The sequence below is a fragment of the Electrona antarctica genome (genome assembly GCF_951216825.1).
Source record: "Electrona antarctica genome assembly, chromosome: 14".
NCBI lineage: Eukaryota > Metazoa > Chordata > Actinopteri > Myctophiformes > Myctophidae > Electrona > Electrona antarctica.
The window spans coordinates 37539967-37612055 of NC_136795.1; the positions used below are offsets into that span (position 1 = coordinate 37539967).

At 41.0% G+C, this 72089-nt stretch overlaps 3 protein-coding genes across 3 annotated transcripts; 2 read left to right on the plus strand and 1 right to left on the minus strand.

Moving 5' to 3' along the window:
• Positions 1 to 15100: 15100 nt before the first annotated feature.
• rmi2 (RecQ mediated genome instability 2) lies at positions 15101 to 17022 on the plus strand. The gene is made up of 2 exons (XM_079521211.1): positions 15101 to 15503; positions 16665 to 17022. The coding sequence occupies exons 1-2, from the start codon at positions 15212 to 15214 to the stop codon at positions 16814 to 16816; spliced, it is 444 nt and encodes a 147-aa protein (XP_079377337.1). The 5' UTR covers positions 15101 to 15211; the 3' UTR covers positions 16817 to 17022.
• A 1489-nt stretch (positions 17023 to 18511) lies between these two features.
• zc3h7a (zinc finger CCCH-type containing 7A) lies at positions 18512 to 45283 on the minus strand. The gene is made up of 22 exons (XM_079521210.1): positions 45067 to 45283; positions 43086 to 43189; positions 40178 to 40217; positions 39364 to 39567; positions 37811 to 37969; positions 32333 to 32413; positions 31693 to 31780; positions 31263 to 31612; positions 30881 to 31133; positions 29707 to 29750; positions 29461 to 29605; positions 29209 to 29367; positions 27121 to 27326; positions 26417 to 26517; positions 26101 to 26282; positions 25925 to 25995; positions 24816 to 24934; positions 22942 to 23047; positions 22184 to 22292; positions 21581 to 21714; positions 19586 to 19749; positions 18512 to 19265 (listed from the first exon to the last, which is right to left on the minus strand). Exons 2-22 carry the CDS (start codon positions 43151 to 43153, stop codon positions 19076 to 19078), a joined length of 2973 nt encoding a protein of 990 aa, XP_079377336.1. The 5' UTR covers positions 43154 to 43189; positions 45067 to 45283; the 3' UTR covers positions 18512 to 19075.
• Positions 45284 to 50747: 5464 nt separating this feature from the next.
• pla2g10 (phospholipase A2 group X) lies at positions 50748 to 53561 on the plus strand (the record flags this gene model as incomplete). The annotated part of the gene is made up of 4 exons (XM_079520841.1): positions 50748 to 50847; positions 51491 to 51662; positions 52713 to 52819; positions 53404 to 53561. The coding sequence occupies exons 1-4, from the start codon at positions 50811 to 50813 to the stop codon at positions 53559 to 53561; spliced, it is 474 nt and encodes a 157-aa protein (XP_079376967.1). The 5' UTR covers positions 50748 to 50810.
• Positions 53562 to 72089: the final 18528 nt, after the last annotated feature.

Consider the following 72089-nt stretch of genomic DNA (forward strand, 5'->3'; position numbering starts at 1 on the left):
AAAGATGAAAATGACTCCGAGACGATGGGCTATAGCCCATTGTCTCGGAGTGATTTTCGTCTTTTTTTCAAATCCTCAAAAATGATGGAAAACGGCATGCTATAGTATGCCGTCCGATATGGGCTATAGCCCATGGTCATAAATGATGAAAAACGAGGATTTGAAAAAAAGACGAAAATGACTCCGAGACGATGGGCTATAGCCCATGGTCTCGGAGTGATTTTCGTCTTTTTTTCAAATCCTCAAAAATGATGGAAAACGGCATGCTATAGTATTTCAACTTTACTAACTGAAGGCCAACAAACACAATTACCAGGAGACTTTGGCTGAGGGTGTCTGACTGATGGTGCAATGGTCTAATGATCAGTCACTCTGCACGGACATTCCATGTTCAAGTCCCATTGCTGCTATATAGCACAATGCTCTAGTACTTTGAACTTTTCAAGGCTCGAATACAAAATAAAACCTCAAAAGCACCAGGAGACATCTGCTGAGTGCCCTAAGGTGCCTTGGCTCAATGGCATGGTGTGCTTGATATTGGTTGATTCAGTTCCCTCTGCTACAGACAGTTGGCACGTTCAAGTCCCATGTCATCAAGGTGCTGGATCGGACCATCGGGAGACGGTGCTCTCTCCCCCTGTTTCCTGATAAGTAACCGTTGGGGCTTATGTCTGAAAGAACAGAGACCATGGGCTATAGCCCATCTTCTCGGAGTGATTTTCGTCTTTTTTTCAAATCCTCAAAAATGATGGAAAACGGCATGCTATAGTATGCCGTCCGATATGGGCTATAGCCCATGGTCATAAATTATGAAAAACGAGGATTTGAAAAAAAGACGAAAATGACTCCGAGACGATGGGCTATAGCCCATGGTCTCGGAGTGATTTTCGTCTTTTTTTTAAATCCTCAAAAATGATGGAAAACGGCATGCTATAGTATGCCGTTCGAGACCATGGGCTATAGCCCATCGTCTCGGAGTCATTTTCGTCTTTTTTTCAAATCCTCAAAAATGATGAAAAACGTCATGCTATAGTATACCGTCCGATATGGGCTATAGCCCATGGTCATAAATGATGAAAAACGAGGATTTGAAAAAAAGACGAAAATGACTCCGAGACGATGGGCTATAGCCCATGGTCTCGGAGTGATTTTCGTCTTTTTTTCAAATCCTCAAAAATGATGGAAAACGGCATGCTATAGTATTTCAACTTTACTAACTGAAGGCCAACAAACACAATTACCAGGAGACTTTGGCTGAGGGTGTCTGACTGATGGTGCAATGGTCTAATGATCAGTCACTCTGCACGGACATTCCATGTTCAAGTCCCATTTCTGCTATATAGCACAATGCTCTAGTACTTTGAACTTTTCAAGGCTCGAATACAAAATAAAAACTCAAAAGCACCAGGAGACATCTGCTGAGTGCCCTAAGGTGCCTTGGCTCAATGGCATGGTGTGCTTGATATTGGTTGATTCGGTTCCCTCTGCTACAGACAGTTGGCAGGTTCAAGTCCCATGTCATCAAGGTGCTGGATCGGACCATCGGGAGACGGTGCTCTCTCCCCCTGTTTCCTGATAAGTAACCGTTGGGGCTTATGTCTGAAAGAACAGAGACCATGGGCTATAGCCCATCGTCTCGGAGTGATTTTCGTCTTTTTTTCAAATCCTCAAAAATTATGGAAAACGGCATGCTATAGTATGCCGTCCGATATGGGCTATAGCCCATGGTCATAAATGATGAAAAACGAGGATTTGAAAAAAAGACGAAAATGACTCCGAGACGATGGGCTATAGCCCATGGTCTCGGAGTGATTTTCGTCTTTTTTTTAAATCCTCAAAAATGATGGAAAACGGCATGCTATAGTATGCCGTTCGAGACCATGGGCTATAGCCCATCGTCTCGGAGTCATTTTCGTCTTTTTTTCAAATCCTCAAAAATGATGAAAAACGTCATGCTATAGTATACCGTCCGATATGGGCTATAGCCCATGGTCATAAATGATGAAAAACGAGGATTTGAAAAAAAGACGAAAATGACTCCGAGACGATGGGCTATAGCCCATGGTCTCGGAGTGATTTTCGTCTTTTTTTCAAATCCTCAAAAATGATGGAAAACGGCATGCTATAGTATTTCAACTTTACTAACTGAAGGCCAACAAACACAATTACCAGGAGACTTTGGCTGAGGGTGTCTGACTGATGGTGCAATGGTCTAATGATCAGTCACTCTGCACGGACATTCCATGTTCAAGTCCCATTGCTGCTATATAGCACAATGCTCTAGTACTTTGAACTTATAAGGCTCGAATACAAAATAAAACCTCAAAAGCACCAGGAGACATCTGCTGAGTGCCCTAAGGTGCCTTGGCTCAATGGCATGGTGTGCTTGATATTGGTTGATTCGGTTCCCTCTGCTACAAACAGTTGGCACGTTCAAGTCCCATGTCATCAAGGTGCTGGATCGGACCATCGGGAGACGGTGCTCTCTCCCCCTGTTTCCTGATAAGTAACCGTTGGGGCTTATGTCTGAAAGAACAGAGACCATGGGCTATAGCCCATCGTCTCGGAGTGATTTTCGTCTTTTTTTCAAATCCTCAAAAATGATGGAAAACGGCATGCTATAGTATGCCGTCCGATATGGGCTATATAGCCCATGGTCATAAATGATGAAAAACGAGGATTTGAAATAAGACGAAAATGACTCCGAGACGATGGGCTATAGCCCATGGTCTCGGAGTGATTTTCGTCTTTTTTTCAAATCCTCAAAAATGATGAAAAACGTCATGCTATAGTATACCGTCCGATATGGGCTATAGCCCATGGTCATAAATGATGAAAAACGAGGATTTGAAAAAAAGATGAAAATGACTCCGAGACGATGGGCTATAGCCCATGGTCTCGGAGTGATTTTCGTCTTTTTTTCAAATCCTCAAAAATGATGGAAAACGGCATGCTATAGTATGCCGTCCGATATGGGCTATAGCCCATGGTCATAAATGATGAAAAACGAGGATTTGAAAAAAAGACGAAATTCACTCCGAGACGATGGGCTATAGCCCATCGTCTCGGAGTGATTTTCGTCTTTTTTTCAAATCCTCAAAAATGATGGAAAACGGCATGCTATAGTATGCCGTCCGATATGGGCTATAGCCCATGGTCATAAATGATGAAAAACGAGGATTTGAAATAAGACGAAAATGACTCCGAGACGATGGGCTATAGCCCATGGTCTCGGAGTGATTTTCGTCTTTTTTTCAAATCCTCAAAAATGATGAAAAACGTCATGCTATAGTATACCGTCCGATATGGGCTATAGCCCATGGTCATAAATGATGAAAAACGAGGATTTGAAAAAAAGATGAAAATGACTCCGAGACGATGGGCTATAGCCCATGGTCTCGGAGTGATTTTCGTCTTTTTTTCAAATCCTCAAAAATGATGGAAAACGGCATGCTATAGTATGCCGTCCGATATGGGCTATAGCCCATGGTCATAAATGATGAAAAACGAGGATTTGAAAAAAAGACGAAATTCACTCCGAGACGATGGGCTATAGCCCATCGTCTCGGAGTGATTTTCGTCTTTTTTTCAAATCCTCAAAAATGATGGAAAACGGCATGCTATAGTATGCCGTCCGATATGGGCTATAGCCCATGGTCATAAATGATGAAAAACGAGGATTTGAAATAAGACGAAAATGACTCCGAGACGATGGGCTATAGCCCATGGTCTCGGAGTGATTTTCGTCTTTTTTTCAAATCCTCAAAAATGATGAAAAACGTCATGCTATAGTATACCGTCCGATATGGGCTATAGCCCATGGTCATAAATGATGAAAAACGAGGATTTGAAAAAAAGATGAAAATGACTCCGAGACGATGGGCTATAGCCCATGGTCTCGGAGTGATTTTCGTCTTTTTTTTAAATCCTCAAAAATTATGGAAAACGGCATGCTATAGTATGCCGTTCGAGACCATGGGCTATAGCCCATGGTCATAAATGATGAAAAACGAGGATTTGAAAAAAAGACGAAAATGACTCCGAGACGATGGGCTATAGCCCATCGTCTCGGAGTGATTTTCGTCTTTTTTTCAAATCCTCAAAAATGATGGAAAACGGCATGCTATAGTATGCCGTCCGATAAGGGCTATAGCCCATGGTCGTAAATGATGAAAAACGAGGATTTGAAAAAAAGACGAAAATGACTCCGAGACGATGGGCTATAGCCCATGGTCTCGGAGTGATTTTCGTCTTTTTTTTAAATCCTCAAAAATGATGGAAAACGGCATGCTATAGTATGCCGTTCGAGACCATGGGCTATAGCCCATGGTCTCGGAGTGATTTTCGTCTTTTTTTCAAATCCTCAAAAATGATGGAAAACGGCATGCTATAGTATTTCAACTTTACTAACTGAAGGCCAACAAACACAATTACCAGGAGACTTTGGCTGAGGGTGTCTGACTGATGGTGCAATGGTCTAATGATCAGTCACTCTGCACGGACATTCCATGTTCAAGTCCCATTGCTGCTATATAGCACAATGCTCTAGTACTTTGAACTTTTCAAGGCTCGAATACAAAATAAAACCTCAAAAGCACCAGGAGACATCTGCTGAGTGCCCTAAGGTGCCTTGGCTCAATGGCATGGTGTGCTTGATATTGGTTGATTCAGTTCCCTCTGCTACAGACAGTTGGCACGTTCAAGTCCCATGTCATCAAGGTGCTGGATCGGACCATCGGGAGACGGTGCTCTCTCCCCCTGTTTCCTGATAAGTAACCGTTGGGGCTTATGTCTGAAAGAACAGAGACCATGGGCTATAGCCCATCTTCTCGGAGTGATTTTCGTCTTTTTTTCAAATCCTCAAAAATGATGGAAAACGGCATGCTATAGTATGCCGTCCGATATGGGCTATAGCCCATGGTCATAAATTATGAAAAACGAGGATTTGAAAAAAAGACGAAAATGACTCCGAGACGATGGGCTATAGCCCATGGTCTCGGAGTGATTTTCGTCTTTTTTTTAAATCCTCAAAAATGATGGAAAACGGCATGCTATAGTATGCCGTTCGAGACCATGGGCTATAGCCCATCGTCTCGGAGTCATTTTCGTCTTTTTTTCAAATCCTCAAAAATGATGAAAAACGTCATGCTATAGTATACCGTCCGATATGGGCTATAGCCCATGGTCATAAATGATGAAAAACGAGGATTTGAAAAAAAGACGAAAATGACTCCGAGACGATGGGCTATAGCCCATGGTCTCGGAGTGATTTTCGTCTTTTTTTCAAATCCTCAAAAATGATGGAAAACGGCATGCTATAGTATTTCAACTTTACTAACTGAAGGCCAACAAACACAATTACCAGGAGACTTTGGCTGAGGGTGTCTGACTGATGGTGCAATGGTCTAATGATCAGTCACTCTGCACGGACATTCCATGTTCAAGTCCCATTTCTGCTATATAGCACAATGCTCTAGTACTTTGAACTTTTCAAGGCTCGAATACAAAATAAAAACTCAAAAGCACCAGGAGACATCTGCTGAGTGCCCTAAGGTGCCTTGGCTCAATGGCATGGTGTGCTTGATATTGGTTGATTCGGTTCCCTCTGCCACAGACAGTTGGCAGGTTCAAGTCCCATGTCATCAAGGTGCTGGATCGGACCATCAGGAGACGGTGCTCTCTCCCCCTGTTTCCTGATAAGTAACCGTTGGGGCTTATGTCTGAAAGAACAGAGACCATGGGCTATAGCCCATCTTCTCGGAGTGATTTTCGTCTTTTTTTCAAATCCTCAAAAATGATGGAAAACGGCATGCTATAGTATGCCGTCCGATATGGGCTATAGCCCATGGTCATAAATGATGAAAAACGAGGATTTGAAAAAAAGACGAAAATGACTCCGAGACGATGGGCTATAGCCCATGGTCTCGGAGTGATTTTCGTCTTTTTTTTAAATCCTCAAAAATGATGGAAAACGGCATGCTATAGTATGCCGTTCGAGACCATGGGCTATAGCCCATCGTCTCGGAGTCATTTTCGTCTTTTTTTCAAATCCTCAAAAATGATGAAAAACGTCATGCTATAGTATACCGTCCGATATGGGCTATAGCCCATGGTCATAAATGATGAAAAACGAGGATTTGAAAAAAAGACGAAAATGACTCCGAGACCATGGGCTATAGCCCATGGTCTCGGAGTGATTTTCGTCTTTTTTTCAAATCCTCAAAAATGATGGAAAACGGCATGCTATAGTATTTCAACTTTACTAACTGAAGGCCAACAAACACAATTACCAGGAGACTTTGGCTGAGGGTGTCTGACTGATGGTGCAATGGTCTAATGATCAGTCACTCTGCACGGACATTCCATGTTCAAGTCCCATTTCTGCTATATAGCACAATGCTCTAGTACTTTGAACTTTTCAAGGCTCGAATACAAAATAAAAACTCAAAAGCACCAGGAGACATCTGCTGAGTGCCCTAAGGTGCCTTGGCTCAATGGCATGGTGTGCTTGATATTGGTTGATTCGGTTCCCTCTGCTACAGACAGTTGGCAGGTTCAAGTCCCATGTCATCAAGGTGCTGGATCGGACCATCGGGAGACGGTGCTCTCTCCCCCTGTTTCCTGATAAGTAACCGTTGGGGCTTATGTCTGAAAGAACAGAGACCATGGGCTATAGCCCATCGTCTCGGAGTGATTTTCGTCTTTTTTTCAAATCCTCAAAAATGATGGAAAACGGCATGCTATAGTATGCCGTCCGATATGGGCTATAGCCCATGGTCATAAATGATGAAAAACGAGGATTTGAAAAAAAGACGAAAATGACTCCGAGACGATGGGCTATAGCCCATGGTCTCGGAGTGATTTTCGTCTTTTTTTTAAATCCTCAAAAATGATGGAAAACGGCATGCTATAGTATGCCGTTCGAGACCATGGGCTATAGCCCATCGTCTCGGAGTCATTTTCGTCTTTTTTTCAAATCCTCAAAAATGATGAAAAACGTCATGCTATAGTATACCGTCCGATATGGGCTATAGCCCATGGTCATAAATGATGAAAAACGAGGATTTGAAAAAAAGACGAAAATGACTCCGAGACGATGGGCTATAGCCCATGGTCTCGGAGTGATTTTCGTCTTTTTTTCAAATCCTCAAAAATGATGGAAAACGGCATGCTATAGTATTTCAACTTTACTAACTGAAGGCCAACAAACACAATTACCAGGAGACTTTGGCTGAGGGTGTCTGACTGATGGTGCAATGGTCTAATGATCAGTCACTCTGCACGGACATTCCATGTTCAAGTCCCATTTCTGCTATATAGCACAATGCTCTAGTACTTTGAACTTTTCAAGGCTCGAATACAAAATAAAAACTCAAAAGCACCAGGAGACATCTGCTGAGTGCCCTAAGGTGCCTTGGCTCAATGGCATGGTGTGCTTGATATTGGTTGATTCGGTTCCCTCTGCTACAGACAGTTGGCAGGTTCAAGTCCCATGTCATCAAGGTGCTGGATCGGACCATCGGGAGACGGTGCTCTCTCCCCCTGTTTCCTGATAAGTAACCGTTGGGGCTTATGTCTGAAAGAACAGAGACCATGGGCTATAGCCCATCGTCTCGGAGTGATTTTCGTCTTTTTTTCAAATCCTCAAAAATGATGGAAAACGGCATGCTATAGTATGCCGTCCGATATGGGCTATAGCCCATGGTCATAAATTATGAAAAACGAGGATTTGAAAAAAAGACGAAAATGACTCCGAGACGATGGGCTATAGCCCATGGTCTCGGAGTGATTTTCGTCTTTTTTTCAAATCCTCAAAAATGATGGAAAACGGCATGCTATAGTATGCCGTCCGATATGGGCTATAGCCCATGGTCATAAATGATGAAAAACGAGGATTTGAAAAAAAGACGAAAATGACTCCGAGACGATGGGCTATAGCCCATGGTCTCGGAGTGATTTTCGTCTTTTTTTCAAATCCTCAAAAATGATGGAAAACGGCATGCTATAGTATTTCAACTTTACTAACTGAAGGCCAACAAACACAATTACCAGGAGACTTTGGCTGAGGGTGTCTGACTGATGGTGCAATGGTCTAATGATCAGTCACTCTGCACGGACATTCCATGTTCAAGTCCCATTGCTGCTATATAGCACAATGCTCTAGTACTTTGAACTTTTCAAGGCTCGAATACAAAATAAAACCTCAAAAGCACCAGGAGACATCTGCTGAGTGCCCTAAGGTGCCTTGGCTCAATGGCATGGTGTGCTTGATATTGGTTGATTCAGTTCCCTCTGCTACAGACAGTTGGCACGTTCAAGTCCCATGTCATCAAGGTGCTGGATCGGACCATCGGGAGACGGTGCTCTCTCCCCCTGTTTCCTGATAAGTAACCGTTGGGGCTTATGTCTGAAAGAACAGAGACCATGGGCTATAGCCCATCTTCTCGGAGTGATTTTCGTCTTTTTTTCAAATCCTCAAAAATGATGGAAAACGGCATGCTATAGTATGCCGTCCGATATGGGCTATAGCCCATGGTCATAAATTATGAAAAACGAGGATTTGAAAAAAAGACGAAAATGACTCCGAGACGATGGGCTATAGCCCATGGTCTCGGAGTGATTTTCGTCTTTTTTTTAAATCCTCAAAAATGATGGAAAACGGCATGCTATAGTATGCCGTTCGAGACCATGGGCTATAGCCCATCGTCTCGGAGTCATTTTCGTCTTTTTTTCAAATCCTCAAAAATGATGGAAAACGGCATGCTATAGTATGCCGTCCGATATGGGCTATAGCCCATGGTCATAAATGATGAAAAACGAGGATTTGAAATAAGACGAAAATGACTCCGAGACGATGGGCTATAGCCCATGGTCTCGGAGTGATTTTCGTCTTTTTTTCAAATCCTCAAAAATGATGAAAAACGTCATGCTATAGTATACCGTCCGATATGGGCTATAGCCCATGGTCATAAATGATGAAAAACGAGGATTTGAAAAAAAGATGAAAATGACTCAGAGACGATGGGCTATAGCCCATGGTCTCGGAGTGATTTTCGTCTTTTTTTCAAATCCTCAAAAATGATGGAAAACGGCATGCTATAGTATGCCGTCCGATAAGGGCTATAGCCCATGGTCGTAAATGATGAAAAACGAGGATTTGAAAAAAAGACGAAAATGACTCCGAGACGATGGGCTATAGCCCATGGTCTCGGAGTGATTTTCGTCTTTTTTTTAAATCCTCAAAAATGATGGAAAACGGCATGCTATAGTATTTCAACTTTACTAACTGAAGGCCAACAAACACAATTACCAGGAGACTTTGGCTGAGGGTGTCTGACTGATGGTGCAATGGTCTAATGATCAGTCACTCTGCACGGACATTCCATGTTCAAGTCCCATTGCTGCTATATAGCACAATGCTCTAGTACTTTGAACTTTTCAAGGCTCGAATACAAAATAAAACCTCAAAAGCACCAGGAGACATCTGCTGAGTGCCCTAAGGTGCCTTGGCTCAATGGCATGGTGTGCTTGATATTGGTTGATTCAGTTCCCTCTGCTACAGACAGTTGGCACGTTCAAGTCCCATGTCATCAAGGTGCTGGATCGGACCATCGGGAGACGGTGCTCTCTCCCCCTGTTTCCTGATAAGTAACCGTTGGGGCTTATGTCTGAAAGAACAGAGACCATGGGCTATAGCCCATCGTCTCGGAGTGATTTTCGTCTTTTTTTCAAATCCTCAAAAATGATGGAAAACGGCATGCTATAGTATGCCGTCCGATATGGGCTATAGCCCATGGTCATAAATGATGAAAAACGAAGATTTGAAAAAAAGACGAAAATGACTCTGAGACGATGGGCTATAGCCCATGGCCTCGGAGTGATTTTCGTATTTTTTTTAAATCCTCAAAAATGATGGAAAACGGCATGCTATAGTATGCCGTTCGAGACCATGGGCTATAGCCCATCGTCTCGGAGTGATTTTCGTCTTTTTTTCAAATCCTCAAAAATGATGGAAAACGGCATGCTATAGTATGCCGTCCGATATGGGCTATAGCCCATGGTCATAAATGATGAAAAACGAGGATTTGAAAAAAAGACGAAAATGACTCTGAGACGATGGGCTATAGCCCATGGTCTCGGAGTGATTTTCGTCTTTTTTTCAAATCCTCAAAAATGATGGAAAACGGCATGCTATAGTATGCCGTTCGAGACCATGGGCTATAGCCCATGGTCATAAATGATGAAAAACGAGGATTTGAAAAAAAGACGAAAATGACTCCGAGACGATGGGCTATAGCCCATGGTCTCGGAGTGATTTTTGTATTTTTTTTAAATCCTCAAAAATGATGGAAAACGGCATGCTATAGTATACCGTCCGATATGGGCTATAGCCCATGGTCATAAATGATGAAAAACGAGGATTTGAAAAAAAGACGAAAATGACTCCGAGACGATGGGCTATAGCCTATGGTCTCGGAGTGATTTTCGTCTTTTTGTCAAATCCTCAAAAATGATGGAAAACGGCATGCTATAGTATGCCGTTCGAGACCATGGGCTATAGCCCATCGTCTCGGAGTGATTTTCATCTTTTTTTTTAATCGTCGCAAAAACCATGAACTATAGTTCATGGTTTTCGCAACGATATCAAAAACAAATATGAAAATGATGAAAAAACGACATACTATAGTTCATGGTTTTGGCCCATCATCTGACAGTATAGTCTGTGTATTTGTATACTGGGCCCTGATTGGTGGCCCAAAACTTGGTGGGAAAGTCCCTCTTTTATGTCTGGCTTCCAGGCCAGTTGGAAAAGGGCACACTGAGAGCTGGTAAGAGTATGTTAAATTGGACATTTTCATGGTAAAAGTTTAGCTGGACAGGGTTCTTTCAGACATAAGCCCCAACCGTTAGATCTCAGGAAACAGGGGGAGAGAGCACCGTCTCCCGATGGTCCTCCAGCACCTTGATGACATGGGACTTGAACCTGCCAAGGATCAAGCGCACCACACCATTGAGCAAAGGCACCTTTGGGCATTCCGCAGACGTCTCCTGGTGCTTTTGAGTTTTTATTTTTTTATTCGAGCCTTGAAAAGTTCAAGTTACTGCAGCATTGAATGAGACTTGCACACAGAAAGCCTGTACTGAAAGACTCATCATTAGACCACTGCGCCATCAGTCAGACACTCTCAGGCAAAGTCTCCTGGTAATTTTGAAGTGATCTTTTGTTTGTTAGCCTTCATTTAGTAAAGTTAAAATAACACAGAATCATATTTATCAGATGTTTCTTAGCGCTGTTGAGGTATTCTTTTGCATGTTAGTGTAACAGCCGGGAATCGAACCCTGGTCTCCCATGTGGAAAGCCAACATCCTGACCACTGAGAGAAGTCAAATTGCCTATGACACAGGGGAGATATTAGAGTTTTGAGGTCGTCAGGCTAAGGCTGTGAGCCACTGCTAGAATAGCCTTCAGTTAATAAAGCTGAATAACTCTAGTATTAGACTTTAGGGAGACTGGGATTTGAACATGAACTCTCTGTGCTGAGAGTCTGTCTGATCATCAGCCCCTACTACACCATCACTCAGTAACAACTGCCTCTTTGTACTGGTGAAGCGATCTTTTGTATGATAGCCTTCTTCAGTTAGTATAAAGTTGAAAGAATTGAGTCTTGAACACAGAATCACATTCATCAAATGCTTTGAGAGCTGTTTTGTATGTTAGTGTAACACCTGGGAATCAAACCCTGGTCCCCCGCACTAAAGGCCAACATCTTAACCACTAAGTCAAAGCAATTGCCTATGGCTCAGGGTAGATATGAGACTTTTGAGGTCATCAGCTGAGGCTGTGAGCCACTGCTACAATAGGCTTCAGTTAATACAGCTCTACATGTTCAAATCCCTGTTCGCCTATAGTTTAATGCGGGAGTGTTTCAACTTTACTAACTGAAGGCCAACAAACACAATTACCAGGAGACTTTGGCTGAGGGTGTCTGACTGATGGTGCAATGGTCTAATGATCAGTCTCTCTGTACGGACATTCCATGTTCAAGTCCCATTGCTGCTATATAGCATAATGCTCTAGTACTTTGAACTTTTCAAGGCTCGAATACAAAATAAAAACTCAAAAGCACCAGGAGACATCTGCTGAGTGCCCTAAGGTGCCTTGCCTCAATGGCATGGTGTGCTTGATATTGGTTGATTCGGTTCCCTCTGCTACAGACAGTTGGCAGGTTCAAGTCCCATGTCATCAAGGTGCTGGATCGGACCATCGGGAGATGGTGCTCTCTCCCCCTGTTTCCTGTGCTGCTATATAGCACAATGCTCTAGTACTTTGATCTTTTCAAGGCTCGAATACAAAATAAAAACTCAAAAGCACCAGGAGACATCTGCTGAGTACCCTAAGGTGCCTTGGCTCAATGGCATGGTGTGCTTGATATTGGTTGATTCGGTTCCCTCTGCTACAGACAGTTGGCAGGTTCAAGTCCCATGTCATCAAGGTGCTGGATCGGACCATCGGGAGACGGTGCTCTCTTCCCCTGTTTCCTGATAAGTAACCGTTGGGGCTTATGTCTGAAAGAACCCTGTCCACCTAACATTTTACAGATACGAATTAGGTCAAACGTTTAAAAATAAAATAGTAATGCATTTTGTCCCATCATCTGACAGAATAGTCTGTGTATTTCATCTGACAGAATAGTCTGTGTATTTGCATACTGGGCCCCGATTATAATCGTCGACAATGGCAATGTCATTTTTCTTGACTTTTGACGATGAAAAAACTACACACTATAGTATATTTGTTTAATCATTTTCATCTTTTCTTTTAATCGTCGCAAAAACCATGAACTATTCGAGACCATGGGCTATAGCCCATCGTCTCGGAGTCATTTTCGTCTTTTTTTAAAATCCTCAAAAATGATGAAAAACGGCATGCTATAGTATACCGTCCGATATGGGCTATAGCCCATGGTCATAAATGATGAAATAGAGGATTTGAAAAAAAGACGAAAATGACTCCGAGACGATGGGCTATAGCCCATGGTCTCGGAGTGATTTTCGTCTTTTTTTCAAATCCTCAAAAATGATGGAAAACGGCATGCTATAGTATGCCGTTCGAGACCATGGGCTATAGCCCATCGTCTCGGAGTGATTTTCGTCTTTTTTTCAAATCCTCAAAAATGATGGAAAACGGCATGCTATAGTATGCCGTCCGATATGGGCTATAGCCAATGGTCATAAATGATGAAAAAGGAGGATTTGAAAAAAAGACGAAAATGACTCCGAGACGATGGGCTATAGCCCATGGTCTCGGAGTGATTTTCGTCTTTTTTTAAATCCTCAAAAATGATGGAAAACGGCATGCTATAGTATGCCGTTCGAGACCATGGGCTATAGCCCATCGTCTCGGAGTCATTTTCGTCTTTTTTTCAAATCCTCAAAATTGATGAAAAACGGCATGCTATAGTATGCCGTCCGATATGGGCTATAGCCCATGGTCATAAATGATGAAAAACGAGGATTTGAAAAAAAGACGAAAATGATTTTGGTCTTTTTTTCAAATCCTCAAAAATGATGGAAAACGGCATGCTATAGTATGCCGTTCGAGACCATGGGCTATAGCCCATCGTCTCGGAGTCATTTTCGTCTTTTTAAAAAAAAACAAATATGAAAATGATGAAAAAACGACATACTATAGTTCATGGTTTTGGCCCATCATCTGACAGAATAGTCTGTGTATTTGCATACTGGGCCCTGATTGGTGGCCCAAAACTTGGTGGGAAAGTCCCTCTTTTATGTCTGGCTTCCAGGCCAGTTGGAAAAGGGCACACTGAGAGCTGGTAAGAGTATGTTAAATTGGACATTTTCATGGTAAAAGTTTAGCTGGGCAGGGTTCTTTCAGACATAAGCCCCAACCATTAGATCTCAGGAAACAGGGGGAGAGAGCACTGTCTCCCGATGGTCCTCCAGCACCTTGATGACATGGGACTTGAACCTGCCAACTGTCTGTAGCAGAGGCAACCGATCATGCGCACCACACCATTGAGCCAAGGCACCTTTGGGCATTCAGCAGACGTCTCCTGGTGCTTTTGAGTTTTTATTTTTTTATTCGAGCCTTGAAAAGTTCAAGTTACTGCAGCATTGAATGAGACTTGAACACAGAAAGCCTGTACTGAAAGACTCATCATTAGACCACTGCGCCATCAGTCAGACACTCTCAGGCAAAGTCTCCTGGTAATTTTGAAGTGATCTTTTGTTTGTTAGCCTTCATTTAGTAAAGTTAAAATAACACAGAATCATATTAATCAGATGTTTCTTAGCGCTGTTGAGGTCTTCTTTTGCATGTTAGTGTAACAGCCGGGAATCGAACCCAGGTCCCCCGCACGGAAGGCCAACATCTTAACCACTAAACCAAAGCAGTTGCCTATGGCGCAGGGGAGATATGAGAGGTCATCAGGTTGGGGCTGTGAGCCCCTGCTACAATAGGCTTCAGTTAATACAGCTCTACATGTTCAATTCCCTGTTCGCCTATAGTTTAATGCTGGAGTGTTTCAACTTTACTAACTGAAGGCCAACACACACAATTACCAGGGGACTTTATTTCACTTTTCGTCACGCTTTTTCATCACGCTGTAGTCTGCCATTGAGCCCCATTATAAATGTCTCAAATTTGAAAGCACTATATTTCTAAATCTATGAAACATTTCAAAGATTCCTTTTCAGGCAAACATGTCCACCATAAGATGAACCTAAATAGGTCTGAATGGATTTTCTAGGTGTAAGTATGTAGGACTAGTAGCATGCCAAAGTTTGTGCTATTGCCATTGAGAATGCATTTGGCGTTTAAGTTAAATAACTCAGAAACTACAAAACATTTCAAAGTAAAAAGTTCCAGCATGTGTCTCCACAGTAAGCTGAATTAGAAAAAGTGTGAATGGAGTTTCTAGGTGAAAGTGATTTTTTTGACGTGCCATAGCCTGCCATTGAGCCCAATTTTATAAATCAAATTTGAAAGCACTATATTTCTAAATCTATGAAACATTTTTGTCTTGGAACTTATATGGAACGCTTTCACCAGGCATAGTGAAACGGGAAACAATTTAACGGAACACCGGAAGCATACGGCGACATTTCCAAAACATCCGCCGCAATCATCGTAGGCGCGGTGTTTCAACCTCAAAGTAGTGTAGACAACACTGCGTCATGTCACGGTAGTATGAATAAAACTGATGTAATTACGGGGGACAGAAAACGACCACCGCCCATTAAAGTTCTCTCGCGTCAGCTGAGAGAAGGGGAATGTAAAGGAGGACTGCACGGTAACAACACCGAGTGTTTAGTCAGAGTGGGACGCGGCCGGTCGATCTCCGTCTCAACAGTATGGATGCAGGGGACGGTGCTGGAAGCCAAGCTGGACCGCAACACCGTCGTTCTTCTGGACGAGACGGGCAACTTTGTAGTGCAGGGTGTCAACAACATCCCCAAAGGCAAACCGTGCTTATCTCAAGGTGAGTGAGTTATTACTACTTACTTACAAACATTCACTTGCTGATGATGAATTGAAAATGGTGGACGGCCCTTTCATGTGAAATGTACCAATTCTGCAAACTGTTAATAAATACTTCAATCAAACTTCAATCAATCTTTATTATTATTATTATAACAGTAAAAAAAACACACACACACACACACACACACACACACACACACACACACACACACACACACACACACACACACACAGAGAGAGAGAACACTCCCCATGGATGACCCTATTCCCAATATGTTCCCTCAGTCCTAGCCCGTCTCCGGACCCCCCGGGTTGAGCTCCTTTGGACCCTACATAAAGTCATCAAAATGTCAGAAACTTTAACGTAGGGTTCCGAAAGGAGCTACCTCAGTCCCTACGCGCTAGGAGGACACTAATGTAAATGTCTTAGTGCTTTTCCTGGTTTTATCCTCTTACCAGTTTTTGTATTGACCTGTACCTTCCTTGAACTGTACCCATTCTGAAAACTGTTAACATGTTTCTATCATACAATCATGTGCGTGCAGGTCTGGACATTAACTCTAGGACAGTGGTTCTCAAATATTAAGGACCCTCAAATTGATGTGCATTTGGCTGCAGCCCCAAGATTTGTGGTGGCACTGGCAGAAATGTCAAAATGTTCAAACATTAAACAAAGTCCAGATTTTTTAGAAAATAGCATTGTATTGATATGTATTATATATTGATTCCTGTGCGTTATATGAAAACCAGACCACGGACCACCATAATTCAGACTTACAGCCACCTATAGAGGGTATGCGCATGCATAAAGTGAATGGCAAATCGAGTGGCAAAGTAAGTTTAACATTGCTTAACGTTATTTAATGCAATCATATTGGACTTTTCTGATTGGATGTATGGGCTGTCGATGCCATAAAGTTGTCTTTTGCCACTCAGGCGTTCCCGCATAACTTCCTGGTTTGATGATACGCATCATCGCATACCCTCTATTGGTTCCTATTATGCATTTATCTTGAGACCCCTGGGGCTCCCCGGATCCCGCTCTGAGAACCACTGCTCTAGGATTATATGATATAACATTCAATTCATTCATATTTCTGAGATTATGGCATTGGATTATGGGTAAATATTTTGTTCTTACTCCTCCTGTTTCTCCTAGGTAAATATGTCATGGTGATGGGTGTGATCCAGGCGATTTCCCCGGAGCCTGTGATCCGTGCTGTGAAGATGGCAGACCTCTCAGAGCATGCTGCCCTTCACAGGAGGATGTGGAAGCTGGAAGTGGAAGATCTGCAGCAGATGCTAACTTGAACAAAGTCACGTCCATCGTGAATGACGTCTTGGGACTGTGTTGCTTCTTGCTTGGGTTATAACCCTATGGATACCATGTCACAAGGATATCTATTCTATACACTATTGGATATCGGTGTCAGGAAAGGGTGCTACTGTCCATCGTTAACTTATTTTATTCCTACTCATTAAACTGTCAAGTGAAATAAAATACATTTTAGACTATCTTTAAACTTAAAGTGTATATTTAAGGATCACTACATTTCAGTACCTGTTGCAGCTGATCTGAAAATAACATGGATACTACTGGATATCGGTTGCAGAGGGTGTCACTTCTCCCATTGTATGTTGACTTACCGTATTTTATTCTTAAACTAAGTGAAATGTTCAGATTGAATACTGTAACAAGATTGTTAGCAGTACAAGTAGTACTATCAAAGGTTATACTAAAACAGTGGTTTTCAATTTCAACCCATTTCATATCAAGGCTCATTATTTATTCAGCATTTGAGTCACGGACCACCATTTGATGACATTTAGCCTCTCGGACCCAAAACTTAGAATATTTTGTTGTCGTTGGATAACATTTTGTCCACATTCCATGCTGTATTGATGTTGGTACCATTAGGAGAGATAACAGGCAAACGATCAAAATAACAATTATTCTACATTCTCTAATAAGAGACTTCTTGTAAATTAACTATTGCAGATGTTAATTTAATTCTTAAGGTGGTTGCACACTGGGCGCGTTTTTCGGAAAACCGATGGAGAAACGCGCTCGGTGTGTGGGGACCTTTACGCTCTCAAGAGTTAAAGATCTAATAAGGGTCCATTTGGTTACCAACTCTCCATTTAGCTGGGGACCACCTGGAACCCCCCCAAGGACTACTGGTTGAAAAGTGAAAACCACTGTACTAAAAGGATAGTACAGGAGCTCGTTTCCATTGTGGTCCATGAGAACATGAACACAGTATGAACACTCCCTAGTGGCCAAGGAAAAACATCTGGTCTGCATTTTCCAAATGTACCTTTTATAGCACCACCAGGAGGGCAACATGTGAAATACATTTTATATTAGTCCAAATATCACATCTTTACACATCATGATCTTTAGTCATGTGATCAAGACAGATCTGTCTGATATGCTGTAAGTCATTGTCTATCAACTGCTACTTTGATTCTATAGCAAACAATGCACGGCTGCACGCTCACAACAAACAGTAATGACCTGGTGGAGACCTGTGCTCCGAGAAGCACTTTCTAGTCTTAACATTTTCACACCTACAGATTGAGTTGTCAGAAGACCACTATTTAACCCATTTAGATCCGATGCCAATTTTAAAAACGCTTCTAAAACCTTAAAATGTTTATTAAAACAAAGATTGTTGGTACATGTATAGCAATAACTAATAACCACAGGTAGCATCCGGATTCAAAGGTAAAATAATGTATAGGTTGCACCAAATCTAAATGGGTTAATAAATGACTCCCACACACTCACTTACAAATAAAATATGGGGAACAGGAACGTTTAAATATAGACCTTCATAAGGTCATCTTAATGTTATCTTCAAAGATAAATTTATGAAGGTCTGTGTACTGAAACATACTGTTGCCAATCATTTTTATTTCCTAGTGAAGATAGTGTGAAGGAGTGCTCTCTTAAACAACTTTTTTCCATCTCTAGCATGCACATTTAGTTATTTTAAACACAACTGTAGTTAAACAAATCTTTATTTGGTTTTGGTGCCCTTTACATTTGTAACACTATCAAATAAATGGAAAAAGGGTAGAATAACATAACCAAACATTTTAACTTTCAACTAAAAGTATTCCATTTTTAAAAGTTCTTTGATGGGTGAAAGAAAGTCAACCTATATAGGCCTCATTAAAATTAACATGACATTACAGATCAGCTGTAAATACTAGAACACGTCTGATCAGTATTTCCTCATGCCATTTTCAGACAAGTCTACTGAGAGATGCATAGCAAAGCTTCTAGGGTAATCCTGAACCAATTGAAATGCCCCATGATTTCTGCTAACAAGACATGATGTCTTGCCTTTGTCTTTGACCACAGTACCCGGACATTTCTTGGGGACTGACCCAACTGCTCCCTCCATTTAATTAATTTTGTGATCGGTTCCCTTCATACCATGGAGCCCCGTCAAAGCTCACACAATTCAGCAGTTTGTGCCTTACACTGCAACATAGTCTAACCAAGTGAACGTGAATATATCAACTTCCCATTATCAACTTCTCATTATTAACTTCTCATTATTACTTAATGTCTTTAAGCAGAAAACTGTATTTACCAAAGTCATTGTCATTTGGTGCTAAAAGATGGTCTTTTCTAGCTTTGGCCAATTTCATCAAAAGGAATTCCCTGCGCTCTATCCACTCTTTAAGTTCCTGGTTCCCATGTGCCAGTTTACACAAGTTGTCCTCCGTGCAGGTGCTTTTGAGGTATCTGTAGAAATGTGCAAAAGAAATAACATTTTCATACATAAAAAAGCAGAAATAGCAGTTAGCAGCAAGTTTTACGTGTTGTAAGCACTTTTTTGTTGTATAAAATTGATAAAACATGCCAGTAATTTCTTGGAATATTTCAGTTCTGTACACTTTTATTACGAAGCCTAATATAAAATCCAAACATAAATAGTAATTTCCATTCATAACGATAATCTCAATTAATTGTGTGACAAACAATCGTCGACATAAACGTGTAATCGTGACTACACACTATATACTATCACTAGAAGCACATTTTGTGTGGGTCAATAACCTTACCTTTCACAAACTCTGAAAGTGCCGGTGGGAAAACGATACTGCCAGCAGTTCTGGTCATCTTCAGAGTTGAACACTTTGTCTTTGTGTTTTTCTGAAGTGATGTGCTGCTGCCACTGCTTGTCACTGTTGCAGTTTTTACCACACAGCCAACAGTGATTACCAGCCTGCCAAAACAAAATAATACGTTTTTTAGGAATACACTAATATAAGTTATCACTCAAACCCTATATACTTCATTGATCGGGTTCTCTCAGGGGTCTTTACTTAAGTTGGCCCCCTTCTTTTTTTCTCCCTCTACATACACCAATTATCTTCACCGAAAGCTGACCTACAAAGCTAATTGTGTGTCACTGTCACAGCATGTTGTGAGCTTAAAGATCTTGCCATTTTCGCTCGCCACATGAAGCGGCAGACACTCTGGAGAGAAGGGAGTCCCCCAAGCACATTCAGGTTCTCGGAGTATAATAATAACTGTGCCTTCACTGCCTTGTTGTGCGGGAATGTCCCGCATTAAAAATGCTGACTGCTGAATTCAATGAGTTAAAGATGGGGGAATTATCAAATTCAGGTACTGTTGAAATGTCTAAAGCAAATGTGGCTTTGAGCCTTGTGTGTTTGGGTGACACGTTTATCAGCACTGCCGTGTCTGGAGATGTGCTCTCAGAGGAGGTCTGTAAAAAGCTCTAGTACTCCCTCATTTCACCTGATAGAGGGCAGGCACTTCACAGAAGCACTATTGTTCAAGATCTGCTCTGAAAGAAAGGCTTACTCCAACTTCTGCTAAATCCAGACAATATTCAAGGTCAAGGCCTTTTATCCGGATAGAGGGGAGAGAGTGACATATAAAGTGAATATGAGAGGAAATGGGCTGATTTTCACAGTGTAATATGATTGTGGTTTTTGTCCATTATGCATACTCAAAAGCCAGGTCCATTGTTCATTATATGCATTTCCAGACGCCCTGTCAGGAGATACTAAGGTATACGGCCTACATGAAAGGAAAAGCACTAATGACTATTTACGGATTCATTATAGTTAACTTAATAACTTTCACTAGCTTTTCTAGTATATAGGTAAACAATCCACAAAGAGCAAACTTTCAGTGTCTATATGTTGGACATTCAAAAGGCCTGAAAGTTATCTTCAGTTACTCTACTCTATTAAAGATTTCATTGAGGCAACACAGCTGCCTAATTTGCCCACCTACACTTCCGTTACAAATAGAACCATGAATGACACATATTCAAATTATAGTTGCACCATGCCACCTTCAAATGTTCTCATACAGTGAAGGGAGTGCATTCGGCAATACGATGCTTGCCGAATGATGTAAATGCACCCTGAGAGTACAGGCACCACTCTCGAGCTTCTGATTTGTTTTGCTACAGATTCGTTTTAATACCTTGGTGAATCCCTTCCTCTTTAAAACAAATCTGCATAGCCTTGTGCCATAAGATGTTCCAGTGCAAAATGACCCAACAGCATTTTGGGCCGGATGGTCATTGCAGTAATCTGCATCCAAAAAGTGATAATTGCTAGGTACATTTCGGGTCAATGCATGCATGACTCTTGAATGTATGTATTGAAGCAAAAAGATTTCCCCTTGTGGATAATAAAGGACATCTAGGTAGGTAATCTAACCTACCTACCAATTCAGTCGACATGATAAATCTTGACAGCCTGCTGTCAGTACCATTCTCCATTAAGATGCTGTAGTCCGTTTGTGTGAATGTTCTTAATAGACAAGGGAAGGGGAGCCAGCACACGGCACGGGGACAGCACACTTATTTTAAGGGTAGGGTTGCATATTGTATAATGGCAGCTTTAAGCAAACATGGTTGATTTGCATGTGTCGTTGAAAGTATTGTATCATACTTTACTGAGACAAAAGCATTGGCTGTTGGGAAAATCAACGTAAAATAATGGCCACCACTACGTCAATGTGTCCAAATTGAAGTGATTTGGTGCACAATACATTCAATGAGCTGTTCCTACCACTTCTTCACTGTAGTCTGTGGGCATGAGAATCTGCTTGCCATTCTCCCTAACGGACTTGTTGGAGGTCTCCTCGCTCCAGCCTGGCTTCTGAGACTGCAGCCACTGCTCATAAAGCTGGTCCAAATCTGGAACTTAACCACGGATAAACAATGGGACAAAATCATCATAATGGAACAGTGTGGGGGAAAAAAAACATAATGGCTATGGTGCACTTTGACACATCAGTTAAATACATTTTAGACCATATCGCTGCTGTCAGGCAGAAACCACCCAACTCCAAAATGTTCATTTTGCAGGAAGTAAAAAAAAAAAAAAAAAAGAATCCAGCTCAAGTGGAGTTAGGTTTCTTTTTTTAATACTTTATTGGTTAAAAAAAGGCGTAAAGGCTTTTCACTGTTCAATAGCACATTAAGAAAAAGATGTCTCAAGTTACATTTGGCAGCCGAAGCGCTTTTTTTTAACCAACACATACAGACGTAAAGGGTATTCAATGATGCACTGATTTATGACAAAAGGGAGGGGGGGGGGAACTGCATTTTTTTGTTAGCTGGTTTCTGCCATACATAACAGTGACGATATACAGTATGATGATAAACTCACTGTTGTTATCCTTCATGTAGGTCCAAAGGTCTCTTTCCTCTGCACTATGAGCAAAGCTGCAATTCCCAATGTATTGGCACTTCTTTCCTGCAGTCACATGCATGCAAATCTTGAGAGGGGGGAAAAGAAAGTAATTTTCCGGTCACTATGAGATTAACACCAACACGTTTTAAATATGTTTTGTGGTCAACCTCAGGATATGCATGCATTATAGAGCGTCGCAGTCCCGCCTCCTACCCTGGACCAGGAAATGAAACCCAATGCATTTTTCCCATAGACATTTCTTAAAGTATTTATTTAAAGACGGTTACGCCGCGGACAAAGCCAACTCGAGTCGTGACAACTCATGACAACACAAACAATATTTTGGACCAAACAAATAATTACAAAGAAGAAAAACAACAAAAAAAGTGTTGTAACCTCCCGTTTTTTTATTCTTTCTAATTATTTGTTTGGTCCAAAATATTGTTTGTGTTGTCATGAGTTGTCACGACTCGAGTTGGCTTTGTCCGCGGCGTAACCGTCTTTAAATAAATACTTTAAGAAATGTCTATGAGGAAAATGCATTGGGTTTCATTTCCTGGTCCATGGTAGGAGGCGGGACTGCGACGCTCTATACACAGTAGGGCATTAAGCAACTAGTCGACTAGTTTACTAGTCGACTAGGTGGTTAAACAAGGTGGTTAAACAACTAGTAGACTAGTAAACTAGGCAACTAGTAAAAATGACTAGAAGTGAATGCCCTAATACACACATACCTCAAATTGCAAAGGGACAGGCTTTTTGGTTGGAAGTGGTCTCACAGTTGTCCACTTTTTGCGCTCATTAGAGCTGACCAGCACAACTCGTCTGTCTTTTGACCACCTGAGATTAATCAAAAGTTAAGTGTCAGGTGGTTACATGAGACAAATTACAGTATGAAATGGACAGGACAGATTATAATACAGTAGATGAATCAAAAGGTAAGTGACAGGGTTTCATATTAGATTAATCAAAGGTAAGTGACAGAGGGACGAGATCAATCAAAAGGTACAGTAAGTGCCATTAGCAGTGTTACAATTTGTTCTGCGTGAAAGATCTACCATCTGGTCTGGTTAGTAGGGGTGTCCCGATTCTGAATAGACAGCATCATTGTTTTAACAGTATGTGCTCAATACAGATGATCTATTATGTGAAAAACACCCGTGTGAAGTAAGTGGTGCAACTCCGTGTGGGGGTGGGGGGGGGGGAGTTCCAGACCCACAGGAACGATCCGAGCCGCCCCGTGTCAGAAACGGTTGAGAAAGGAGAGTTACCGTGTGGGGGTCCCTCTACTGTACCCTCTACTGTACTGTACTGTCACTGTACTATACTGGCACACCCGAAATCACCATATATACATTTAATATGTGCGTGTGTGTTTGTGTGCACGCAGGTGATGAAAAACAACCATGCTGTTTTCGTGCTCAGACGCACCCAGCCAGCCAGCCAGCCAGCCACCCAGCCAGCCAGCCACCCACCCACTTAAGGAAGTGGTTGCACCACTTAAATATACTTTGTAAATTAATCAGGAGACAAACAACCCTAAAGAACAGTTCTCTAATTACGAGGTTCAGCAGTTACTTAAATGCATGCAACAGCTAAAGAAAGAGTTCTCTCTAAAAGCAGGGTCTAAAAGTATGTTCTGAGCACATTCCAGTGGCAAGAAAGGGCTACATAGTAAACGGGGCCCTAGAACCTTGCTAGCTCTGAACCACCACTGACTGAGAAAGATCTTGACCCATGTAGGTTCTGGAACCTGCCTACAGCAGGCGTTGCAATAGGCTCTGTGCATAACCTGGTTTCCCAAAGGTGTCATCCCAAATGAGGCTATCCCAAATGGATATTGAATAATATTGACTTGGTCCAAATGTCCAATAATTATTGCAGGGGTCACTGGTTGGTGGAAAGGAGTATTGTTTTTCAAACCACAGGTCCACTATGTTGTGGATGAGGCATTTGTTTTGCTATATTCAACTTCACTAGCGAGCCTCGTGTCTGCTACTGAAACTGTGTTTCAGTTTAAAATCTGCTGGCGCACCAATGGGAAACACTGAACCGGAACCAGGTATGCCACTTTCAGGAAACAGAGTCTACAGTTATCCAAAGCCTACTGCATTGGTGGGGAGGCTGTGCTAGCCAAGGTAGAACAACAGACGAGGAAGGGTTGACTTTATGGCAGAAAAATAAATGTGCTTCTCCTAAGCAACTCCAAATATCCATGACCACCACTACCACATGGCCAGGTTCACTTTCTGGATAACCCATCAATGAGTGGAGGGAACAAAAGGCAAACACTGTTATATGATGCGAGTGCACCAATCACACAGCTTGTACGCCAGACTGCAAAGGCAAAATTCACTACGGCCATTCAGTGCATTATGTACCACTCCTACTCTCACTTGTGATCTTTGGCACAGCTGTTCATTAGTATGTTAATCTATGCACTGTAATACTAGGCGGTTTCCTAAAAAGCCATATGCATCTCCTGGCCAGGAGGGAACAAGTCCATCCAAGTATCTAAATGTGGAGAGAGTGATTCAGGCAGCCATGTAAAGAAAAGGTTCATGATTACCGTTCCTCCTCACCAGCTGGAGACATGAAAAATACTCACGTGTGCCTGGCCTTGGCTGTACAATACTTCTTGTTCTTGTCTGCTTCAGAGAGTTGTCCATTTCTCCAACACAGTCCACAGACGAACATCATTTTCAGATTTGGCGGTCCAAACCTCCTCTGTGAATGGAGAATTTGCCAAGAGCAACATGAGTAACAAAGTGATGTAGCCAAATCTAATTAGTGTCCTTTATAAAAACCAAAATAGGGCTGGGTACCGCTCACATTTGAAGCAATACCCAGAATTTGGTATTGGCACCCAGTACCAGCTGAATGTCCTTAATATAAAACAAAAGGTTTGCATTTAGAGCCCCAACACTCTGGAACGCCCTGCCTGAGGAGATAAGGCGTGCTGAAACTCTGTCCTGTGTTAAATCCCCAGCACTCTAAATTGTTACGACGTACGTCATTTTCTTTTACTTGTTTGCTATTGGGATGCATTGTTTTTAACTTTGTATGTGTCAAGCACTGTGACTCAGTTCTTAAAAAGCGCTATACAAATACAATTATTATAATATAGTACCTCTAAAAGTTTATTTTATTCTTTCTTCTTTATTTTTTACTAAAACAATTTCTGTTTCTATGTTGTAGAAACAACTGTATGAATATAGCTCCAGTGCTAGCCACTGACCGATATGCCAAGTAACATTAACATACCGGTACGTGTTTTGTTTTCTGGGCAAATATAAAAGATTGGGATGAGTGAGTCATACAATATACTAGTAATTAACATCTCAGCGAGCCCACTCAAAGTACAGAAATTTAGCACAGAATGATCTGAAGTAGGTACTGATATAACCAACTATCAGTGTGCTTAAATGTACAGAGTTCGGTACCCAACCCTACAGAACATAACTGTAGTGTATCTACAGTATCTTTGTGTTGTGTGAAATGGTGAGCAGAAGAGACGATGGGATATTGCTTTTGTCCATTAGCACACCTTTCTCTTGGAGTGCAGCATTTGTAACTATGCAGTGTGTTACAGAGCGCATTAGTTGCCACAGCCAAATCACACCGACCAAAAACATTATTTTTATGGCAATGGTGATGAATGGCAACTACAATATGTAGCAATAAGCAACAAACAAGAATGTGAAGTCAAAAACATACCTGGCCTCCTGGCAAGGTATTTGTACTCAAAAACTTCCGTGCTTCTTGTACAATATTTTCATGAGTGATGCCTATACAGAGAAACAAAGTTAATCAAATGGAAAAACAGCATAAATAATCAACAAGTAACACAACCTGACCCTGATTTAAATGCAGCACAACAACAACCGTCTTACCAAGGTCCCGTTGCATCATCCAGACCTTCAACTCAATCAGGCTGTGGGCAAAGAAACAATCATCTTCTCTCACACAGCCAAAGCGCACCTCGTGACGACAAAGGTCCAGCTGGCACTGTGGATGCAAGGGTCTAATTTTAGAGTAACGCACTGTGGTTTCCTCTAAAATGTGGACCAGGCACCTGAAAAAAGTAGAACGTTTACATATTATAGTTACACTTCAGTTTTGACTGACTGCAAAACAGCGTCCAGTTATCCTCGCCATGATAAACCAAACAACCTTGGAGTTAGAATCCTAAAATGTTACATTTCTTACTTATTATCTTCAAAGTCATGCTTCGTCACTGGATGAGAGCAAACAGTGGGGTTGGCCTTGTTGGGCTTGCTGATTATTCTGGGTTTGTGATCAAAACACACCTGTTGACAGACAGACATTTTAGAAGTTGCAATTTTGGGAAGAAGTATAAAGAATCAGTCACATGTTTACAATAGGGCCCTAGTGCAAATGTACTGCATTTCCATACAAGTAGCATTTATCCCCAAATCAATAAGGGATTAATACAGATACACACATCTGGCATTTAAAAAAGAAAAGAAAAATCACTCTTATGAAGTGAGGGGTGCCTGGTAATGTTTAACTGCTGTAAATAAACATTAAAAGCCTTAAGTAACTTAGATAGCATTTTATGTAGACATAGCACTCTAGTCAGTATATAGATTCCACTGTTAGCTTACTGTAAATCGCTCTGGATTAAGAGCGTCTGCCAAATGCCTAAAATGTAAATTGTTAAATCTGTGAAATCCGTGATCTCGACTACGGTCAAAAAATGATGATGAAATTGTTAAAAAGTCCATAGGTTGCCACATTCTAAAACATTATAAGTCCACCTGCCATATGACGTAATTTCAAAAGCCAGACGTAGGAGGTTCTAACGCCCCTCATAAACATCACTACAAATACTATCAATTGCACTTGGGGGGGGGGGGGGGGATATTCTACAGAAAGAGGATATGACTCACTCTGCAGAGAAACATGAATATCCCACGGTGCTCCTGTAGGACCTTGGGGACTGTCAACTTGGCACTATAGTTGGGCCCAAAGGGATCAAACAGCAAATCCCTGTAGAGAAATCCTTTTCGCTCCAGGGTCCAAACATCAATCTCCTCCTGGCAATATGCAAATGTACAGTGGCCAGGATATAGGCACTCTTGTCCAATGGACACTTCTGCAATAAAATATGAAATATCGGTTTAAAACGTTGCATTTAGCTGGTGCCCATATATATACACACACCTCACTCTTGCTTGATAACCTGACATACTGCCAACAGATACTGCCACATGACAACAGAAAATACTCTTGAGGGAAAACTGGAAACCTGTTGGTCAATAACTTCAAGTAAAGTTATGAACATAGTTGGAATATTAATTAATTTACCGCCAACACCCCCATCAGGTGTCTGGTGGTCCTGGAGTATACAATTCAGTCATTTTATATTGGAGACACCTTTAGTTTGAAAGCCGTCAGGAAGTGAATTATCGTAACGGGTCCCACAAATGTTATTTAATTCACCCAAAACATACATTTTGTAACCAGGGATCATATCGTTTAGAGAAATGAGGCGCAAATCAAGCTTGATTTGGTCCAAAAAGAAGAATTCCACTGGCATAAGCCAATAGAATTTTCACTGCCGTTGTTTTTCATCGCACCGGAACTGGAGTGTTACAAGCACATAGAGAACACAGTTAGTTACAGTGAAGAGTGACAGGATAGAGGGAGGAAGAGAGGGGGAGAGACATGCAGCAAAGGTCGCCATGAACAGGACCCGAAAATGCAAGGCACCGCCAGGCCAGAGCCCACATGTGGCATGCGCCTGGACCTTAGAGTATATATGAATAGACGGCACCCGGAGGAAACCCTGAGGCGAAATGGACATAGTGGCCGGATTTGGCATTGCAGCGCTGGGCCAAACTCATGAACGCGCTGGTCCGTTGACTATCATTGTGCACGTTCACGATGACACGTGAACGCCGTTTCATACGTGAACGCCGCTGTTTCATACGTGAACGCGTGCAATGATAGTCAACGGCCAGCGCGTTCATGAGTTTGGGGCAAATCCATCCCAGAATGCACTCTGTTCCTGAGTGAAATCGCCTCATGCGCTTTTGAGCAACTTAATGCAAGTGGATGGGAGGAGATATCCGGTGCCGTCTCTATTCATATATACTCTAAGGCCTGGACCACTAGGCCAGCGGGTGCCCGACAGTCTCAATTTCGAAGTTTCTTTGTTGTTGCGTTCACACAAACAGGCTGTTTGTGTAGCCGTCTCTAAAGAACCGATATCCATGTAGTTATTGGATACTGCAGCAGGCCGTCTCTTCAGGCTATGGGGTGGAAAGTGAAACTACATAATCTGGGAGATGGGATCCCAAAGAAGCCACACCATGTAGCATACTTCAAAGGGCCTACAAAATGTTTGATCTGCTCATATTCTAATATTAACGCGTTTATGGGTGCGTCTGAGCACGAAAACAGCATGGTTGTTTTTCATCACCTGTGCGTAACCTAACACACACACGTTTGACAACACAGCAACAATTGCATCGTTCCCAAGTAGGCCGGTGGCCGACTGTGACAGGAACGTACAGGCCTAGTATATTAAAAAAGGTACTAATTTTAAGCCCCTGGCTGAATACCAAAAACTATACAATGGGAGCGAAATGCCAATGCTTTCCTTCTTGGAACTCAGCATGAAGGTTTGCTTTTTCACTTGCATCATGCTGCCTCATGCTACATAAACAGGAGATGCTATGGGCCACATGGCTATTGACTTAATATTATTTATTTAAAGAAGGGGAAAGGTACACATTATTTGCACTTGATGGAAATTAACTTTCACATAATATGAGTACCGTGACTTCTCGTCCAATGCGTCTTATGACTTTGGTCGGTTCTTTTGCAGCGAGCCTGTGTGTGCATGCCTATGTGATATCAGTGTGACATCTATATACATTCCGTTATTAGTGATCCAACTGTGTAACATGTCACATGTGAGAGACAAAATGAACCCTGACAAACAATTATGAGCTCAGAAATAATATAGTTACCCTTGCACAGGTAATAGGGTCCAACATATTGGTTTCTTGTTGGTCTTGGTCGGATTAGCTTCCAAGATTTGTCTGGTAGATGTTTGATTCTACCAAGCAAAGCATCCTTCTTGCATTTGTGCTCTTCAGTATTTAGTGTGTAGTCTAACATCCCGGCCCCTGTAGAGTTCAAACACATCAAACAATGGTCACTGGATTTGTTAAGTCAGACAGCAGTGGCACTGTTACCTTAACTATCAAACCATTTCTCACCAGTTTTGACGAAACATTGTGAACATGCTTGTCTGAATTGATGAGTTTCTGCTAAAGGATTCTTTGCCAAATCCACAGCAGGAGGAAGGGCTGGGTTATTGGGCATACCTACAGCCATTCCCATGGGGCAATCATGGTTGTTGACCTAAGAGAAAAACAATTTTGGAAGAAATACAGAATATATTGGTATGAATGTATATAGAAATCATTTAAAATGTAAGTATTAATTAGGAACACGTACAGTACCTGTGTAATGAAGGAATGCTGACCATATTCTGTGAAGTTCTGATCTATGAATTAAGCAGCCAAAATGATAAAATGTTTTATAACATGAAAGTAAAAACATGAATACGGTTACATACATTGCATCATTAACAATTACAATTAACTTAAAGATTTTTTTTTTTTTTGACTATGGCTATACGCTAGAACTCCTATTCAATCACGCAATTGGTTTTTGTTTTTAGTTTACATCTGTTCTAGATGATGTGGCAGCTCCAGCTCCTTCTGCTGCTTCAGCTCCCCTATAGAGCACCGAAGTCCTGACGTCACTTTCAGTAGAGGGCACCAACACACAGGTTTATAGTTTTTTTTATTTGTATTGAAATCTCCATAGGGCGATTTTATGTGGCTTCATATAAGAACTGTGTTTGAAAAATAAACCGATCACCCCGGCCTTTTCACTCATATGGATATGAAGCATCGACTGAAGGTGGAAATGTACAAATATACCCAAAGAGTAACAAAATAAGCATTAGAAACGAGCCAAACAACCCAGAGACTACATTTCCGGGTAGGCTGCTTCTGCCCGCAGCCCGTCGCACAACAGAAACTGAACGTTAATTACGTTTAGTCACCACCAGCTGAGCTTACGTCAACGAGGAATCTCAGGAACGCAATATGTTGACAGCTGGGCGTGACGTATATGCTCAGCGACATTGCATTCATATGTAGTTTCAAGGCTTTTGCGGTCACATTAATTCCATTTTCTCTACAAACTGGCTGTATCAAATATTAATGGACATCATTAACGACGCACAGCCACTCCCCTGACAGAAACGCCGGGGTGGTCGGTTTATTTTTCAAACACAGTTCTTATATGAAGCGACATAAAATCGCCCTATGGAGATTTCAATACAAATAAAAAAACCTATAAACCTGTGTGTTGGTGCCCTCTACTGAAAGTGACGTCAGACTTCGGTGCTCTATATCTTTATTTATTTTTTTATATATTTTTTTGGTCAATATACATAATTATCAACTTACTTTTGTAAAAAAAAAGGTTTAGGGAGAAATTCCCCTTTAACAAATTCCCCTATTTTGAAGGAATCCCGGGAATGATTGTGTTAAAACAAACTATGGACTGCACATTAAAACACAATCCAAAGTACTATGTAGAATGCCTCGTGAATGATCTTACCTCTTGGATACTCCGATATGGAAAGCCTATCCAATGAATCCATGGGTGAGGTGAATGAATCCAAAGTGTCTGCACCTAAATATACACTTGTTCCAGACTTGTGATATGGAGCCGGCAGATTTACAGTACACGGCTGCGTCATGTTGAGAAATTGGTTCATATGTGAAGGCATGTAGAATGCACTTGGCATGGAATTGCCCGAGGCAATACTGTTGGTTGGCAAAGGAATAGGCCCCTTCATTGTGGGTATATCCTGAAGGGAAAAGAACAATAGTCTAATTTCACATCGGTATGTGGCACAGCAAGGCTCAACAGATGTCTACAATAAGCTGACACTAAAACAAGGACAAGATTGTGGTGCTTTGTTAATTTATGCACTAACCATGGCAGATTCTGGGGGGCCTGCTAGGTCTAGTAGATCATCAAGGTCATCACCAATGATATCACCAATGATATCATTTTCAAAATCTTGATGGGATTCAGACAAAGAGTAGGATGTGCTTGCTCTAGACCCATTGACCAGTGTGGGCACACAATGAGACACCGCCTTGGGCATAGGCACAGACGCAGGCACTGGGACAGGCTCGAAGTTGCAGGCCTCAATTGGAGATACAGAAGAGATATTGCTGGGAGGATGTTCATCCGCAGCATTGTCATTCGAAGGCGAGTTCACTGCCACTGGAGATTGGACCGGTAGTAAAATCCCACTATCCTGAGACACCCTGGAAACTTCTAAAACATGAGGAAGATATTTAGAACGGTCCTTTGACAATGACTTCAAAGACATTGTCTTTAAGCAAGTGATGGCTTACCTATTTCTATATCGTCCACAGAAGCAGACCCAGGAGATGACCCTGATGTTTCTGAATAACTCGATTCATTTAAGACGTTCAAGGCAGGCTAAGAAAAAAAAAAAAAAAAAAGAACGTCACCATCAGGTTACACAAAGAAACGTGACGCACACAAAGTGTAACAATTTAGCATACAATTCAGATGTTCATACTGTTAAACTTGGACTTAATGCATAGTGTGAACAAAAAAAGATCTTGGTTTAAGGCAGTGTAGGCGATATATTTTGGTTGGGGTGTTAAATAGCTCTATATTGCCATAGTAATCATTGCTAGACAGTGTTTTGTAACAGGAGTCTCTACAGCTCCTAAACGGAAAATAAATGTTCTGGTCAGGATACCAATTGTTTTCAATCAGGAGAGAGAAACCACACAGGATTCAGGATAGACCGGTGACGAAACAAAGAAATGAGCAGACAAATTTGAATTGGAAGACTATAAAATGGGGTCAAAATTGGGTTTCTCTCTCCCTGAAATTGGCGACCCACCTGACTGTCTTTTTTGTTTATTAAACTCTCGGAAAGCATGACTATCAGAATAATAGAACTTTAACTTTTTAATCAAAACAATCACTTACAGCACTTTTAATCCAAGACATGCATACCTTACTCCTAACATAAGCTTTACGGATTTTCAATCCCAGCAATTTGGCAAGGTCCTGAGTCAATTGTATGACATTGGGATCCTAGGGAAACAAGACAATATTTAAATTATTGTTAAAAAATACTTAAAGGTGTAGGGAAACGGAAATGGTGGGCATTTTATTTTGAAGTTTCAGACCGTTTCAGCTGGAAACACCGCTCTGAAGTTTCTGAACCAATCAGAGCGTTGCATCCCTTCAGGCGATGGGACGGTAGCTATGCTATACGCAGGACGCATCGACTGACTTTGTTTACAAGTCAGATAGTCGGCCAGCTGTACCAGTTTACCGTTATGTGGCCTATTTCTAGAGCACGAGCACTTTATGAGCATGTTAAAATAAAGAAAGAATAGTTTTACTTCTATTTTCTATACGGTGAGCGAGTCTTTTCCTGTCAAAGTTTTTGAGACCACCGCTACCGTAGTCAAGTTTGGAAAGAAAAAAGGACGAAGAAAGGCGCAACAGTTTTCTCAGTGCTTCACTATTTCTACCCTATAATGTTTTCAGATACATATTTTAGCGTGATGATTAAGTTGAAACCGAGTAATACACTGTCTGGATGGTATCTTGAATGGAAATAAAAACGGAGGATTTCTGTAATCAGTAGCAGCTGTGTTGGACAGTGATGGACGGATGCGCAGATATGGGGACTCAAACGGGTGAGCTTCATTTTTATTGGCTTTTATCGATGTGGGCCTCGACACGTCATCACGCAGTACGTTTTCAGGAAGTAATTAAAATTCTATTTTTATGGACTTTTGATATAATGTGTGTGTGTGTGTGTGTGTGTGTGTGATATGATGACCACGGATGTGGTCTAAAAGTGTGAAAAACATGTTTTTCATTTTACTACGCCTTTAAAGACATCTAGAAACTAGAAAGGTCGCAATTTTAAAAAATTGCAAAGTGTGGTTGCCGCAGTCGCTTACATAGGCCCCTCCCACTAACGTTGCTAGCCAATTACAATTTCAAGTAGGGGATTTATGCCCCCAAAAACAAAATTCTGCAACAAACGGTTAATTTTTTTGCATTTGCGGCGCCCCCTATGGATGAAAATGGAATTGCTTTTGGCTTTTGGTTGATTAAACCACCCGCGATATCTGATTCAAATTTGGGGTGGGTTGGACATTTGGTTTGTGATTTGTGGCGTTTTTTGTAAAATAGGCCCCTCTCCCACTAACTTCGGAAGCCGATTACGGCCGAAACGATACGCACTATCAAAATTCCGCCTGTGGTGTTTTCAACGGAAAGGTCCAGAGATCATGAGCCGATTTTTGTGAGATTTGGACAAAGTTTGTAGGAGGAGGAGCAAAAAGTGTGTTTTGGAGAAATTCTAAATGGCGGAAAATCTATCATGACGCAAATGGGCGTGGCCTATATGGGGAGATGCGTCATAACCCAAGGAATCCAGGGACAAAATAATTTTGAGGCCGACCGATGTAATTATATGATAATTAATTTTCGTAATTATTATGAACCTCCCTGCCAAGTCTTGTAACTATAGCTATTATGGTGTCAGAGAAAAAAATACTTGAGTTGGACTTTTAGATCTTCCCCCGTTAAGTGAATGGGGAAAATGAATTCACTAATTAATTAATATCAATTAAACTATACAACATTTATCTATAGCAAGCACACCATTCCCGATGAAGTCGGTCGATTTGACATATGGCTCAAGTGCGTACAGTCAAAACTGTGGGAGGAGTAGCGTTTCAAAAAAAGTCTTACTCCAGTAAAATTAAAGTGTTACAATTACAATAGTCTGGTTGCCCACACTAATGAATGAAAAGAAAAGGTAAGGGGAACAATAGTATGGTTGCCCATAGGCAACCACACTAATAAAGTAATAATAATAATAATAATAATAAAGTGTTACAATTACAATAGTATAAAGTATAACAGAATTCTTAAAACACCAAAAGGGGTTCCCGCCCGTCACTACACCATTGGTTCTCAAAGTTGGGGTCTCAGCTGGTCCTTAGAAGGGTAGAAACTAAAATCAGCCAGAGAATGTATCATTCATATACTGTACAGTACTATGCTGCGTGAATAAACATACAATTTGATAGCATACAGTAGATCACCCAGGTTTTAAGGTTTTTCAATCCCCACACGTGTAAGTATAAGTGTTGCAACACTTAAAATGTAGAATATGAAATGTTAACGGTAATATCGTATCGATATCGCAATATTTGGCATAAATACAGAGATATGAAATTTTGTCCATATCGTGCAGCCCTACTTGTAATCCAGAGCCCATAGAGTATAGACAGAGTTACGACAACTCAGTTCACTTCATGGGGCCAGTCCTCTTCTACATAGACTTCTATTGGCGAATAGGGACACCGGAAGTTTACAGGATCTATTGTAGTCTATAGGGCTCGCGCGAGTACATGAACCATGTGACCGGGCTGTTTTCTGCCCCCTCAATGTCGCAACTCTGTCTATACTCTATGGCTCTGTTGTAATCCAAACGTACACGCGTGTGGGTATAGGGATAGGGTGGCCTGGCTGGGTGTATGACTTGACTACCACGGCCTGAATGATTCAGCCCTGCAGCCCTGGTGTGAGATATGATCTGGGCAACAGATGTCAATATGAAGTTGAGGATAACATTGACCACTTCTGTGTCTTAGTCATACTTCTCTCTCCTTTCTTTCGTAATCTTTTTTGTCATCAGACGGACAGCTTGGTCATATACTTCTCGCTTTGTTGACGTTTTGTTAACTCATCCTCCTGCCGTTAACCCAGTGGTGGAAAGTAACTAAGTACATTTACTCAAATAATGTACTAGAGTACAATTTTGAGGTATTTGTACTTTACTTGACTGTATTCCAATTTCCAATACATTTACATCTACTCCACTACATCTCAGAGCCAACATTTGTACTTTTACTCCACTACAATTATTGGAAAACTTTAGTTACTAGTTACTTTGGAGATTTACATTTTGATTAGAAAAACATACATTACTGTAACCACTTCAACCCTATATACATTTCGACCATTTGAAAATAGCTGATCTACAAGCTCACAATGCGTCGCGATGCATTGTGTGCGACCTCTCTTTTCTATTCAAATATGAATATAAACTGGAAAGGTTGCAATTTTGAAAAAGTGCAGTGTGGTTGCCGCAGTCGCTTACATAGGCCCCTCCCACTAATGTTGCTAGCCAATTACAATGTCGCGTCAACCTTGTGATCATGCGTAAGTATGTATCCCCCCAAAATCATGTTTTTGCAACAAACTGTTACATTTTTCGCATTTGCGGCGCCCCCTATGGATGAAAATGGAATTGCTTTTGGAACTTGGTTGATTGAACCACCCGGGACATGTGATTCAAATATGGGATGGTTTGGACATTCCGTTCGTGATTTGTGGCATCTTTTGGAAAATAGGCCCCTCCTACTAACTTCGGACAATGATTACCCAAGGAATCCATGGAAAAATAAATTTAGATTTGACGACTTACGGTTCAAGAGTTATAGGGAAAAACGCAAAGTGGGCTGTAATAGCGCCACCATGAGGCCGACTGATGTAATTCCCTTTCAATTAATTTTCATAATTATTATGAACCTCCCCCCAAGTCTTGTAAATATGGCGCTTACGGTCTCCAAGGGAAAAAAATACTTAAATGTAGTCTTCGATTTCCCCATTATAAGTCTATGGAGAACTAATTAATTAATATCAATTAAACTATACAACGGATCTCTTAGCAAAATACAAGCACACGATTCCCGATGAAGCCGGTCAATTTGACCTATGGCTCGCGTGTGTGCGGCAAAAACTGTGGGAGGAGTAGTGCGGCAAAGTATCCAAATGTACAATAACAATAGTCTGGTTGCCCTGTTAGGGCAACCACACTAATAAAGACGAACTGGACCCTTATAGGCCTGTAACTCAGACCTATTTGTACACCCTGAGTTATTGCAAGACTGGGTGTCCTTGAAATATGAAGGTTTGAGAACCACTGGTCTATAATGTCCAAAGAATGCTTTCATCCATATTTAGAGTGAATGACAGGTCAGGTTCACAAGTGAGGAACCCGCCTGGGACTGCCTATTGGGTTCACACCGTTTCTCTCCATATCTAAGAACAGACCTTAAGCTCCTATTCTATTCAAGGTTTTTCTAACTTTAATTACCAAATAGCGTTTCCCCTATATGCATGTAACAGTGTTACATGTGGGCCCACCACACCTTACATTTCATGTAAATTATCTTTTTCAATGGAAGAGGACTAATTTTGTGCTATCTGTAGGCCTACGGACGCTTAATGTTACACACAGGAGGGCAGAGAGGGAGGGGAGATTGTGTTCTCAATTAGTGTTTGTCTTGTTTTTAATTAAAAATGATTGGGCAATGTCCCCAATTGTCTCTGCCAGCAAGTCAGTAATCCTTAGCATCTGCGCTTATGAATAACGAAAGTGCAACTTATGACGCAAGTGTCGTCATAAATTTCTCCAGGGTGTAATCAGTCTCAGAGAATACAGTGCTGATGCAAAACAGCTGGTAGGATTCACTTTTCCTTTTCCACATTCTCCAAGTTATCAAAATGACGCACCATAAAATGCACTGTTTTACAGAGGACATTACACCTACTACAGTCTAGATGCAAGATTTCAGTTGTAACGCAACTATATTCAGCTGGTGCAACCCTTAACCCATTCAGGACGGGAACACCTTTTGGTGTTCTAAGCATTATGGTATACTTTAGCTATGGAAAAATAGCAGATCGCGGCACTCAGTGCCGCGCTATGACCTTGTAGGTCTGCTATTTTTGAAAAATCTTGAAAATGTGGTGCAAATACTTTAATATATATTCTTTCACAGCGAACATTTTTAACTAAAATCTTTGCTTCTGGGGGGGCCCCTGGAACAACATATTTTCAGATGGGGGTCGGCGGCCAAATACATAGTTTTTGGCGGTCCTTGACATGAAAATGTTTGAGAATGACTGACATAGAAACAACTTTTTTTTTATTTCGACGTCAGGTCTAAATGGGTTGAACTGTTAGTAGTGCGTAAATGTGTATTTGTTTACTTAGATGGAGGACCTGCATTGTCATCCTTGTGGCCACAATAACAAAACTGAACCACTCTCAATCGCTCTAGTGCAAACTGAGACATGGTCATGACTCGTAGCTTATTAATGATGTGCTTGTTATTTATTGTATGGATTGGAACTATGTGGGGAAAATATCTGTCTTCCATGTACTTCACCTAATGTTGACGATGTGAAAAATACATAAAATGAGTCATTCTGCGTCATTGGGCGTACGAAGTTCAAGTGTACGCTTTAAGTTAACCAAAAAACTCTTTGAAAACTCAATAATAAGAGTTTTTTTATACACATGAGTTGTCATGTGTATATTATACACATGACAACTGAAATAACCTTGCTGTGACGGCAACGTGACAAGCAACAAATCCAATCCCTCACCTGAGGCACTGCTAGAGAACACTTGGCAACAGCCTCATAGGCCTCTTGATGTCTCCCCAGCTCCTTCAAGGACTTTGCTTTTCTGTACAATGCTTTGTAGTTTCCTTCATTCAACTGAAGTGCCTTCTCACAGTCTTCTAATGCCTGGTCATAGATGCCCTAAGGAAAATGAATTAAAATGTCTCAAAGACAGTCTGATTGTTATACATGTTCACAACATGAAACGGAATGGTGTCATGATTTGAAATACAGGGTGGCACAGGTCAGGTATGGAAGCTATGATGTAGCATGTAATTAACACATATTTGGAGACACTGAACAGAATGTAGGTTTGTTCCCCCCCTCTTTCAGATGTTACTGCCTGGTTATTGCCATTGTTATTACAGTGTAGATAGTGTAGATATAGTAAAACTAGATAAAGGAGTGGTCTTCTTCTTCTTTCGTGTAACGTCAGAGGTCCAACTCGGTGTCGTGGAGCCACGCCCGCATCTCTGGTCCCAGGTCAAAGAGGCTGGCTTCCGAGGGTGGTCTGTATAAGGGGCAGGTGTTGATGATATGGTCGGCGGTCTGCTCAGGGTCACCGCACTCGCATGCCGCACTGTCCGCTAATCCCCACTTCTGCATCGATGCATTGAAGCGCCCAACCCCAGTTCTTAAGCGGTTCAGTGTGGTCCATTGCTGGCGAGGTAGGTCATCTCCTCCTATGGCGCCATCTCCTGGTTCCCAGATGTACCGATGCATGCGGGAGGGCCCGGCTGACTCCCACTCCTGCTTCCACACTGCTGCCAGCCATGCATCTCTGGAGATGTCCTCGGAGGTGGAGTTGAGCATCTCCTGTGCTGCCCTGTTGTAGGGGTGACAAGACCTGAGTCTGCTTGGAGGCGCTGGAGTTGTGGTGGTGCCATGCAGGATGTGCCAGTCCTGCTTTTGGGCTTTCCTGGCCAGGACGAGGGTGGCAGCCTCCCGTCGGAGGCCGGCCGGAGCTATTCCAGCAAGGACTGGCAAGTGAGACACAGGGGTGGGCTTCAGGCATCCCGTTATGATACGGAGGGCGTTGTTTATTGCCACATCGACCTCACTCCTTGAGGCACAGGCCTCAAGGAGTGGTCTTGAGGCCTGTGCTGTGGCTCAGTGGTCCAGTGGCAGTGTGCCGCGGGTTCGACTCCCGACGGCCTTTACTGCATGTCACCCCCCCATCTCTCTCCCCATTTCCTGTCAGCCTACTGTCTGTCCCTCTATAAAAAATAAATAAGCCGCAAAAAAAAGGGGGTGGTCTTGGACATAATACAATAAAATATCTCTGATGTGTCCAGTAGTTGTCAACATGACAACTACTGGTTTTACTCAACGTACTCTTCTCAAACAACCAAGACATGTTTCCGCCTAGGTTTAAACGCTCAAGGGATCATGTGTATTGTTTTACAAAAATAATTGTATAAATTGGATATGCGCATTTGCAAATTACTGAAATAAAATTAAATAGAACTTATCATTGTATGTCACACACACACACACACACACACACACACACACACACACACTCTCTCTCTTACCGGTACAATATTCAAGTATGCTGCAGCACGATTTGCATACAATTTTTCTAGTAGTCCTGACGGAACAGCGATCTCTTCAGAATCTGCATATTCTGCGATACTCAAGGCCTCAGTGTACATTTCAATGGATTTTGTCCATTCCCCTTCATTAAACACATCATTTCCTTCTCCAAAAAGATTCCACACAAGGTCCTCAATGAACACCTGAATACAGAAAATAATTTGTTTAAATACTACATTGGATATTGTGCATATAATAACTGTGATTTGGCTTTGAATTCATGTAATTTTGTATGGGTCAGCCTTTATCTGTGCCTTTAATTAATTTGCTAAATTAATTAAAGTGTTAAATAGCAATATATTCATAGTAATCATTATAGTGTTTGTTCAGTCTCTCCAGTTTTTTGGTAAACAAAAAGTACATTTTCAGGTCGGGACAACAACTTCATCCAATCAAGAGAGAGAACTCATACTCATACAGGATAAACAAGTGAAACCCAAAGTGATGACAAAAAAAAGAGGAAAAAAGCCAAGCAGACAAATTTGGAATTGGATCACAAGCTGATAAATGATCTTTGTGGAGTTCTCTTTCCTGACTGGATGAAATTTAAAGCCCGTTTCGAGAAGGGGCAACCCCCATAACGGAACAAACCGTGGATAGAGATGATTACTATCAGAATATAGAGCTTTCACTTTAAAAAATATCACACACACTAGCTTTAAAAAATGAAACCCCTTATTTAGAAGGGACAAAAACATGTATGACATCAAAACACGAGTTCTACTATGAGAATAGAAATAGTGTTATCCTTACCTCGTACTGCTCTTGGGTTCCAGGAAAAGGCAGAGTTGATCTAAATGCAAAGAAGCAATCTTACTGTGACAATACAATAACCAACCACTAATGAGAAATACAGTACAGTATGTCAATCTTTTCTCTGCCCCCAAATTAAGATGGTTTCTACAAAACAGGAAAGTCAGACCTAACATTATGCTTTCAGCAGGCTCTGTGCATAAGGGGAACATATTGATGTTCCCCAGGTTCTATGTTACAGCCTAACCCTAAGGTAAGTGGGGAACATAGAACCCGGGGAACATGGAACATAGGGATGCATTACTCATAGTCTTTGTTTTCTGACGACCGGGTGGCTACGTGTTTGAACCAGAAACACGATATGACATCTTCATGTGTGTTGCCGGAACAAATGAGTCTGCCGAACCAACCAAACGAAGCTATGGGAAAGTGAACCAGAAAGAGAAACGAAATGCCACCATCTGGAAACTCAAGACTATAGAAATTCGCTGAGCCCATTCCTTTGTACAGATTCCTAATAGTCAGGGAATATTATCAGTATTACCAGTCAAATCTGGGAATACATTTCTTACCAAGAATGTTCTTCACCAATGTGTTTGTAAAGGTGTCTACTAACATATCCCACATTGGTTTATATTCAACCACCCTAGGGGAATTTTTGACAGCTGCTGAAAGTTGGGGTACCATCAACAGCCAATATATGGCAAAATGTTCTAAATTTCATTATGCTTTAAATAGCATGTGACGTGTCAAACTAAACTAGGGGGTTTTCATCATTCTGAATCCATTCCAAGCATTTGTTTTGCACTAAAAACACTCTTTGGGCTAAAAACGGCCATAGACACTTGCCGTCTATGGCCTTTTTAAGCCCAAGGAGTGTTTTTCGTGCAAAACTACTAGCCACAGGCTACAAGAGCTTTTATTGTAATTCTTCCGGTTTGAGGGAAAAGGAAGTTCCGATTGATTGTTCCTGCCTGATGACTACAAAACAATACTACAACATGACGGAACAGAGACCAGGCTTTCCTCCGAGGTGGAAAGCCTGGTGAGGCGAGGTTAAAGGAGGCCTCTTCTGTGGCCCAACGTGACACAATGCATTGTAAACCATTATGCCATTTAATTTACACATGGCATTTAAATGTAATCTTAAAAACACAATATTATGCTATTTTCTTTATAAATACATCTGACAACTGTCTCACAGCTAATGTTGTAAAATGATGATGTGCCTTAATTACGTTTTATGTATGTATCTTCTGTAATGCATGCACCAATTGTGTCACTTCTTGCATACAATATGCATCAGATTGTCTTCTGTATTTAAATGCAATCTAGCAATCTGAATCTACGCAGAGGACGTCATTTTCCTTCTATTAGTTTGTGTGGTTTTGATTAGAAACTGTCAAATCTCTGAATAAAACGAACATAAACAAAGCATATAACCTGTTAGCCTACCTATAGGCTATTAGGCTTGCAAATCTGCAAATTGGGTCAGGAAAGCATTCTCGTGACAATAAGTGCCACGTTTGGTCTGTTTTTCAAGTACAGTCTCAAACTCTCAATGTAGGCTAATGATCCAACTAACTAAGCCTGGAACTAGTGCTGCACGATTCTTGCTCAAATGTGAATCCCAATTTTCTTGAGATCACGATGCTCACACGATTAAAAAACAATGAAAATATGTATTGTCTGTAGTTGCTGAACATTACTACATTCAAAGTGTGGTACCTGGAGCCAACTACTGTGGCTTTAAACAGACATCAAAGTACTTGACTTAAACTCTCTTAACGTCTCTTTCTTGTAGCAAAAACATAAGAGTAACTAAAATGAATTGGACAGTCAACTAGTGCTGCACCATTCTTGCTCAAATTTAGAAATGAGATTGCACAAGTGTCTGAATCTAGATCTCGATCTTTCTTAGATAAATTGTGCAGCACTACCTGGAACTCATACTGCAAAAGTGATCTAATAAGACGTCATAACTTCAGGGACAGCTGTCCATTTGCACTGATGAATACTTGCTGTCTTTACTAATGCTAGAAATAAATAGTCTTCTGTTTTGAAGGAACAGACCTTTTTCCTCAGGAGGCATTTTGACACGTGGTGTCATGGTTAAACACAGCTTATTGTAATAACTTAATTAATTCTGGGTATATTTAGGTCAGTGGTTTTCAACCAGTGGTCCAGGTGGTCCCCAGCTAAATGATGGAGTTTGTAACCAAATGGACCCTTATTAGTTATTTTACTTTTGAGAGTGTAAAAACATTGTTAAACATCTGCATAACTTAATTTACAATAAGTCTACATAATTAGAGAATGGAATCGTGGACAAAATCCTATCCAACGATAACAAAATTCTTTAGTTTTGGGTCAGTAAATCTATAGATCTCATCAAATGGTGGTCCGTGGCTCAAATGCTGAAAAAAATAATGGGCCTTGATATGAAAAGGGTTGAAAACCACTGATTTAGGTGTAACTGTGTGCCTGCATGGACAACTCATGTACTGTTAACTTTATGCTGGCACACAGAAACCCCTACAGTAAACAAATTAAATGGACCACCAGGCCAGCTAATGTCATTGGCTTCAGATGTGTTTACCTTTCTAATCTATGGCGTGTCAAAATGTCTGCTGTGCAAAAATATCTGTTATAAGTCACAACTTAATAAATAAGCATCCCCATTTTCTTCTCACAAATCTGATTAGGGTTAAATAACAGTGCACAGTGAAATCCTCTGTTTGATTTATCCATTTGTAATTCTGAGGGTGTACTAATGTAACAGTAAGAGAATAACCAAATGTAACCTGTATGGTTCTTTTTTTTAAATAATCAGCGTAAAATGAACACGGAGGGTTTCAGTACTGTGTGGAGCAGCAGGTGACAAGCCGCATTCAAGAACAAAACTTACTGAATGAACTGTAGTCCTTTCTGTATCTCATGCCAACGACTCCGTCTGTCCTGACACGCTCCAGACATGTTCGCGTGTTGATATCAGGTCCTGGGAGTCAGTACCTACAATATTGACATAAATGACAACCGTTCACCGTCTCTTGGAAAATAATAATTAAACATCTGCAATCCACAGCGTAAAAAGTTTAAAAAAAAAAAACGTCTGTTAATTTGTCAACTTCAACTTATTAAATGAATACAAAATATTTATGGACTGTCTAACCCATCGAGTGAAGTGAAGGTGGGGTTTGTTTACACATACAGAAATGTAACCAAATTGGTCCTTGAGGGGTTTCCCAGCAAAATTAACATTTTGATCATGTTACATGCTAGAAGTTAGCCGTGACATGATCAAACTGTTCATTTTGACAATGACGAGACAATAACAACAGAAACAAGTCCACAGGACTTCCTTTTGGTTTTGTTATCCTTTTAGCCCAAATGTCGTTCTATTTGCATTTCTGTCTAGGGTAATCAATCAAGACTATTCAGATGGTAGAGGTTTCACTCTGTGTTATCTCCCCATTTACAAAATGCAGTACAGTGAGATACGATAGTGTACAGTAGATGACAAATTCTAAATCTAATCAGCAACCAAAATCATCTCTTATCGGGGTCCCTGGCACAAAATATTTTCAAATAAGCTCAGGGTTCTTGACATAGGCTACTAATGATGGAGAAGCACTGATCTACATTAAGAGTGAACCTGAGGCTGAGGATTTTACTGCTTATAGACTGTCTAACCAACAACACATTTACAATAGTTTCACAATAGTTTCTTGCAACTTAATTACTAAAATCTGATCTGGTGTATAAATGTAACCAAATTGACCGGTTAGGCTACTCTTAGCTAGGCTACTCTCAGACTTGGGAGTCAGTTGAAATAAACCAACAAAAATTACTGAAAGATATTAATATTTAATTACAACATGATAAAGTGACTCTTGATAACGTCTCTGCTTCCGCATTCAGCTAGACAGTGACGACATTTCCCAATAATTTTACAAGAGTATCACGAAAGTGTTTATGTTCTCTGTCTGAATAACTTTTTTTTAAAAGCCAATAATAAAGATTATCAGTGTTGTATACGTGTATGCGAGATTCAATAACGTCCCCTCCAGCACAGCGGTGCCAGTGACAGTACATGGTACAGTAACACATGACAGTTAACACACACGTGTTAACAAAACGGCAACGGTCAAAGAGACGTACCCCGTTTTGGTATGAACTATGAACACGTGTAAGCTGTCCACTGACCAACTGTAATAATCACCAAGTAACGTTCATCACGTCGTTACTGTCAATTTCCCTGTAACGTTGCTCTCTTCCTGATAGCTAACATGCTAAAATGCTATCGTTAGCTTCCCCTGCTTCACCTACCACCTTTATATATTTATTTATAATAACGTATGCGAGCCCGACAACAGTTTAACAGCCATTTTTTTAATCGGAAATAAAAAACTAAAAAAAAAACTTAGTTTATTGTTATTATTTCCCCCCTTTCTCTTCAGAACAGAACAGCAGCTGGGCTCAAGTGAAGTGTAGTGTTAACGTAGGGCTGATGTTTAGCTGCTCTGTCTGAAGACAATCATGTGTGTTAATTAAAAACACTGCTTGTGTTTGTTGTTTGTGACCGTCGTCTCCGATAATAATAACGACACATTATGATGTGATATAAAGTTGACAGCTTAGTATTTATTCCGGCGGCGCACCCGGTGGTTTCCTGCCTCGCTTGATGTGTGTTCTTATGCTGCTGTTCTAGGAAGTAACGTTAACAAAGCGAAGGCATGTTGTCTCTGACTGGACTGTGTGTGTGTGTCTTTCTTTCTTCTCCCAAGTTAGTATCACAACCAACCAACGCTAAACAATGGTCCGGGCCAAACAGTCAGAAAGGACACGAACCGGGGACACATGATATGGACCAGAATCACAATACTCACATGAATGGATCGCAACGTCTGATAGTGTGCAGTATAACATGCGCTATCCGTGGGGAAACTGGGCGCAATCCGTGTGTCTTTTTTAGCTCAAAGTGTTGTAGCCAGGCTAGGCTAGCTGCTAATGTAGACGTGCTGCTTCTGTCGCTAAAGGCCGCGCTTCTCCTCCGTTTTTCTTCTCGTGACAGATTTGAGCGTCTCCCGCTGCGTTGCTGCCCCTGACTGGTGCTGTGGTGAAAGTGCAGTAAATTACAGGAAATGTGACTAGTCCTGTAGGCATGTCCAGAGCCTGGCCCTGGGCATGTCATGAATCATGATAATGTCATCATTGTCATGTCAAGTCATGATATTATGAAAATGTCACATTTTCGTCCCTATCTGTCTAATCTAACTATAAATGCACCAATTATCTGTGTTTGTGTGTAGGTGTGTGTAATCCAAGTATAACTCGAGAACCGTTCGCCCCACCGACTTCAAATTCGACACACGCGTTCCACCCCACCACAGGGGGCACAGTGCCCGGTGTGGAATCGGTCGGACCCACGGTTGTCCTGAACCGCCCCAAAAAGGCCTCTGCCCAGGCTCTGTAGAGCTAGGGCCCCTGCCCAGTGTCCATACAGTATATGGAGCTGGCCTGTTCTGACATCATAGACATAATATCTGGGTGGGGCATTCATTTCCAACTCGCATCGTTCCAAGTAGGCCAGTGCCCGCTCTAGTATCTAGTATCTATGCACCACGTCTCTGTCTCTCTCTATACGTACGTCTGTAATGCACCCACCGACTTCAAATTCCACACTCCCACAGAGAGTACAGTGCCCAGTGCCGAGGTGGTTGGACCCACGGTTGTCCAGAATCGCCATAATAGGCCTCTGCCCGGGCTCTGGACAGGGCCCCTGCCCAGGCTCCATAATCCATATATGGAGCTGGCCTGTTCTGACGACTGACATCACAAATATGTTCCGACATCTGCATAGACTCCATATTTGGGCATGCCTGACAAATAACTCATATATGGGAATAAAGGGACACAGAGAGACAGATACAGAAATCTCCATATATATGAGCATAAAAGAGACACAGACAGATGGGTGGAACGGGTACTCTGACACGGGTACAACGGGTATTGCATAGCCGGGTGGGGCATGGATCTCCAACTCCCATCGTTACCTACTCAGTGCTCTACAGCCGGGCACCGGTCTAGTTAAACAAATCAACCATTTTTAAGTTTCACTGTTTTGTATCTGAAACAATGACGGATTATAGTGAGGAGAGGGCAAGCCCTCTGGAAAACAAAAAGAAAGGAATTGAGTAGGCTACATGAGGACCCCAATGGAAACAAGCCAAGAATACGCTTTCTTGGATTCATCCTTTTAACAGTCCTTGTATTATTATGCTGTACTTCCCTGCGCTTGTCCATGCAAACTGTTAAAATAATAAAGTACCGTATTATATCAATCAACCTGACGTATACATTGGCTGAATACCTGAGCACTGTGAATGACCAAAACTAAGGAAAGCCTTGACTAGGTACAGACTCAGTGAACACGGTCTTGAAATATAGAGAAAGGCCACAGACAGATCTCACTCCCAAGGGACACCCACTGCACAAAAAATGTGGTGAAAACAGAACTACACTTTTTAACCACCTGCCCACTATACCAAGACATCAGAGACATGAGATACCCACAGGTTACATAAACCCGACCCGAAGTGAGTTTGAAAACATTTACATAACCAACAACAAAAACTCCCATACCTACATGGGAGGAATACAACAATGTGCAAACACAGCAGCAAGATGTCACTGTGTGAACTGATAAAAGATTAGCCAATGGAATAAATGGACTGGCCTGGACCTCTGACACAGACCTACTGTACATAAACAGAGCTGCTTTATGTAAAATGCTGCTGTCCCAGAAGTGACTGCAAATGTTCCATAGCTCTGATTAACACAATGCTGTAACCTCTCCAACGCTGTTTTTAAAAAAAATGTTTTGACACTTGCTTTGGCATACTATCATATGTTTTCTCATGCCAATAAAGCTCATTTGAATTGTATTAAAATACATTAGTTTTAAAAGGCTTGTGAGAGAACCCAGTGCTAGACAGTGATCACCAAAAATAGAGAAATTGTACATTATTTTAAAATGGACAAGGTATACTATACTTATGAGCTGTCTGCTAGACGAGACTAGAGTATGTATTTCAGGACAAGAGTTCTAAGTTCAATTGCTTTGTAGATATCACAGCGGGGGAAAATAAGGTGGTGAACTTAAAGAAAGTCCAGGCAGCTCTGTTCACTTTCACTTCACTTTCACTTTCAATGTTTTATTTTGGTCTTCAGTTCATGTACAGAATGAAACAGTATAGGCCTATAAATAAAAATACATTGCTTTGACCAAAAAAGGTGTAGGCTGAAGCTAATTAGCTTATTTTGCCTTACCAACTACAAATAATATACATGACAAACAAAGAAAACAAAAACAAAGTAAGTCTCTACAGGAAAAACAAAACAAAAACAAATATTATTAATATTGTGATAACAGTGGTTATCAGATCATGATAATACATGTATTGTTGTATATAACATGATTAATGATAGATGTATGTACGTACATATACATATCATAATATATTTATAATAGTCAAAATATTAAATACAAGATCACAAGACGTGTCTATACTTTTATCGTCTTGTTTTAAAAAATAAATAAACACATGGATTTAACTACAAGTCCTCAGTTCCTTGTCACAGCATTTCCACAGACTTACCCCTTTCACAGATACACAGTGTTGCTTTGTATTTGTTGCAAAAGTTGTATCAAAATGCCAGCATTTCTAAGTTCATATTTGGAAATGCTGGCTGTTCAGTCCATGTAGAGTCTACATGGATAAAAGATTGTCTACATTGTAGACAATCTTTTATTCCGTAATAAAGCAAGGGTTAAACGCACCCCAGGGTCCACTTATGAAGTGGACCCTGATGACCTCTTGTCTGACCTCTTGTCTGAAAGTCTAGGTCTACAGTTTTGAGTGTGCGGAGGCTCCCTTTTAATTGTACTTTTACTTAAGTAAAAGTCTGAGTACTTCTTTAACCCCTGCTAATAATCTTCACAGAAAGGCATAAGTCAGCATTCATATTAAAAGGTTACGTGTTGAACAATCTGTGTGAGTTCTATTTTCATTAAGACATGCGAATCCCTTGACTCTTTCAAAACCGCTCTCAAAGGGCACCTACGGACGGCTGCAATTCGAAACTGGCCCCTGTAAAATCGGAATCCCTCAAACACGAACGCAAGGACAACACAAGAGACGGTCACGGCCACACAGCCAACTCAAGGTACGGCCACGGAGCCGACTTGGGGACCCAACGCAGCTCCTCCAAGGAAAACAAACAAATTAACGGAGCTGAACGTGAATCCCCCCCACCGCCCACCCCTTTTTTTCCCCTCACTGTATATGTTTCTTTTCCCTTTTTACCTCCTTTATGATGAATTCCTGTTCTGTCTATAGAAGTGTCTATTTGTACGTCTCTAAATGTTTTGATGATTTGAACATGGTGGACCCTATTGGAAACAAGTGTAATGCTTAATTGGGTCGTCCACTCACAGTTAACAGCCTTTGTATTGAGTTTGTGCTTGAAATGTACTGTAATTCTGCAAACTGTTAATACATTCTTCAATCAATCAATCAATCAATCAACAAATGGAAAGAAAGGCTGCCTGGTTGTAAATTCCCACTTGTTCAAAAGCTGCTTATTCATTTTCTCTGACCATATAGGCCAATGGGGAACTACATCTCTTGTCTTTATTCATTTGATTGTAGCCTAGCCATTTCTGTTACATTCAGTACAACCTGTACAAGAGGTTGCAAGAATGACCACCAATGCAAGAGAAAAGGACATTTTACCCCTATAATTTTGCCTAATAGTATAATTTAGCCCAAGTCCCCCAAAAGAAGACGGGTGTAGACCCACATCTAAAAATATTCCCAAGTACCACATCCTTGTAAAATTACACAGGAAATCCTGCGAACTGTAGTAGTCCTATATTTGAACTTTAAAAAAAAAATAACATGCACGGTACAGTATAACATAACCATAGCCACGGAAACCTAGGGGTGCTGCGGATGCGACACACCTCCCTAGGTACCGCTCCCCTCGTGCAGGAGGTTGAGGACGTTGAGAATGAATGAATGATGGAAAAAGAAATATTTTTAAACGTACTTTTGTTTTTATTAGGCTATTATCACAAATCAGCGTCTGCCATCTGTCCACTGTTTACTTTACGCAAGGCAGCTATCCTCAATCCTCATTGAGTCGGTTTACAACATGACACAGAAACAAATTTCTGATTTCTTTGGTGGGCCTAAATCAAAGAAAAGCATAGAAGCACCCCCTGGTCAAAAGTAACCACCTCTGCTTCAGTAGCCTATACCAGTCATGCCAGGGTGTGCGCTTTGACAATGAACATTCAGACGATGCAGTAATACCAGTAAAATACTCCAGTAAAGTAAAAAGGGGCGCCTTTGTTTGCTTTCGTACGGCACAGGGGGCATGAATAAGACAAACTTAAAAGCAAACGCTTAAAGCAAACATTAAAAAGTCCATAGACTTGGCTGCCACATCACAAAAAGTCTGACAAAGATAGCTCAGAACTGAACTTAAGTACAGTACTGCATAGTTACTTTACATCACTAAGTAATAGGCCGCTATACCAATACATTTTGTGTGCATTGTTTTGTGTACATAATGGAGTGAACATGAAGGATGAAGATAGGTCAATGTCAATGTCGCTTTGCATCCTTTATGGTGCAGAAATACCAACAGCGACCACTTTATACAAAATCGAATTTATATTTACAACATGGACAAAGTTTGGGTACTACTACTACTACTAAGTAAGGTAAGTTTGACACATGATTTCAGCCACACTGACACTCAACTTTCTTGTTAGTAGTATAATTTGTTGCCGTAGCAGGGATTATTTCTGACCCCTTTTCACCCATAGCCTCTTTTGTTCAACCATACAGTAATAACATCTAGATTCTGGGCCTTGCACACTGCATGGAATGTCTGGAATCTCAGAACTCCTTTTATCTGAAGTATGGCTCATTAACCTGCACTGACATTATTGAATTACCTTACCAGACATTGTTAGATACATTTTCTTTCCATAATTCTAATATCTAATATTTAAGGAAGTGACTGATGTGTTATATCTCTATAGACCAAATAATCATGACCTCACCAAAACAAAACATGTAGGCCTACAGTATGCCCGGATAGATAACACCAGCAGAGCATATGCATCGGAGCAGTATATTCATGAACTCTATTTCTGGAAGAACACAATACTTCACAAATATCCACATGTTGACAAATTAACATACTGTAACTAATGTTCTGGATACTTTATTTTATATTCTGACATTCTATGTTTGTTTACAAACATTCAAACTTTCTGATCTCAGTTATTAGCTGGTCTAAGGTTATTAGAAGTTTGGTATTCCTCTCTCCTCATCTGTCCCTAGGGGGCGCACCCAACACTTTGAGAAACACTGGATTAGCCTATAGTGTGAACAGGCCAATGGAGGGAGTGATGCACAGGAGATTATTCAAGACAGATTCTAAAAAAAGCCATGCACTGAATGCCTGCACTCACTAGAGGAGCGGAGGCAAACCGTGCTGTAGTACAAGGCAAACAGTAGAACTTTCGTTGGAGCTCGACTGCCTGTTGCACATCATGGCAGGATTGTATTGGATATTTCTGCTTTTCTCTGGTAAGTTGCTTATTACTATAGGTAGGCTAGTATCTAATTGACTGATAGACCTGGTAGGTCATTCCATTGTATTTAACCAAGAATCAGCTTGAAATTGTTTATCCTTAAAAAGATTAATGTTGCATATTCATAATATGCTCTCATAATCCTCATTCATACAGTATATTGTATACTATTGTATACAATTATACATGTAAATATATTGCTCTTTCCAAACTATTTACGTGAACTCTTAACTTTGTGTGTATATTTCCTTCAGAAAAATCCCAGACCATTACTAGACCTGGTTTAGGTTTTTTTGCAAGGGCATAATTTTGTATCTATATATTATAGCCTATACTAGTGTATCTTTGTGTGTGTCCGTGTGATAGTATGAAGTCACACCAATAGCAGAGTTGTGTTCACCATCATATCAAAGTAACTGAAACACTGCTTTTGTGATACTCTAAATTCTGTTGCAACTAAAATTGCACCAAACCCTGCACCCCTCCACCCCTGTAATTAAAAACAAAAAAAGTGATGGATAGACCTATATTACACGGGTTCACACAAAGTGGACATAAATAGACCGTGACAAGTGTTTATGCACTGGCGTTTGAGTTTCTTTCCCCTCTGTCATTTTTTTGTTTTGTTTCCTTCATAGTGGGCATGGCCTCTGTGGCCAAACACAGATCTACTCCACGAACTAAAAGAGGTTTACTGGAACTCGCAGGGGCCATCAGGTGCAGCACTGGGAGATCTGCCCTGTCCTATATGATGTACGGCTGCTACTGCGGGCTGGGGGGACAAGGATGGCCAAGAGATAGGGCAGACTGGTGAGGAAACAGGACCGGGATTTCTTCTGCAAATTTCAAACAATAACAATAAGGAGAGGATGCCTCATTATGTGTGTGATGACTCGGTGCAACAAAGTAAACAATCAATCACTACAGGAATCGCCTATACTTAGTGTACTTGAAAGAATATCATTTTGGTTAGTGAACAATATACGCTAACCAAAATTCAATCCGCCAAATATAGAAGTACAGTATACACAGTGAAATCAGTGTTCATTTATCCATTTGTACACTTTCAGAGTTAAATTTACATTGAGGATTTTATAGAAGATTGACATCATTAATGTACCCCACATCAATCAATCTTCTGAATGGGTGTTATTTCGTCTTCCCAGCTCATTGGATGTCCCACTTTTGTGTTCCCACTATTTCCGGTTCTGAATTGCATGGCAGCACCAGAAATAGTGCGAACACATTGTACCAGGCGCGTGATGAGTGGGACAGGCCCAAAACCCTGGATTCAAATTCCACACCCAAATCCTAATTACCGTCTCCTTCTTTTCCTTCCTAACCACAGGCATCAGCCCCCGCAAACCATTTCAATGTTAACTATCTGTTTTGCTAACTCAAGTGGTCCTTCCATTCCTTCAAAAGAGACATGTTGTAATTTAAATCTCAGCACTGTGACTTTCCGTCACATCAAACGTCAAACTATTCTCTTGTTATGTGACATACATTTTGGTCTAGCCAAAGTGGTTGTTGTGTTATTCAGTCTGTTTGGACCTTCATAACGGATACAGCTACATTTTTTTTTTTCAACAATGTATTTGTTTTCCTTTTTTACACACAAATGACAATACAAATATACAAAAAAACAACAACAATGAACAGTACAAGACAATTACTGATATAAAGAAAGCAAAACAACAATAACCAAAAAAACAACAACAAAACAAAACAACAACAACAGCACTACTCCTCTTCAGCTCCATCCATTAAATGTGACAAATTATTGTTCTTTATGTATCTTATAAAACGGCCCCACACCTCCGATACAGCTACATTTAACTCTAAAATCATATGCTGTAGGTGTTGTCATAAGCATGACTGCTGTTATGGAGATGCAGAACAGGCTGGCTGTGAAACCAAGATGTACAGGTATCACTGGACGTGTGAAGACCATAAGGCTGAGTGTGGTAATTTTATTTTGTATTCAATTCAATACAATCTCCAAAGTGCTGCAACACAGGGTGAAATCAAGAATAAACATAAAAGCAAATGTATTATTTCTTGTGTGATGCAGTACAAACACCCATGTTCTTTATAAGAACAGTACACAGACAAGTGAGATTGGAGAGGGGACAAGATGGTTGCACAGGGAGCAGTTTATAACCCACATTTAATGGTAATCTGGTGGTAATTTTAAGCTATACGAAGTGCTACTGTAATTATGAATAATAACAGCCGTAATAAGGGTTATACTACTTAGATAAGTACCCACTAGAAAATATAATTCGTGGAAGATGTTCTCAAAAAAGTTCCCTTTAAGCTCAAAGCTATGGTGTATATTATGCTTGGGATGTTTGACAGTAAGGCATCAGAATGAGTCATCGCCAGTCCATTTCACAATGGGATGACATACAAACAGAAAAACCTACACATGTACTGTACAGTCAGTATATGATTGTGCAGTTTCCTGTAATCAGCGAGAATACTTGCTCTTTAACCATCAGCCAGTCACCAAAATAACGTACATGTTAACTCTCTTTCTTCATTCCAGATGATCTTAAGGACAAGTGTGAAAAGCTGCTTTGCAAGTGTGACAGGGAGGCTGCCAAATGCCTAAGAAAGGCACCGTTCATTCAGAAATATGCTCTGTGGCCAGACTTCCTCTGCGGCTATGACCATCCAACATGTAATATTTACACCAGCGATTGAGCTGGTGTGTTAAGTCTGCTATATGAATCATGTTTTTAACTACGAAGCAGGGTTTCCCAAATAAATATTTTTAGATGCCAGTTCAGAGTCAAAAACTGTGGGGGGGTGCACACACACCATGCACAAATGCAAGCAAGCACACTAACACACATTGATTGATTGATTGAAAACGTTATTCAAAAGGATACAGACACAAGAAAGCCGTTGTCTTGTTTCAGTTGTGGTCCTTTTGGGGAAAGGGGACATGGGGAGTAACAAAACAAAACAGACAAAAACAAAATACCCTTTGTATTTTGCCTTGACCCTGTTCCTTTTAGGGAAGGGGGCAGGAGACAAAGACATAACAAGAAACAAAAACACAGAAAAAGGTACAAGAAACCCAACCAATAACCACACACACACACACACACACACACACACACACACACACACACACACACACACACACACGCACACACACGCGCGCGACACACACACACAATGCCATTATGTGCTTGGGCTATCGGATTAGGTATCACAAAATGCCGAATTCTCAGTGGAATATCTTTCGGACCCAATATGAGCTATTATTGTGTTTGGTAGCATTGCTTATAACATTATTATTATTAATATTTTTTTTTAAAGTCCTGCCCTCCCTATTAATTACAAATTGAGGCAGGAAAAGCAAATACGAAACAATAATATTATTTTCTTCATATTTTGGGATTGCATATTCACCGAGCACCCAAATGTATACACTCATTTTAAACCCTATATATACTGGGTCCCCCCCTGATAGCTCTATGCCCCCTTATTTTCCCCCTGAAATATCGTTGCCAAAATCGTTGCAATGTGTTGTGAGCTTCTAGATCTGCTATTATTACCCGATGTTTGCTCCAGAATAAGAACGTTGCAGCCAGGTTCATGTTCCCTATATAGTGGGTGAAGTACTACACTACACCTGACTACCTTATTGTAGAATAAGCTCACGTTCCTCCGTTTGGAGGCTGGATAAAGCTCACTTTGGGACAGATGACATGAGTGTAGCTGCATGGTTCTATTAGCTCAGCAATGAAACCCTCAGGCAATGGTATGAACAAATACAGCACATCCCCAGGTGTTTAGAGGAGATACATAGTACATGATGCATTGCGAGACAAGGATCCTGACAGTCTGTAGCCTATACTACAATCTGTAAATGATCAGTCTGTAAATGATTAACACGTGTAATCAATCACAATACACTGTAAATTAATTCTACGAATCTTTCAAGCTTAAGTGCTTCAATGCCACACACACACACACACACACACACACACACACACACACACACACACACACACACACACACACACACACACACACACACACACACACAGGCACAGGCATGAATCTTTCTTTACCAACAGGAGCCCTTGAGAATGACCCTTTGTTGCAAATAAATGCCTATTTCCTCCTGATTAAAATGTGATACTTAATGTAATACAGCATATAAGTTCCCTTACTTTCAGGAAGAGGAAGAGAATAATAACAGTAGTTTCCTCCGTCTTCTCGGAAACTCAGTCGAGACTTTAGCCAGAAGATTAGATGTTGACCAGCAAGGGACAGATCAGGTATCTGGTCCTAACAATAGCATTATTGTCCCCTGAAACATAGAGCTGAGCCTTATAGTTCTGGAGTCCAGTGCTCCAATATTGTAGACAAAATGTTATTTTTCTTTTAAATAATAATAGCCTAATGGCTGGTATTTTATTGTGCTTGTCTATTGAACGCTTGTAACTTTTAATTGTAAACGTTGTGTGTACTATTTGATAAAATTCCACTTAGATGACATGTGAACTTGGTAACGGCATGCTCATGGTTTGTATTTTATTTGGCATATTTACTCCTGCCACTTCCATATCTTGATGATGTATTGAATAGTGTGTATAACATGATGTAATGTCTGCACTGTAGAAATATTTTCCTTTCGTGACACAATATGATTAAAACATGAAATGAATTCGAAAAGGGAACCCTTATTTCAAAGAATCTGGTCACCCATTATTGAGATGCTTGTTGTGTTGGACTGGACTGAAGTGATTGAATACGATATTGTTCTGCCCCGTAATGTCATCTAATTCATGTAAATGTTTTATGTTTTGTCTCTTTTTATTGTAAGTCTTGTTTTGTTTGTATGTTTCTGCTATTTTTTTGCCTAATCTGTAACTTGTTGCTTAAATATTTCTGAAATGCCTGTATACCAAAAATTCATAATAAACAGATGTTTAAAAAAAACAAACATGAAATGAAACACCAAGGGTATAAATCTGCATTTATAATGCCCTCCCCCCCCCATATGCATGTTATTGTCATCAGTATATCCCCATATGGGCATGCGGCAGGGTTATGTTATGTCTCAGTCAGAGTGACAGGCCTCAGGCCCACCCACCCATTAGCCAATTTTAATATCATAATCATCATCATCATCATCACAAAATAGATTTCAAGATACCTTTCACTACTATACCTACAAGGCCCTCAACAACCAGGCTCTCCGGCCTGCTATACCTTTCTGAGCTCCTCCAATGCCCTGCCCCCTCCCGCTACCTCAGGTTGGGTATTGCATATGTCTATGGTAAATGGTGCATTTATATAGCGCTTTTATCCAAGGTGCTTTACATAGATTGTGCATTACATTCACCCATTCACACACACATTCATACACCGATTGCAGCGGAAGCCATGCAAGGTACCAACCAGCACATCGGGAGCAATTTGGGGTTCAGTGTCTTGCCCAAGGACACTTCGACATGTAGACAGGAGGAGCCGGGATTCGAACCGCCGACCAATGGATCATTGGACAACCTGCTCTACCTCTTGAGCCACAGTCGCCCTCTATGATGCCAACCACCTGGAAGAAACAAACCTGGGGGGTGGGGTAACCTCTCTCCTGACTGTATGCCTGCCTCACCCATATTTGCAATTCAATTAATTAGCCTTTATTGTCTCCAAGGCGTTATATATTACAGTACACAATACAGGTCATACCCATTCTCAGAGTATACCCGTTGCCCGTCTATGTCTGACGGTGTCTTGTTATAATGCCCATTAGGTTTTACATGGAGATCTCTCTGTCTGTCTGTCTGTCTGTCTGTCTGTCTGTCTGTCTGTCTGTCTAACCTTTATGCTTTATACATCTACATGCCAGAATATAGTCTCCATGTGGGCATGCTACATCTGTGACAGCTACCGTTCCCCCAGATGGCAATTTTAAAAAGTTCAACATTAGATTTTTCCGTCCAATCAATTCCACATTGTATCCTCAGTCCTCACAGTATAATCTCACCAGTAGAGGGTGTAGTATATCCAAATGTTTTATGTCTAATGTCACTGTGACTGAATATGGGTATGTAATGTATGGTGGGTGACAGGCACTGTTCAGTGGAGTTCAGAAAAGTGTCATGGCCTGAAGATAGAAACTGTCTCCGAGCCTCCTGAGTCAGGGCCTGTCACTATGGTACAGGCAGTGGTGTAAAGTAACAAAGTACATTTAAGTACTGTAAGCCTACTTAAGTACAATTTAGAGGTATTTGTACTTTACTTGAGTATTTCCAATTTCCAATACTTTTACTTCTACTCCACTACATCTCAGAGGTAAATATTGTACTTCTACTCCACTACATTTATTTGAAAACTTTAGTTACTAATTACTTTGTAGATTATTATTAGGAATAGGATTCGGATTATTATTACAAAACATAGGTATACATTAACCACTTCAGCCCCATATACATTTCGACCATTTGAAAATAGTAGATCTACAAGCTCACAATGAAATTGAAATGGGATGTTCTGCACAATGAGTAGTTTTACTTTTGGTACTTTAAGTGCATTTGATGACAATACTTTTGTACTTTTACTCAAGTAGGCTACATTTAGAAATTTTGACTTTTCCTTAGGCTAGTTCTACATTGCAGTGATACTTTTACAAACTTTTAAAACATTTGAGTACTTTTTCCACCCTGGTACAAGTAGCCAGACAGTATGAGCGAACATTGGTCCTTGATAATAATCTTAAATGTATAGACCTATGTACAGTAGATTGCACTGCAGTGTACCACTTTATGAACATAGAATTAGGAGAGGATGCCATGGTGCAGTCACTGCAGCGTCCAAGGTCCAGAACTAGAAATAAGTATCTCTAGGTCATCATGGCCCACAAACACTAGCTAGCTTGCTCAATTGTGTCCAAAGTTAACTTCACTGGATAATGAGCGTTGAAGTTGTAAAAGTCATATGCTCTATTCATAACATGCATGGCAAGGATTCCTCAGATTATTAATTTTTTTTTTTAACTTTACTTGTACCAAATTTCTCAAATGAACAATTTGAAATTTAGTTTTTGTATCACAAACAATATCAGACATTTGATTCACTAGGGCCGAATAATCCATTTGGAAGGCAGGATTTCACAATTGCGGAGGGTTATCTTCCTCGCAGCTTCCGTGCACAATTTACAAAAGGCACGGACGGGGTTCGAACCCGCGATCTTCGGTTTACGAGACCGACGCCTTACCACTTGGCCACCGCGCCTGCGCCTTACGGCTCGCCTTGAGAGTTTATCAACAATAATAGCCCTACAAAAGATTTCTGCGTTGATGGATAGCAGTATCGTAAGTGCGAAGACGCTGCATGCAGGACACTGTGGGCACATTTTGTCAACCATGCACGTAAAGCCATGTCGCTAATCTAGCTAGCTAGTTCTACTAGCTACACAAAACGGCTTATTCACTGACGGACCAACAAAGATGACGAAATGATGTATCTCTTTGGCCCAGCCACTAGAGGGAGCTGTTAGCTTCAATTTACCTCTCAGTCAGGCTACGAGGCTAATTTATACACTGAAATCAGCTCTTGTTTTCCGAGGCAAAGCGTCAGCGTCACCAATGACACACCATCTGAAACGTCATTGTCGTCATATCACAATGGGTGAGTGTGCTTAATAAGGATTGATTGATTGATTGATTGATTGATTGATTGATTGATTGAATACTTTATAGTCAGAAATGTAACAGCACGAGGTACAATCAGACATTAAAGCTAAAAGGATAACAAAACACACAAAAATCCAGGGAACTTGTTTCCAATTGTGGTCCTATATATTCACATCAACATTTAGGCCTATACACTAAAATAAACACAATAATACATATCAGCAACGAATACAAACCACTATAGGCCTAGTATAAAGGTAATGTCCCCTTTTATTTACCTCCCCTTGTGGTCTCCTGATAGATATAGCTCTTCAGGCCTGTTTTGAAAGAAGCTAGTGATCCACATTTGTTTTAAGGAATGGTGTCAGGGCATCCCACAACTCACTTTGGAGAAGTGTATGTCAAAAGCAGTATGTTTCTGTCTTGGGCTACAACCAGTAAAACGCTCTGAGGGCGAGAAGCGACCTTGCCCGCATCCGCCTGGGTGACGGCAGACTCCTGGGCGAGCACTGGCACTTTGGCATGGGGGGTCAGATCAACATATGGAATTAATTCTGTACTGGCCATATATGGAGCGTGTGTACAGGGTGTACTTGAGTGTACAGGGTTTGATGAGGTCAGATCAACATAAGGAATGTCAGAACAGGTCAGCTCCATATATGGAGATGTAAGGGTGGCAGCAGGGGCAGTGTCTTGAGTGTACATGGTTTGATGAGGTCTGGCCATATATGGAGCGTGTCTTGAGTGTACAGAGTTTGATGAGGTCAGATTAACATATGGAATGTCAGAACAGGTCAGCTCCATTTATGGAGATCTAGGGGTGGCAGCGGCCAGCGGGGGCAGTGTCTTGAGTGTACAGGGTTTGATGAGGGCCCAGGTAGGGACGGGCCTTACGTTTCGGGCCTGTTGAGAACTCTAGTTTTCGCCGGCTGCCGGGCGCGGCTACACTAACTAATAACTTTGGGGCAGGCCCGTCTAGTGTTTGAATGGACAGGTATCAGTCAAAAGGGAGACATCGAAGAGGAAGGACAGGTGGGGAGGATTATGGAATGTCATAACGGGTCAACTCCATATATGGAAATGGAGGCATGATGTCACAAGCATGACCATATATGGAGGCATGAAGGCATGATGTCACGAGGCGTGACCATATATGGAGGTGTGACGTGACACACAGAAATACAGGTTTTCATAGTAAATGCGACCTACCGTCGCAATAATCATCACTGTTTATTCTTCCAGATAGCCCTACTCCGTCATAGCGTATTGGTCAGTCTTTGTCCCTTTCTGCCTTTTATGTGGAGATCCATAATTTTGTGCCCATATATGGAGCTGACTGATTTGTTTGTGCTGATGCCATGACGACACACTGAGGTTAGATAACATACATTCCATATATGGGCGTAGCTGCATTGGGAACTCCTTGCATGGTTATAGCTGAATCATGGCGACATGAACGTGATAACAGAGGTCAGACTGCGGCCCTTTTGAACAACCTGCACCAATCCGGCCGACTTCCAACCGGGCATCACTCCCTCAGATCTACGGCGATACACATGCCAAGTTGAAGTTGATCTGTGGGAAAGTTCTTGATGATATGAAGGGAAACATTAAGCAGACACATAAACTGAGATTCTGTGATTTAGATGACGAATGGCAAAACTAGCCAAGTCTGTAGATCTACTATTTTAGCTATTTCTTTTTACATTTTGCCTATAATGACATGTCCAATAAGGGCACCAGATTGAAAGTGGTTAGATTTGATTCTAACAATTCTTTATAAAGTTTATTATACTGTAAAACGTGAACAGTGCTCTCCGCTGGCATAGCTAATAGCCATTCTATGAGATCCTGTTTGCAATTCCTTAAGTTATACAATATGCATGAGGCCAGGCTGGGTCTTCTCTTCAAGACATCAAAGATAGTGCTCGCCTTTGGCGTCTCTATTTGATCAGGTATCCTAGAGGCTATTTGAAAAATGAATAAGGTCCATTTCCATTGGGAATGCCATGGAGTTGCAAATCACACATGTTGAGTAGCTATTCACCTTGACCTGCCAAATGAACACTGAAGGGTTGTGTTACACAACATGCTATTCAGTTTGTTGCAGCAAACATTGAGCACCTTGAAATGTCATTGTTCAGCTAAAATTCCACACGTCACGTAACGTCATGTGCATTTGTACCTACACGGATAACAATAGGTCCATTTAGCTCTACAATAGTAGAATATTGTTGAATATAAAAGAGCAAATTATTCAGTGACCTATATATAAGCATGACAATGGAAGATGGCTCCATCTTATGTCTTTAAAAACTAAAACCTACCGTATATAATTTTGTGTTTTTAGTATTGGCTGGAGTGGAGGTGGTCCACAGGGCCACCATGACTCATCAATCTCAAAGATACCCGATTTCTTCATTTAAATCTCCACCAGGTTGAACGTGTAGCTGAGACTATGTTTTGCACCTTGTCCGTCTGTGTGTCCGTCCGTCCGTCCGTCCGTCCGTCCGTCCGTCCGTCCGTCCGTCCGTCCGTGTGTGTGTGTGTGTGTCCATCTGTCTGTGAACAGTAGAGGCCCTATCTTACCCCTTATTCCTAAACTTCTTTTGCCATTTTTTACTAATTTGAAAAACATTTTAAAATAGTTCAAATAGTTCACAAGCTCACAACATATCAATGTTGATCGGCTAGTTAAACTATTTTGAAATGGTTTTTTTAAATAGTAAAATATGGCAAATAAGTTCAGGGATAAGGGGTAGGTGGCGCGCAAGATAGGGCCCTAATCTCCAGCACTGTTGGCCCGATGGACGTGAAACTCTCTGGATGCCAGAAATGTCTCTATAGTCAAGGCGGATCTGTCCGATTTTTCATATTCCATCGTGACAGCCCACAATAACCTACCTGACCTGGCAGAGACCTGTGCTCTGATGAAAACATAAAAATGTACTTCACTGAAAACGAATCCATAGTTGTCTCCACCAGGCCGAAGGCATGGGGAGAGAGTATGTTTTGCACTCCGTCCGTCCGTCCGTCCGTCCGTCCGTCCGTCCGTCCGTCCATCCGTCCGTCCGTCCGTCCGTCCGTCCGTCCGTCCGTCCGTCCGTCTGTGATCAGCTAATCTCTGGCACCGTTAACCCGGTCGATGCCAAATTTTGCACACACACTCCCTGGATGCCAACGATGAACCTCTGCCCCAAAATTTCCAGAACGGCCTGTTATAGCGCCGCCAGGAGGCCGCTTTGTGCAAAACAAGTTTTTGGACAGTACACCTACAGATTTTGTCCAAACATCACGCAAATTGGTACACAGTCTCTCTAGAGCCATTCAACGAAACGGGTCTTTCAGATTTCTCAGACTCCATCCTGATTGGCTAAGATTGGCTTCCAAAGCAAGCAGGAGTGCTCAGTTTCAAACAAAATGCTGCAAATCATGAACACATCGTGTGATTTCCGTGAAATTGTGCACGCACATTCCCACTAGGCCGAGGAAGAAATGCCACATGAACATTTTCAACTCAGCCTCATGGTGGCGCTATAACTGGCAGAAAAGTGTTTTTACCTCTAACTGCACGGATCTGTGGATAACTTTGCATGCCAACTCCCTAGAGGCCAAGGAAAAACCTTTGCCTGGAATTTTTCACATCTGCTCTTTATAGCGCCACCAGGAGGCCGACATATGTAAAACACATTTTCTAATATTACTCCTTCAGATTGTATCCAAATTTCACGCAAATCGGTACACATGCTCTCCATAGTCATGTGATCAAGACGGGTTTGTTTGATTTCTCATAATCCACCCTCATTGGCTACGATTGGCTTCTAAACTTTTCAGGAGTAGCCGTTTTGTACAAATCGCCACAACTACTCAACACAGCGTCCGATTGTGTTGAAACTGTGCATGCATATTCCCACTAGGCTTTGGAAGAAATGCCACTTGACAGTTTTCAAATCAGCCTCATGGTGGCGCTACAACAGGCCAAGCCACGTCACACAAACGTACGCATGTACGCACGCGCACACGCACACGCACACGCACACGCACACACATGTTTATATTGCTCCTAAACATTTTGCCAAACATCACACTCACACTCCTATCCTCCTGGTGGAGACCTGTGCCCAGAAGGGCACTTTTTCTAGTTATCAGGTTGAGATTGACTTGTTATACTGCAGCAATTCTGTGTGTGTGCGTGCGTGTGCGTGTGCGTGCGTGCGTGCGTGCGTGCGTGCGTGCCTCTTGTTGTTGCTGTTTTATTATTATGAATCAATTCAAGACCCAGAAATTCAGTCTGAGATCATATTGTTCTACGGTATTTTTATTCATGTGGTGAGCACCAAATAACTCCCTGAGAGCATAAGACAATTGTTTAATGTAGCCATCTTTTAAATAATTCATTAGTTTGTGTTTCTTCTCATTGAAAAACAAAGCTTATATTGCTGTGTATTTGGGATTATATTGTAACTCATGAGAATCGTTTGCTGAACAAAGACATTATATGCTAAATAAATATTTAGTCTGTCATTAGGTTGAGACTTTGGCAGAAGTTACGTTGAATAATTCAATGAGTATTTCATTATGTAAATAAATACATAGTGTTTAACTAGAGAAATATCGGTTCCTATTTTAAATTATCAATCATGCGGAAGCACGATTTAACACCCTTAAAGCTTATATAATTAGTTGCGTGCTGGTGTACGTACGCTGAAATGAGCCGATCTACAAGCTCAACACTATTAGATCGGCTATTTTTGGTGTGCTTGAGTTATCTCATCTGTATACTTTGTAACTTGACAAGGCATTAAATGCTAAATAAATATGTAATCATGCTGTCCTATGAAGGCTCTTAATTTCTTAAATCATGTAGCTATAGCTGAGCCGAAGGAGCTTTTATTGCTCTTGGAGAACTGGTAATTCAAAATGACCCATGTTTAAATCAGTTTGCTTTGGCTAATTAACTGAGACAGAGAAGAGACATAAACACTTCTTCTGTAGGCTATGACCTCCAATTAGGGTGACCAGATAGATACCAACAAACCAAAATGTGGGAAGAGTTTGTGTGGAACAATGTATGACCCGTTACCATTGCTGAGAGGTAGCATGCATAACATTTTAATTTAAAGGTTTTAACAAATAAAACATATATATTCTTCCCCTTAGCTTTTATCATCTTGCTGGTTGGTTCAGTAGCAGCACACAATTAAGCAGGTTACAAGTTAGGCCTTTTAGCATGTATAGTGCTAATATGCATGTATAGTGCGACATTGAATCCAACTTTACCAATATCCAAAAAAGAAAACTAATAGATTTAGAGGAACTTTCCTATGCCATAAATGTTTATACATATACATTATACAGCCTAACTCTTTGTCCATCCTTAAATAAAACAGAATTCCACTGGGTTTTTCCTTCCTTTATACTTTAAGCAACCCTGCCTACGTATATTATTTTGTCCAACAACAGATATGAACACATAGCATGGTTGATTGTGCCTATCAAAAAACAATAAAATGAAACTTACTCAGACTTTTCCAGTAGCTATAGCTGAACCAATTTCTTTGACAGCCAGGTTAACACCCTGCATGACCCATCGTGTGCAGACAACAAACACAGTCCTGTGAAGACAGCCATCCCTGCTTTCATTCTTGGGATGAAAGCCAGATTTTGGAAAACCATCTGTCCTGCAGTGTTTGAAGTTTTGAAAACTAGAGCCAATCAAATTGCAGGACAATCATCTTTAGTTTTCGGAAGGCGATTCCTCCACTGGGTACTGAAACGCAGGTTGACATTTATTGACACACCTTGTAGTATAGCAGCTTGTGGAAGTGCAATTCACATTTGTTAATCACTTTCCACCGTGGAGTCCCTATTTTTAGCATGTCATTATTATAGGCAAACAGTTTTCCTGATAATGTCACAATTAAAATTACCTTTGGTTGGCACTTAGTTGTAGTCTAGTTAGTACGTCAGATCGGGGTTGTGTAGGTTACCAAGGTTATGTTACCCGACTGACATCAGCCAAAGCGGCAAATTAAAGTTCAGGTGAAATGGCATTTTGAGACCATGTTGTGAGTGACCATGTTGTGACACATATTTCTCACTTCAGATGTTTTCACTTTTCAGATACATATTAGTGTAGTTTAAGTTGAGAACAAGGTTTGATTGAACCGTTTTTGTTATTCAACAGTCTAGCACAGGGGTGCCCAAAAGGTAGATCGCGATCTACCAGTAGATCACAAAGGCTGTGCAGGTAGATCACATGACATGCCCCTAAAGAGTATTTCATTTAAATATATTGAAGAAAAAAACCGATACAAAAAACAAAAACATTTCTCCCTCTCTATTTCCCATTCCAAGTGCATTTGTCTTATACTGTACAGAATGTAACACGAACTCCACTATTCCGAAGCCCCCTCAGGTTCATATTTAAACTATTTTCAGCAATGGTATAATAATTGATTTGGTGGGTAGATCTTGCCGAGCTGGTCATTTTGAAAGTAGCTCTCAAGTCAAAAAGTGTGGGCACCCCTGGTCTAGCACAAATGAATCAGCTCCATATGTGGTAGACAGACATTGAGCTATGGGATTGACAGGTGCCAGGTCGTATGATTGGTGGAAATTGGTTCGGAACTGTCAATATAATGGCTGAGAGAACATGTATGACCCCAATATTTCTTTAATTTCAGCTGGCCTTTAAAGAAGATCTAAAACAGCCATTCCCTATAGTGGAGGACCATGATGTTGACTTGTATCCTGTCCCCACCTTTTCAGGTGTGATTGTTACATTGGATCTATGCCATAACAAACTAGTTTCAAGAAGCAACGATTGCTATGAGGGGAAAAAACCAACAGAGCTGTTCGAGAGACGGATACAGCAGACTGCATTTTTGCTCGTTACGGTGATGCAGACAGGTACCCACACTCCCACAACATTTGCCAGCTTTCTGACATGATAACTAACTGGTTAAGACTATATGTTCGCCACCTAAGGTTCCTAGCTATCATACCTAGACATGGAACACTGTACTGATTGTTAATAATCAATAGCTTGGCATTCAGACATGACACGACTATAGGCCATGTCAATGTAAAGCCAGATTATTAAAACAATGTGCTTACCAGTAGGGGGGGGGGGGGGCATTGACAATTTCTTCACGATTTCTATCCAAAAAATGTATTTGGAACTTCTAGCTATACTTTGGAGAAGCGACTCAAATGCTAAAATACAGACATTTTCACTGGCCTAAAAAAAGATGTTCTGCGTCACACTCAGTCACTCACAACACAAGACTATCTGCCTGGCAGATTGTGAATGACATCTGTAGTGACAGCTCACCTGAATAGCCAGGCACACAGTCAACAGCACCAATCATTGTTGGCTGACTGCAGTAGCATGTGTTTGATGCAACTTATATTTGCAACTTATATTTGATATGACTGCCAACTGCTCCGATGAAGTGTAATGATGAAATTTACTTTATATAACATCGAAGAGGAAGGACGGGTAGGATCAACATATGGAAAGTCAGAACAGGTAAGCTCCATAGAGATCTAAGGGTTTGAGTTCAGATGCAGAGATGCTGGCTGGCTCCATATATGCAGATCTAGGTGATCTTCTCCATGTATGGCTATTGTTATGGCTGATAAAATACCCAATATATCATTCAGCCGGAAGGCTATAGCTAAGCCTGGGAGACAAATAAACTGTAATGACGCGCAAACTATAAAGATTCATAACCAAACAAGAAGCTGACGTGTCACGAGGCGTGACCATATAGCCTATGGAGGTGTGATACGAGGCGTGACACGACACACTGACTGACTGACGGGAAATGCAGGTTTTCATAGTAAACGCGACCTATGGTCGCAATTAAACACAATAAAATAAAACAAAGAACATATTGTTGCACATGACGGTGTGTCCATCATTTTCTTAATCTAACATTATTTTCAGTCAGTTGTCAGTCCTCAATTTATGAACTTTGTGAAAAAGGGCTTTTTGACAGATTTGGGAGTTACAGTATTTTGCATTGAACAACAGATGTTTGCATCAATTGGCAAATTAGGGCGTGTTGATGGACGTATCCTATCACAAAAGGGTGCATAATGGCAAGGTTTGTCATTAGGCAAGGAGGAAGAATGGATTGGTGGTGACTTCTGAGGGCCACACCACTTCTGTTTTTTGGAATTACTCTGAACTGAAGTGGATCTTGTTGTGGCTGATACAGCAAGTGAGAGAGTTTGAGATGTTCTGTAAGAAAGATGGGGCATTACAAATATTACAAGAGAAAGTACTTTGCACCAGAAGCCTAGGCAGTGGTGAAACATGGTGATTGAGGAATGGCTTGCTTCAAGTCTATAAAAGGAGTATTGCATTTTGGCTCAGAATGTCTGAGTTTAGCACCATTAATGTTTTTCTTTTTTTCATTAACGTTCTGGGCATTAAAAGGGGGCCATTAAGAGAAAAGATAAATGGGGCGTAGTTTTTCTCTCTCACACACACACACACACACACACACACAAACACACACACACACACACACACACACACACACACACACACACACACACACACACACACACACACACAAAAGATTGTCATTGTGAGAAGGGTATGGTGGATCTGACCCTGGCTACAACAAGACAAGCCAGTGTGAAATCACTTTGAAAGGTAAGCAGCTGATGAAGCTACACAACAAAAGCAATATCATCTCTCCCTCTCTCCCTCCCCACATTTTCTTTTCACCCCTCTATCTCCTCTTTTTGCACATTTCTGCTCATTAGCCAGAGTGGGTTTCCCACAACTTTGTATGCTAAATATGTTGGAATTGAAAGGGAAAAAGCAGATTGATTCAGGTCCAGTAGAGTAGATCATTGAAAATAAATACCTTTTATCTTAAGCATGCAATTTCAGTTAAGTTCATTTTCAGGAATAGTAGCCTCATTGTTTTGATTTTATATTTTCTTTTTTCTTTTCTTTTTTTCTTCCCATATGACACCTTTAAGTCTCAATGCCCTGTGATCAAGGAATTATCTAGACTCAGCCTATAATGTTTACCCAGCAATTATGAGCATATCACTCATGCCTGTTGGGTCTGTTACCATAGTTACAATACGATTCTGCGGACAATCATCTGGTCCTTAGTTCCTCCAATAGGCTTGCAGGGCTGAAGCTGCAATATAAAGTAAAGATGCTCATCTTTCAGCAACACACTAATAAGAAACAGAAACAGGTCCATGAGTATGAGAAAGTATTGCATATTGGCAAGAAGGGGACGGCGCCCAGTCATGGCGGAACACACAAATGAGATCCGACGACCCACACAGCAGGAGAGGCAGGTGAGAGCATCTACCATTTTGAAACTCAACTCCTCTTATTGTTCATTGAAAGTGTTTGGCGGAAACAAAACCGTGACAGTAAACAAGATACGCCTTGGCATTGAGTCTCTGAATATAAAAGGGACCAAGATTAACAAAAAGATATCAGTTTAGATAAAATGCATTTGTTGGTTGAAAGCGAACAGAAAGCTTGCGCTCATACTTAAAACAAAAAGGACCTGCAGAGCCTACTCTGGTTAAAAGGGGTTTTGATTGGTGTAATGAAAGAATTTCAGTTGAACTCTTGTTTACTGTTGTTCCTTTATAATACACTACAACGTGAGAAATAACACACTACATTAGTCCAAGTTTCGCAGAAGCTAATAGCATTGTATTTATTGCAGCTATTCCTCATGCCAAATTGGCCTTAATCGAGCGGAGTCCTCCAAATCTTATTACACGGAACATCTGAGGGGAAGATATATTCAGCCGCCATCATAGATGAGCTTTGAGGCCAGCCTCATTCAGATCAAAGGCTTGGGGGTTAAAATGGACTTTTTGTTTGCTATCCATATGATTTTGAGTAAAGTAAATGTGGGCTGTAAATCTGTGGCTTAGAAAAGGACAACAGCCAATGCAGCATGTTCGCGCTGCCCCCCTGCTGGGCGGCCCATGAGCCTGTCGATATGGCGGTTTGATGTTGGTTGGAAAATAAGAACCCCCCCTCTCATAACCAACACAGAGAGGGCTGGAACAGAGAGACAGGAACAGAGAAAAGAGGGTAGAAAGGGAAGAACCATCGACAGATGGACTCCGTTGTGATTAAAGATGGCGGCAGTTCATACTGCAGACTGCGAAGGACTATACTCGGTGGGAGTTGTCTGCAATTCAGCGCAACAAAACCAAGAACCACACAGCAAGGTAAATCCAAATGGCCTTATTAGGTACCGTATGATGTCTACTTGATGGAATCATTGAGGATGGAGACTGCCGTTGCCACAAACTTTGAATCGTGTTGTTTATAATCTGATTATTTATGTGATGAGGTGTTTTTCGTATTTTCATTTTGACGACATACTGCCTCGGTTATGACCTCCCTCTTATCAAAAGTGAAGCACATCAATTTATTTGACTGCTTGATGTGCAGCCCTTGACAACATTAATGGAGATCACAATAGGTCTCCATGCTTAATTTTGAGTGCATTTCTTAGTCATCCTTTCTTGTAAGATGAGGTACTTTCGCCATTCGGTGCATGGCTACAGTAACATGTCATTGCCGTTATGTGTCATCACAGTAAATAATGCTTTGCCTTTAGAATAAGGTTTCCCATGTTACTATATAAACCAGAAGATCCAGAAATATAAACTTAAGTCTGCAAATTGTTAAATCCTCTGTGCCTAATCCATTCCTAGGCTTGTTCGTCATGATATATTCAGCCAGGACAAAGGATATCAGCAGGACTCCAGAATACATTTTCTGACATCTTTTGATATTGCTCTTTGAAATCTTTTGAGAACGGAGGTTAAAAAGCATATAACCTGAACATGTGAAATACAATATCTCATTTAAATTTCTTCTATTCGGATAATTTGATTATTTGTACACAATTATTTTTTAAATCGTCCGTTTTGGCTGTTTCTTTGTTTTGTTTTAAAATATTTCATTGGTAGGTCTAACTGTGATTTTTCTGTTGTATTTTTCCCTTGTTATGGAAGACAATTTGTTCTGGGGGGAATTATTTTTAACAAATATGTATTTATTTTTTTATTTTGCAATTCTCACTTTGTTTTAGCAAAACCATTTTGCAGAACAGAACTCTCTATTGTGTGCAGTCAGAAAAGGAGCATTCATTTAAATGTCCTAATGGGCTTTTGTTCATCGTAGAGTCCTCAACAAAGATAAGCCTAGTTCAACCAAGGCCTACAAGGGGGTGTAAATCCACACTGACAGGTGTAACAATAGACAAGTCAAAGGAACGAAGTGGGAAATATAATATCACATCATTAAGTGTTGTTCTTTCAATCAATAGCATTTGTTAAATACAAGCCAAACTTTTAAATGTTTCTTTTGAAATAATATATTATCTGACTGTGGATCATGCTTCTTTCTTTATTTAGATAAAATAAATAACATTGATAACCAAGAATAACATAACTAAAACACTAGACTACATTATAATTATTTTACTATTTCGACAATCTTCTTATTAGGTGATAATACTGTTTTTCTTTACAGTACCATACCAGGCTAACTTGGGAGCTGTAATGCACAACCATGGCAAATGTGTTACTTTGCTGTACGACTGTGTGGCTGACACATTCATACACATTCATACGACAACATACCGTTAGCCTATAAATTAGGCTTTTACTGTCCTACAGTTTCCAGGCAGCTGCATGAATGAGTGAATTGCTCAAGGGCATCACAGTGGTAGTTGTGCACTTCAGGAGGGAGAGGAGAGCTCATTAGCCATTCTCACTCCACTAAGGTCTTCCCAGTTTGTCTTGGGGCCTTTCGGTCACAAACCCATTTCTCAAGCCTTTAGGCTACTGCCAGCCCATATTATAGCAACTTTCTTCCCAAGACATTCCTGATATCTACTTATAATATATATATACTACGAAATACACGCACGCACGCACGCACGCACGCACGCACGCACGCACGCACGCACGCACGCACGCACGCACGCACGCACGCACGCGCAAATGTTAGCCTATTAGTGAGGGGAGAAGTTTGGGACTGTGTGTGTGCGTGTGCGTGTGCGTGTGCGCGTGCGCGTGTGCGTGTGCGTGTGCGTGCGCGTGCGTGTGCGTGTGCGTGTGTGTGTGTGTGTGTGTGTGTGTGTTTCATAAAAAATAAACATAAATTAAAGCTCTGACCATGACATGGTCATCTCATTAGTGGATGCAGGAAATAAAAAGTGAAAGTGATGCACAACAGGAATTATTTACAGTATTTGGGACAACAGTAGAGAGAGAGTGAAGTAGCCGGTGGTGCACAGTAGTTCATGTACTGTACATGTTACCATGTAAAAATAAAATACAAAAAAAAATAAACGAATCTACCAGTGCAGTGCATTTAGCTGGCTAAATAAAGAGCATAATTGAAATGTTATATGCTTACCTTCCAGAGCATTAAATACTGTTTTGGAGATTGATTAATACTAAATGTTTTATCTGGAACTTGTTGGGATACAATATGGCTAAGCACATTGTTCAATAATAATACAAATATAAAAAGTTTCATCTCATGGAGGAGTGCTTCTCACGGGGATGGTGCAAATCAATGCCCACCGATGCTCACATTTCCTTATAAACAGTCCACGTCTGCCTTTGCAAGTTGCAACGTACAGTTTCTGAGTTCTGTCTGTTTTGATGCTGCTGCTGGCTACTAGCATGCTGTGAGTGACAACCTGCTTGTGAACTCTTCACCTTCTGACTTGTCACTTGGGTTTCAGCCACAGAGGCTGCATGCAGTCAGGATGACTCAACTCCCTGTATTGCAGCGTTTGTCTTGCATGGGTGACCATGACCTTCTCATTCAAACTGCTAATAGGATGCTTCAGCGTGATCTTGTGTCACTAGTAATGCGGCTCATTGTTTGCTGTAGCCTAGTAGCTGATCTTCTAATCTTAAAGTCCTCTGAAAATAGACAATGAAAAAATATATTCTTTTGATAGGCCTAGTTTTTAGTTTTCGGGAAAAACTGGTATATTTTACAGTTACTGTACAGTTGCTACACATCACTGGTCACGAATGATGAAGAGATCACATAATGCAGGAATTGCAATGTGATGTGTTGTGATCTTGTTACTTTTGCTATTTTTGCTATTTCCACACTGCAAAGTATATAGTGAAGGGTTAATGTTACAAAATATACCACACTAGGGTGAGGTGGTGAGATAAGGATCAAATGAGTGGAAGATCTCTGACAATTTGCTATGCCAAGACACACAATTGTATTTATTATTACAATAAAAATCACACTCGTGTGAAGTGAGGGGCGCTCTTATCATCATACATAAAATTAAATTATCACTTTCCGTGCTACAGACACACACACACAAAGCTGTGCATAGGAGGGGCTAGCGGCCCTCAAAAATCTTTAAATCAGACCAACACCAAATAAAGCTCAGTAGCTCACCCCTCGACTTTCTGGCATATACATTTGGCAGCTTCTGTTGGGTGTGGTTACAGGCACTGCAGAGAAGTATAACCACCACACGGTGCATGGCAAACAATTAAATAAAAT

Coding starts and splice junctions, on each gene's coding strand:
- rmi2 (XM_079521211.1), top strand. CDS start 15,212: ATGAATAAAACTGATGTAATTACGGGGGACAGAAAACGACCACCGCCC. Junction 15,504..16,664: donor CAAACCGTGCTTATCTCAAG/GTGAGTGAGTTA, acceptor TGTTTCTCCTAG/GTAAATATGTCATGGTGATG.
- zc3h7a (XM_079521210.1), bottom strand. CDS start 43,153: ATGTCTGGAGCGTGTCAGGACAGACGGAGTCGTTGGCATGAGATACAG. Junction 37,970..39,363: donor CATACTTGAATATTGTACCG/GTAAGAGAGAGA, acceptor CATTTTCCTTAG/GGCATCTATGACCAGGCATT. Junction 25,996..26,100: donor GATGATGCAACGGGACCTTG/GTAAGACGGTTG, acceptor TTCTCTGTATAG/GCATCACTCATGAAAATATT.